Source organism: Pseudophryne corroboree, chromosome 6 (assembly GCF_028390025.1).
Source record: "Pseudophryne corroboree isolate aPseCor3 chromosome 6, aPseCor3.hap2, whole genome shotgun sequence".
Classification (NCBI taxonomy): Eukaryota; Metazoa; Chordata; class Amphibia; order Anura; family Myobatrachidae; genus Pseudophryne; species Pseudophryne corroboree.
Window position 1 is genome coordinate 69,875,848 of NC_086449.1, and position 60,948 is coordinate 69,936,795.

At 48.8% G+C, this 60,948-nt stretch overlaps 1 long non-coding RNA gene across 1 annotated transcript; it reads right to left on the bottom strand.

Annotated features, from left to right (window-relative positions):
- Positions 1-5,072: 5,072 nt before the first annotated feature.
- On the bottom strand, positions 5,073-58,180 carry LOC134936173 (uncharacterized). The gene is made up of 3 exons (XR_010180471.1): positions 57,861-58,180; positions 56,175-56,219; positions 5,073-7,296 (listed from the first exon to the last, which is right to left on the bottom strand). It is a non-coding gene; the product is annotated as an uncharacterized LOC134936173 (long non-coding RNA).
- Between the last annotated feature and the right edge of the window lie 2,768 nt (positions 58,181-60,948).

Genomic DNA, 60,948 nt, shown 5'->3' on the forward strand with positions numbered 1-60,948 from the left:
AGTTGGTAATAGCTGCTAGCAAGTGTCCACAAAGGATCCAGGACTGAAAATGTGCAAAGTTCCCTGGGGAGAGGAAATGTAAACAGCTGGTGTTACCTTTAATAATGGAGACTTCCAGAGATAAGTAATTGCCAGCAGGCAAGCTGTGCTGTTCGTGTGAGCACTGGGTCTCTCCAATCGGTGCTGTATAATTGGAATCCCACAGGAAAAGTTCCAAAAAGGTTGGTTCAAAAGTCCATATCTGGATCTGTTTGAAAAGCAGGACACTGGTATGATGGCAGCATGAACACTTGACCCAGTTAATACCTTGACTTGAACACTTTACCCAGTTAATAGTATGAACAACAACTGAGCATCACTCAACAGATGGCTCATAACAATAACCCTTATTTAGCAATAACTATATACACGTATTGCAGAAAGTCCGCACTAGGGACGGGCGCCCAGCATCCACTACGGACTACGAGAAATAGAATTACCGGTGAGTAAATTCTTATTTTCTTTAACGCCCTAGTGGATGCTGGGAACTCCGTAAGGACCATGGGGATTATACCAAAGCTCCCAAACGGGCGGAAGAGTGCGGATGACTCTGCAGCACCGAATGAGCAAACACAAGGTCCTCCTCAGCCAGGGTATCAAACTTGTAGAACTTTGCAAAAGTGTTTGACCCCGACCAAGTAGCTGCTCGGCGAAGCTGTAAAGCCGAGACCCCTCGGGCAGCCGCCCAAGAAGAGCCCACCTTCCTTGTGGAATGGGCTTTCACTGATTTAGGATGCGGCAATCCAGCCGCAGAATGAGCCAGCTGAATCGTGCCACAGATCCAGCGAACAATAGTTTGCTTTGAAGCAGGAGCACCCAGCTTATTGGGTGCATACAGAAGAAACAGCGAGTCAGTCTTCCTGACTCCAGCTGTTCTGGAAACATATTTTCAAAGCCCGGACTACGTCCAGCAACTTGGAGTCCTCCAAGTCCCGAGTAGCCGCAGGCACCACAATAGGTTGGTTCAAATGAAACGATGACACCACCTTTGGGAGAAATTGGGGATGAGTCCGCAATTCTGCCCTGTCCATATGGAAGATCAGATAGGGGCTTTTACATGACAAAGCCGCCAATTCTGACACACGCCTAGCCGAAGCCAAGGCCAACAGCATGACCACTTTCCACGTGAGATACTTTAGTTCCACGGTCTTAAGTGGCTCAAACCAGTGGGATTTCAGGAAATCCAACACAACGTTAAGATCCCAAGGTGCCACTGGTGGCACAAAAGGGGACTGAATATGCAGCACTCCCTTTACAAACGTCTGAACCTCAGGCAGTGAAGCCAGTTATTTTTGAAAGAAAATAGATAGGGCCGAAATCTGGACCTTTATGGACCCTAATTTTAGGCCCATAGTCACACCTGACTGTAGGAAGTGCAGAAATCGACCCAGCTGGAATTCCTCTGTAGGGGCCTTCCTGGCCTCACACCAAGCAACATATTTTCGCCATACACGGTGATAATGCTTTGCTGTCACATCCTTCCTAGCTCTGATCAGCGTAGGAATCACTTCATCCGGAATGCCCTTTTCCATTAGGATCCGGCGTTCAACCACCATGTCGTCAAACGCAGCCGCGGTAAGTCTTGGAACAGACAGGGTCCCTGTTGCAACAGGTCCTGTCTGAGAGGCAGAGGCCATGGGTCCTCTGTGATCAACTTTTGTAGTTCTGGGTACCAAGTCCTTCTTGGCCAATCCGGAACGATGAGAATTGTTCTCACTCCTCTTTCTTACTACTCTCAGTACCTTGGGTATGAGAGGAAGAGGGGGAAACACATAGACCGACTGGAACACCCACGGTGTCACTAACGCGTCCACAGCTATCGCCTGAGGGTCCCTTGACCTGGCGCAATATCTTTTTAGCTTTTTGCTGAGGCGGGACGCCATCATGTCCACCTGTGGCAGTTCCCATCGATTTGCAATCTGTGTGAAGACTTCTTGATGAAGTCCCCACTCTCCCGGGTGGAGGTCGTGTCTGCTGAGGAAGTCTGCTTCCCAGTTGTCCACTCCCGGAATGAACACTGCTGACAGTGCTTGCACGTGATTCTCCGCCCAACTAAGAATCTTTGTGGCTTCCGCCATGGCCACCCTGCTTCTTGTGCCGCCCTGGCAGTTTACATGGGCGACCGCCGTGATGTTGTCTGACTGAATTAGCACTGGTTGGTCTCGAAGCAGGGGCTTCACTTGACTCAGGGCGTTGTATATGGCCCTTAGTTCCAGTATATTTATGTGCAGACAAGTCTCCTGACTTGACCACAGTCCTGGAAGTTTCTTCCCCGAGTGACTGCCCCACATCCGCGGAGGCTTGCATCCGTGGTCACCAGGACCCAGTCCTGTATGCCGAACCTGCGGCCCTCGAGAAGATGAGCACTCTGCAGCCACCACAGAAGAGACACCCTGGCCCTCGGGGACAGGGTGATCAGCCGATGCATCTGAAGATGCGATCCGGACCATTTGTCCAACAGATCCCACTGAAAGATCCTCGCATGGAACCTGCCGAAGGGAATGGCTTCGTATGAGGCCACCATCTTTCCCAGGACTCGCGTGCAGTGGTGCACCGACACCTGTTTTGGTTTCAGGAGGTCCCTGACCAGAGCCACTAGCTCCTGTGCCTTCTCCTCCGTGAGAAACACCTTCTTCTGTTCTGTGTCCAGAATCATGCCCAGGAAGGGCAGACGCGTCGTAGGAATCAGCTGCGACTTAGGAATATTCAGAATCCAGCCGTGCTGTTGCAACACTTCCTGAGAGTGTGCTACGCTGATCAACAACTGCTCCCTGGACCTCGCCTTTATGAGGAGATCGTCCAAGTACGGGATAACTAACTCCTTGCTTCCGAAGGAGTACCATCATTTCCGCCATTACCTTGGTAAATATTCTCGGTGCCGTGGACAGGGCAAACTGCAACGTCTGGAACTGGTAATGACAGTTCTGTACCACAAACCTGAGGTACTCCTGGTGAGGTGGATAAATGGGGACATGCAAGTAAGCATCCTTGATGTCCAGAGATGCCATAAAATCCCCCTCTTCCAGGCTTGCAATGACCGCTCTGAGCGATTCCATTTTGAACTTGAATTTTTTCATTTAAATGTTCAAAGGATTTTAAATTCAGAATGGGTCTTACCGAACCGTCCGGTTTCGGTACCACAAACATTATAGAATAGTAATCCCTTCCCTGTTGAAGGAGGGGGACCATTATTATCACTAGCTGGAGGTATAGCTTGTGAATTGACGCCAGCACTACCTCCCTTTCCATGGGGGAAGCTGGCAAGGCTGATTTTAGGTAACGGTGAGGAGGAGTCACTTCGAATTCCAGCTTGTATCCCTGAGATACAATTTGTGCAGCCCAGGGATCCACCTGCGAGCTAACCCACTGGTTGCTGAATTTTCGGAGACGCGCCCCAAACGCACCTGGCTCCGCCTGCGGAGCCCCAGCGTCATGCGGTAGACTTAGTGGAAGCCGGGGAGGACTTTTGTTCCTGGGAACTGGCTGCATGGTGCAGCTTCTTTCCTCTACCCCTGCCTCTGGCAAGAAAGGATGCACCTCTGACCTTCTTGCTTCTCTGAGAACGAAAGGACTGCATTTGATAATACGGTGCTTTCTTAGGCTGAGGAAACCTGAGGCAAGAAAGTCGACTTTCCAGCTGTCGCTGTGGACACGAGGTAAGGCAAAACCTCCATGTGTTTTTTTAGAATCGGCATCTCCTGTCCATTGCCGAGTCCATAAGACCCTTCTGGCAGAAATGGACATTGCATTTATTCTAGAGCCCAGCAGGCAAATGTCCCTCTGGGCATCCCGCATATATCAGACGGCGTCTTTTATATGGCCCAGGGTTAGCAAAACCGTATCCCTGTCCAAGGTATCTATGTCCTCCGACAGAGTATCTGTCCATGCAGCTACAGCGCTACACATCCAGGCTGAAGCAATAGCTGGTCTCAGTAGAGTACCAGAGTGTGTATACACTGATTTCAGGATACTTTCTTGCTTCCTATCCGCAGCATCCTTTAGGGCGGCCGTATCCTGTGACGGCAGGGCCACCTTCTTAGATAAGCGTGTCAACGCCTTGTCTACCCTAGGGGAGGATTCCCAACGTAACCTGTCCGTTGGCGGGAAAGGGTATGCCATCAGTAGCTTTTTGGAAATCACTACTTTATCGGGGGAACTCCACGCTTCTTCACATAATTCATTTAATTCATGTGAAGGGGGAAAAGTCACTGCCTGCTTTTTCTCCCCAAACATATACACCCTCTTGTCAGGGACAGGGTTAACCTCTAAAATGTGCAATACATCTTTCATTGCAATAATCATGTAGCGGATGGCCTTGGTCATCTTAGGCTGTAAATGTGCCTCATAATCGTCGACACTGGAGTCGGACTCCGTGTCAGCATCTGTGTCAACCATCTGAGATAGTGGGCATTTATGAGACCCTGACGGCCTCTGAGTCGCCTGGGCAGGCACGGGTTGAGACCCCGACTGTCCCAAGGCTGCAGCGTCATCAAACCTTTTATGTAAGGAGCCTACATTATCATTTAAGACCTTCCACATATCCATCCAATTAGTGTCGGCCCCGACACCACATTTATCTGCACTTGCTCCGCCTCCACGTAACCCTCAAACATGTCGACACAGCCGTACCGACACACTGCACACACACAGGGAATGCTCTGAGGATAGGACCCCACAAAGGCCTTTGGGGAGACAGAGAGAGAGTATGCCAGCACATACCACAGCGCTATATAACCTAGGGATTCTCACTATAATAAGTGATTACCCAATAGCTGCCGATTTTATGACTTTTGCGCCTAAATTTATGTGCCCCCTCTTTTTTAACCCTTCTTGTACCTGGATACTGCAGGGGAGAGCCTGGGGTGCGTCCTTCCAGCGGAGCTGTGAAGAGAAAATGGCGCTGGTGTGCTAAGAGGGCTGTAGGTTGAAGACTAATGCTCTAGTGTGTACCCAGCTTTAGACATTCATTGGGTACATGACAGGTATTACAACTTATATACTATGATGAAATCAAATAACCCAACAGTGACAAGTATGTACAAAATTATTTAATATTAAAGAATAACCTTAGTTTTACAATTTAAAAATGAAAACATTAATCCAGATCAGTTTTTATTCATCAAGTGTTATGAGGACAGCTGCTAGCAACATATATGGTTACTACAGCTATTATTTGAACATGTCCTTTAGTCTACGAGCAGGACAGATCATTATGTACTATATCATAGTATTATGTATACTTTTTATGAGATAATAGTTTAAAAGAATGTATTATGAAAGATATTTAATATTAGCCTGGTGCACAATTTGGTCTACTAGGGACTTATTTAATAGCATGGTGTGAAAAACAAGAATGTGCTACAACCCATAGTAACCAGATATCAGCTATTAGCAGGCTACTGGCAGCAAGCTAAAATAGGTTATAAGGATAAGTTATTATGGGAAACAGGTGACCAGTTTCTTTATTGCACCATTCTGCAATATCATTTTTTTTTTTTTTTTAAATAGAGGGAGATAAGGTAAGAGAAAGGTATAAGGGAAAGAAAAATGAGGTATCAGAGACCAGGGGGTAAATTTACTAAGATGGGCGTTCTATTTAAAATGGGATGTTGCCCGTAGCAACCAATCAGATTTTACTTCTAATTTATTTAGCACCTTCTAGAAGATAACACCTGGAATCTGACTGGTTGCTATGGGCAACATCCCATCTTAAATAGAACTCCCATTTTAGTAAACATACCCCCAGATGAGACCTGTAAGATAAAACATGCCAGTGTGCAGAGTTCCTGTAGAAATATACAGGACTTAAAGCTCTGCCCGTCATCGAAGGAATCTCAGTACTTAGAGAAGCTCCTGGTATTCACTACTGGATAGGAAGCTTCCATCTGCTAGTCCCAGCACCTGGGTGAGCAGTACAGCTGTAGATTACAGATCTCAGTAATAACACCGCCATCACTATTGTCTGTTATACTGCAATTCTAGCTCCTAATAATGAGACTGTCCCAGAGGGAAAATGCCCTCAAGCCCAGTTGTCAGACCTCTCCTGTCTTTATCAAAACTGATTATATAAACACTTGCCATATTCAGAAAACAAATATTGCTTCCCTGGAATACATATTGTCATGATACAAGTTAGCAGACTTATGAAACGCATAAAACATTCAGTATTTCAGAAAGACTCCTCATCTGATAAGTACTGGCTTTCTATTTCAACATTTTTACTCCCATGACTCGTTATGTCTAAAGAGATGAAACATACGGGAAAAACACTTGCTACATTCAGAACATGTAAATGGTTTCTCTCCTGTGTGACTCCTCTGATGTAGAACAAGATGTGATTTTATTGGTAAAACACTTTCTACATTCAAAGTAATGAAATGGTTTCTATCCTGTGTGAATCCTCTGATGTCTATTGAGATGAAACGGACGGGAAAAACACTTGCTACATTCAGAGCATTTAAATGGTTTCTCTCCTGTGTGAGTCATCTGATGACTAACAAGATGCGATTTATTGGTAAAACAATCGCTGCATTCAGAACATTTAAATGGCTTCTCTCCTGTGTGAATCCTCTGGTGTTTAATAAGAGGAGCCTTATGGGAAAAATATTTGCTACATTCAGAGCATTTAAATGGTTTCGCTCCTGTGTGAGTCATCTGATGTCTAAGAAGATATGGCTTGGAGGTAAAACACATGCTACATTCAGAACATGTAAATGGTTTCTCTCCTGTGTGACTCCTTTGATGAATATAAAGAGTTGCTGTTCGAGTAAAAGACTTGCTGCACTCAGAACATGTAAATGGTTTCTCTCCTGTGTGAATACTGTAATGTCTGAGAAGATATGATTTATGTGTAAAGCTTTTGTCACACTCAGAGCACACATATGGCTTCTCTCCAGTGTGACTCCTCTGATGTAGAACAAGAAGTGACTTAATGGGAAAACATTTGCTGCACTCAGAACATGTGAATGGCTTCTTGCGTGTATGATTCCTCTGGTGATTAAGAAGCCTTGATTTATATGTAAAGCTTTTGTCACACTCAGAGCACACATGTAGTTTCGCTCCTGTGAGACTCATCATGTATTAGATGGAAAGAAAAATATTTGTAGAAAGTTTCTTCTATCCAGAAAATGAGAGCATCTTTTGTGAATCCTCCAGAAGTGTAGGAAGAAATGACGTCTTTAGTTGGCTTGATCAGAGAACAATGTCCCTTTCCATAACATCTTCTAATATTCTTAGTGGGTATCTTGCTCAATTGTCCTGTAAGAAATTTATATATAAAAGAGTAAAGGTTACCAGGGTAGATATATTTATATGGCAGAAATGTTATATTGTATAAGGAACATGATGTATAAAATGCATGCGTCTTGATGTATGCGCAGAACCATTACAGCGGGTACGCAGCTGAATAAGGTGCCACAGTGAGGAAGGTGCGGGCACGTTCGTACTGGGGGCAGGGGATCAGTGTAATTCCCTGAACCCCCCCCCCTATGAGGGACAGGTCTTGGCAGGCTATGGGTTGCAGCCCCTATATGATCGAGGCTGCAACCACGATCATATAGGGGCTGATTTAACATATCCCGAGTCACCCAACAGGTCACATGACTACTGCCTTGATCAGAGCTGGTCACTACTGACAAGAGGAGGGTCTCTGCTTCCTCTTCTATTTTAATTGTGCCCCTTTTCCTCAAAGAGTCTCCGCCCCTTTCCTTCTTCTAGCCTCTCTCTGGTTGCAGCATCGGCTCACCTGCGACATTATTGGCCAGCTGAGTGACCCTCATTACACAGAGTGACTGCCACAGCTCCGCCACTGAGGCCAGAAAACACACTGTCCTGGGAACTCCCACAAAATGGAGGTCACAAGTCCATTGCCATCCCTTTCCCGCTACCAAACTACTGCAGACTGCCAGTAGCCTCATTGCATGTGAGGACGTGGGACCCATACTGTACAACTGGACCACCACTCTAAACCTTTGAAAAAAACGGCAGTTCCAGTACAGCGAAATGCATCAGAGCAACCAGTTATATGGTCAGGACACTGGAATAGAAGAACCGAACCATGCCCTGGCAATTGTGGCACTTGCCAAGTCTTGAGAGGAAGCCAGCCATCCACATACAAGGAAGACTTTTCACACCACAGTGTATGAGGACTTAATGCAAAACGGGACCTGCTGAAGTCCCAATTTCCTCCAACGGTGAACTGGCCACTATACCTCCTCACTGGACCTTCATCCTCAAAAATGACCCACTGCCATTTGGATATATACTGTATTACAGGGGAAACCATAGGAATGGACTTCTCCAGTGAAAGATTTTACATTCTTTAACCTATCAAATTGACTAATACCATTTTATACATGTGTTAACTAGATTTGTTCATTGCATCCATTTTATGTGTGTACTTTTTTATTTTTTATTTGATTAAATCATATAGCTTTAGAATTATATTCATACTCTGATACTATTCAACACATGCTCATGTTTGAGAGCTGCCTCTCTCCTCCCCCCCCCTCCCCCTATGAATTTGCTTACCAAAAACAAAAAATGAAGCTCAGGCCAGCCCTGCGTTTGTTTCAGTCTGAGCGTCTCAGGACTGTATATAAAATGGGACAAATACTAACCTGATACAGAGTAATATACTCTCAAAATGAGGTGGAAACAGGAAAGTAATTATGGAGGTCCTTTGCCAAAGTAGTATATTTTATATGTAACAAGAAAATATGTATTCCACCAAAGTTTCTATATGTGCTGAAAGGCGGTGCAGCTCCTGGACAACTATGAAAACCTTGTATAATTAGAAAAAAAAAAAAAAAAGCATGGTCATATTTAGTGCACTATGAATACAATTTTACTTATGAGTTCCTTTTAAAATAATATATAAAAACTAGACCAATAATATATTTAAAGCATAAAGATGTGTGAGGAATGAAATAAAGGGATCAATTCAATTGAAAGCAAATTGAATAACTGGTGGAAACACCTACACTTTCTAATAGACCCATGGAGTCACCAGAGTGTCCACTGCCACTGTCTGTGGGTCTCTTGACCTGGAACAGTACCGCTTGAGCTTCTTGTTGAGCAGAGAGGCCATCATGTTGACCTGCGGTGTCAAGCACCCGAACACCTCCAGGTGAAGGCCCCACTCTCTGGGGTGGAGATAGTGTCTGCTGAGGAAGTCAGCTTCCCAGATATCTACTCGCGGAATGAAGATTGCGGACAACGCCACAGCATATCTTTCTGTCCAGAGGAGAAACCGTGTTACCTCTAACATTGCTGCTCTGCTCTTCGTTCTGCTCTGTAGGTTTATGTACGTCACTGCCTTCACATTGTCCGACTGAACCTGAAAGGCTTGATATTGTAGAAGATGTGATGCCTGTAGAAGACTGTTTTATATGGCCCTTAGCTTCAGAATGTTGATCGGAAGAATGGTTTGACTTTCCTTGGAACTGTTCCCCTTGGGTGATAGCTCCCCAACCTCTGAGGCTTGCGTCCGTGGTTAGCATAATCCAATTTTGAATCCCAAACCTTCGGCCCTCCGCTGGTGCATGTGGAGATGCGATCCGGACCATTTGTACAACAGATCCAGCTGGAAGGGCTTTGCGTGAAACTTTCCATAATGCAGCGCCTCGTAAACGGCCATCTTCCCCAGAAGACGAATGCACAGATGCACTAATATCCGGGCTGGTTTTAGAACAGCTCGCACCATTGACTGGATTACCAAAGCCTTTTCCAATGGAAGGAATACTATCTGTGCTTCAGTGTCCAATATCATTCCCAGGAACGGAAGCCTCCTCGTCAGTTCCAGGTGAGATTTTGGCAGGTTCACAATCCACCCGTGCGCCTGGAGTAGTCGAGTCGAAAGGGAAATGTTGTCTAACAGCCTCTCCCTGGACTGCTTTTTTTCAGCAGGTCGCCCAGGTACGGAATTATGTTCACTTCCTGTTTGCGGAGGAGGAACATCATCTTTGCCATTACCTTGGTGAACACCCTCGGTGCCATTGAGAGCCTAAATGGTGGCCCTGGAACTGGTAGTGGCCGTCCTGCAATGTAAACCTTAGATAAGCCTGATGAGGCAGCCAGATCAGGATATGAAGCTACGCATCCTTGATATCTAGATACACCAAGAATGCCCCTTCCTCCAGAACCGAGATCACCGCTCTCAGAGACTCCATCTTGAATTTGAACACCCGTAAATAAGGGTTCAGTGACTTGAGGTTTAGAATGGGCCTTACCGAACCGTCCGGTTTCAGAACCACAAACAGGTTGGCATAACAACCTTTGTTCTGCAGCTGAGGTGGAACTGGAACAATGACTCGAGTCTGTACCAGTTTTTGGATTGCATCCTGTAAAATTATACCTGCCTGTTGAGAAGCTTGTAAGCCTGATTTGGGTGATTAGTTCTATGACCCAGGGATCCTGGCATGATGTCGCCCAGACTTGACTGAAATCTCTTAAATGGACTCCCACCTGCCTGTCTTCCAGGTAGTGGGGTCCACAGTTATGCTGAAGGCTTAGAGGAAGCAGAACTTGAGTGCTGTTCATGTGAACCTGCAGTTGCTGGTTTCTTAGGTTTAGTGTTTGAACCTTTGAAGGGCGTAGAAGAACCTTTGGTCTTATTTTTAAATTTTGCAGTCCAAAATAACTGCAAAGTAGTGGCCGAGTAGGTCTTCCTAGGTGAAGGAGCTGCGTAAGGAAGGTATGTAGACTTACCCGCCGTAGCCTTGGATATCCACATATCCAGTTCATCTCCAAACAGGGCCTCACCTGTGAATGGTAGGCTTTCCACACCTTTTCTGGAATCCACAGTCCCAGTCCACTGACGAAGCCATAAGCCCCTGCGTGCCGACACAGCCATAGCCGTGGTACGTGCCTTTAGCAAGCTCCTCTCTTATAGACTCAACCATAAAACTTGCAAAGTCATGAATATAGTGCAAGAGTAAAAGAACCTCCACCTTGAGTAAGGAATTTAAACCCTCCATTAGGTCACCTGACCATTTAGCAATGGCTCTTGTGATACAAGCATAAGCTATAGTAGGTCTCTGAGCTACCCCCGCAGCTGTGTACATAGATTTGAGAGTGGTCTCAATGTTACGGTCAGCCGCGTCTTTTAAGGAAGCTGCCCCCCGGACAGACTAGAAACTGATGCATCAACAAATCGGTGGGTTTTCCCATTTTTTCCTATCATCCTAAGGAAAAGGGAAGGATGTAACCAACCTTTTAGGGATCTGAAACTTCTTGTCAGGATTTTCCCAAGTTTCTTCAAATAGGGAATTTAATTCATGAGATGCAGGGAAAGTAACAGAGGATTTCTTTTTCACATTAAAAATAAGAATTTATTCACCGGTAATTCTATTTCTCGTAGTCCGTAGTGGATGCTGGGGACTCCGTAAGGACCATGGGGAATAGACGGGCTCCGCAGGAGACTGGGCACTCTAAAAGAAAGATTAGGTACTATCTGGTCTGCACTGGCTCCTCCCTCTATGCCCCTCCTCCAGACCTCAGTTAGGGAAACTGTGCCAGGAAGAGCTGACACTACAAGGAAAGGATTTGGAATCCAGGGTAAGACTCATACCAGCCACACCAATCACACCGTACAACTTGTGATAACCATACCCAGTTAACAGTATGAACAACTGAGCCTCAATCAACGGATGGCTCATAACAATAACCCCTTAGTAAGCAATAACTATATACACGTATTGCAGAGGAAGTCCGCACTTGGGACGGGCGCCCAGCATCCACTACGGACTACGAGAAATAGAATTACCGGTGAGTAAATTCTTATTTTCTCCACCGTCCTAGTGGATGCTGGGGACTCCGTAAGGACCATGGGGATTATACCAAAGCTCCCAAACGGGCGGGAGAGTGTGGATGACACTGCAGCACCGAATGAGCAAACTCAAAGTCCTCCTCAGCCAGGGTATCAAACTTATAGAACTTAGCAAAAAAGTGTTTGAACCTGACCAAGTAGCAGCTCGGCAAAGCTGTAAAGCAGAAACCCCTCGGGCAGCCGCCCAAGAAGAGCCCACCTTCCTTGTGGAATGGGCTTTTACTGATTTTGGATGCGGCAAATCAGCCGCAGAGTGAGCCAGCTGAATCGTGCTACAGATCCAGCGAGCAATAGTCTGCTTCGAAGCAGGAGCGCCAACCTTGTTGGCTGCATACAGAATAAACAGCGAGTCAGACTTTCTGACTCCCGCCGTTCTGGAAACATAAATTTTCAAAGCCCGGACTACGTCCAGCAACTTGGAATCCTCCAAGTCCCTAGTAGCCGCAGGTACCACAATAGGTTGGTTCAAATGAAACGATGACACCACCTTAGGGAGAAATTGGGGATGAGTCCTCAATTCTGCCCTGTCCATATGGAAGATCAGATAGGGGCTTTTACATAACAAAGCCGCCCATTCTGACACACCCCTAGCCGAAACTAAGGCCAATAGCATGACCACTTTCCACGCGAGATATTTTAGTTCCACGGTCTTAAGTGGCACAAACCAGTGGGATTTCAGGAAATCCAACACAACGTTAAGATCCCAAGGTGCCACTGGTGGCACAAAAGGAGGCTGAATATGCAGCACTCCTGTCACATCCTTCCTAGCTCACATAAGCGTAGGAATTACTTCATCCGGTATACCCTTTTCCGCTAGGATCCGGCGTTCAACCGCCATGCTGTCAAACGCAGCCGCGGTAAGTCTGGAAACAGACAGGGTCCCTGTTGCAACAGGTCCCGTCTGAGAGGCAGAGGCCATGGGTCCTCTGTAATCAACTCTTCTAGCTCTGGATACCAAGTCCGTCTTGGCCAATCCAGAACTATGAGTATTGTTCTCACTCCACTTTTTCTTACTATTCTCAGCACCTTGGGTATGAGAGGAAGAGGAGGAAACACATACCGACTGGAACACCCACGGTGTTACTAGTGCGTCCACAGCTATCGCCTGAGGGTCCCTTGACCTGGCGCAATATTTTTTTAGCTTTTTGTTTGTTTAGGCGGGACGCCATCATGTCCACCTGTGGCCGTTCCCACCGAATTACAATCTGCTCGAAGACTTCTTGATGAAATCCCCACTCTACCGGGTGGAGGTCGTGCCTGCTGAGGAAGTCTGCTTCCCAGTTGTCCACTCCCGGAATGAACACCGCTGACAGTGCTTGCACGTGATTCTCCATCCAACGCAGAATCCTTGTGGCTTCCGCCAATGCCACCCTGCTTCTTTTGCCGCCCTGGCGGTTTACATGAGAGACTGCCGTGACGTTGTCTGACTGAATCAGCACTGGTTGGTCTTGAAACAGGGCTCCGCTTGACTCAGGGCATTATATATGGCCCTTAATTCCAGTATGTTTATGTGCAGACAAGTCTCCTGACTTGACCACAGGCCCTGGAAGTTTCTTCCTTGAGTGACTGCCCCCAATCCGGAGGCTTGCATCCGTGGTCACCAGGACCCAGTCCTGTATGCCGAACCTGCGGCCCTGAAGAAGATGAGCACTCTGCAGCCACCACAGAAGAGACACCCTGGCCCTCGGGGACAGGGTGATCAGCCGATGCATCTGAAGATGCGATCCGGACCACTTGTCCAACAGATCCCACTAAAGATCCTGGCATGGAACCTGACGAAGGGAATGGCTTCGTATGACGCCACCATCTTTCCCAGTACTCGCGTGCAGTGGTGCACCGATACCTGTTTTGGTTTCAGGAGGTCTCTGACCAGAGTCACTAACTCCTGAGCCTTTTCCTCCGGGAGAAACACCTTCCTCTGTTCTGTGTCCAGAATCATACCCAGGAAGGGCAGACGCGTCGTAGGACCCAGCTGCGACTTTGGAATATTCAGAATCCAGCCGTGCCGTAGCAACACTTCCTGAGAGTGTGCTACGCTGATCAACAACTGCTCCCTGGACCTCGCCTTTATGAGGAGATCGTCCAAGTACGGGATAACTAACTCCTTGCTTCCGAAGGAGTACCATCATTTCCGCCATTACCTTGGTAAATATTCTCGGTGCCGTGGACAGGGCAAACGGCAACGTCTGGAACTGGTAATGACAGTCCTGTACCACAAACCTGAGGTACTCCTGGTGAGGTGGATAAATGGGGACATGCAAGTAAGCATCCTTGATGTCCAGAGATACCATAAAATCCCCCTCTTCCAGGCTTGCAATGACCGCTCTGAGCGATTCCATTTTGAACTTGAATTTTTTCATTTAAATGTTCAAGGATTTTAAATTTAGAATGGGTCTTACTGAACCGTCCGGTTTCGGTACCACGAACAGTGTGGAATAGTAACCCTTTCCCTGCTGAAGGGGGGGGGGGGGGGGGGGGTACCATTATCACTTGCTGGAGGTACAGCTTGTGAATTGCCGCCAGGACTACCTCCCTCTCCGTGGGAGAAGCCGGCAAGGCAGATTTTAGGTAACGGTGAAGGGGGGTCACCTCGAACTCCAGCTTGTATCCCTGCGACACAATCTGTATAGCCCAAGGATCCACCTGTGAGCGAACCCACTGATTGCTGAAGTGTCGGAGACGCGCCCCCACCGCCTGTGGAGCCCCAGCGTCATGCAGTGGACTTAGTGGAAGCCAGGGAGGACTTTTGTTTCTGGGAACTGGCTGCATGGTGCAGCTTCTTTCCTCTACCCCTGCCTCTAGCAAGAAAGGACGCCCCTCTGACCTTCTTGCTTTTTTGAGAACGAAAGGACTGCATTTGGTAATACGGTGCTTTCTTAGGCTGTGAGGAAACCTGTGGCAAGAAAGTTGACTTTCCAGCTGTTGCTGTGGATACGAGGTCCGAGAGACCGTCCCCAAACAACTCCTCACCCTTATAAGGCAAAACCTCCATGTGTTTTTTAGAGTCGGCATCCCCTGTCCATTGCAGAGTCCATAAGACCCGCCTGGCAGAAATGGACATTGCATTTATTCTAGAGCCCAGCAGGCAAATGTCCCTCTGGGCATCCCGCATATACAAGACAACGTATTTAATATAGCCAAGGGTTAGCAATACGGTATCCCTGTCCAGGGTATCTAACCCCTCCGACAAAGTATCTGTCCATGCTGCTACAGCACTGCACATCCAGGCTGAAGCAATAGCCGGTCTCAGAGTACCAGAGTGTGTATACACTGACTTCAGGATACCTTCCTGCTTCCTATCCACAGGCTCTTTTAAAGGCGGCCGTATCCGGAGACGGCAAGGCCACCCTCTTAGATAAGCGCATCAGGGCCTTGTCTACCCTAGGGGAGGATTCCCAATGTAACCTATCCGTTGGCGGGAAAGGGTACGCCATTAGTATTCTTTTGGGAATCACCACTTTCTTATCAGGGGAAGACCTAGCTTCTTCACATAACTCATTTAATTCATGTGAAGGGGGAAAAGTCACTGGCTGCTTTTTCTCCCCAAACATATTCACCCTCTTGTCAGGGACAGGGTCAACCTCTGAAATGTGTAATACATTTTTCATTGCAATAATCATGTATCGGATGGCCTTGGTCATTTTAGGCTGTAATTGTGCCTCATCATCGTCGACACTGGAGTCGGACTACGTGTCGGCATCCGTGTCAACCAATTGAGATAGTGGGCGTTTTTGAGACCCTGCCGGCCTCTGAGGCGCCTGGGCAGGCCCGGGTTGAGTGCCCGGCTGTCCCCTGGCAGCAATATCATCAAACCTTTTGTGTAATGAGTTTACATTGTCATTTAAGACCTTCCACATAACCATCCAATCAGGGGTCGGCACCGACACCACATCTATCTGCCCTTGCTCCGCCTCCACGTAACCCTCCTCAAACATGTCGACACAGCCGTACCGACACACAGCACACACACCGGGAATGCTCAGACGGAGGACAGGACCCCACAAGGTCTTTGGGGAGACAGAGAAAGATTATGCCAGCACACACCACAGTGCTATATAACACAGGGATATACACAACAAGAAGTGATTTCCCAATAGCTGCTTAATAAACACCTTTTGTGCTTAAATTTATGTGCCGCCCCTCTCTTTTTACCCTTCTAGATTCCAGGAGGCTGCAGGGGAGAGCCTGGGGAGCGTCCTTACAGCGGAGCTGTGAAGAAAAATGGCGCTGGCGCGTTGAGGAAGAAGGCCCCGCCCCCCTCAGCGGCGGGCTTCTACCGCTGTCTGACAGGAAAATGGCGAGGGATTTTTCACATATACAGTACCAGACTGTATTATGTGTAGATTTTGCCAAAGGTACTCTAATTGCTGCCCAGGGCGCCCCCCCACCAGCGCCCTGCACCCTACAGTAACCGGAGTGTGTGGTGTGCAGTGGGAGCAATGGCGCACAGCTGCGGTGCGGTGCGCTACCTTAAAATGAAGACAGGAGTCTTCAAATGCCGATTTGACCGTCTTCCAGCTTCTGATCTTCTGGCTCTGCGAGGGGGACGGTGGCGCGGCTCCGGGAACGGACAGCTTCCTGTGTTCGAACCCTCTGGAGCTAATGGTGTCCAGTAGCCTTAGAAGCGCAACCTAGCTGTGATCAGGTACGTTTGCTTCTCTCCCCTCGGTCCCACGTAGCAGTGAGTCTGTTGCCAGCAGAAGCTCACTGAAAATAAAAACCCTAACAAATACTTTCTTTAACTAGCAGGCTCAGGAGAGCCCACTAGGAGCACCCAGCTCTGGCCGGGTACAGATTCTAACTGAGGTCTGGAGGAGGGGCATAGAGGGAGGAGCCAGTGCACACCAGATAGTACCTAAGCTTTTCTTTTAGAGTGCCCAGTCTCCTGCGGAGCCAGTCTATTCCCCATGGTCCTTATGGAGTCCCCAGCATCCACTAGGACGTCAGAGAAATAAGATTCTTCAGCTGCTCCTGTCACGGTCATCTTTGATGTGCAGGACATCCCTAATAGCTTCTATCAGGGCCTGTGTCCCTGTAACAAGGAAAACATCCCCCCCACCTAAGTCCACCTCACCCTCCTCTGGGTCTGACGCATCATCATGTGTCAGTCTGCAAGATGTGGGCCAGTGTACGCTTTTGTGGACAAATGGCAGGGGCATGAGATGCAGGCATGGGACCTGAAACTCTATTCACCAGGTCATCCATAGACTTTCTTAACTGTAGTGTCTCTTTCTCAGTATGGGATAATTTATTAGAAAAATCTGAAATCATCCCTTTTAGAGAATACAACCATACTGGTTCGGATATACTAATCAGAGAATGTGTACTACCCCGAGTACATTGTAGTGATCCCCCTGGGGAAGAAAAGCACTCTGCAGTGCATGAAACACACTCCTTGCCTGCCATTGCAATGTGAAAATACACACACACGAAAGTTAAGCCCAGTTTACCCAAACAGAGCCCTTCTAGGGGGATACAGAGTATGAGAGAGCACAGCGCCCTTCTATCTAAAGCTGAGCTCAGCTGGGTCGCAGACTAAATACCTTAATAGGGTACTAGTATTCTTACACTACTCCCACCCCCACTTGCTATGACGACCTGGTACCGCTGAGGTAATCTGGAGTCTTTGTGGAGGAGCTGTGTGTCTGTCAGGCTGTTCAGTGAGCTGCAGAGGGAAAATGGTGCTGGTAAGCCGCTGAATACCCTTTAAGTGAAGCCCCATCCCCGTAATGGCACGCAGTCTTCCCGGGTTTTTTTTTATATTGGCTTAGGTTATATATGTGGTTTACAGTGGGTTAGAAACCCTGTAAACATAGTGCCAGTGTAAGTATAGTTGTGGCTTCATTGCGCCCCTCACAGCGGAACAAGTAATGTTTCTGAAGCCTGGAGCCGCAGCCTGTTAGCGCTGCGCTCCTACCCTCATGCCGCCATTACCGGCAACGACCCGCTAACCAGGACGCCTGCCATCTACTCACCACTCTAAGTTCTGGCTCTGTTAGGGGTGTCAGCGTGTGGGACTGTACTGTCGCCGTGGTGGGGCTTGCGAATAGGTCCCTCAGTATCTATGTCCTGTCAGTGTGGAACGGGACCATTAGGCCGTTACGTCCCCTAAGTCCCACGAAGCAGGCAGTCTGGTGCCAACCAGACCACCTTGAAAACAAACCGAAAATAAATGCAGAACTCCCTTTAGGAGCTTCCCCAAGCGTGGCCGGCTCCTCAGGGCACATTTTCTAAACAGAGTCTGGTAGGAGGAACATGGAGGAGCCAGTACTCGTAATCAAGTTTCTATAGTGCCCATGGCTCCTAGTGGACCAGTCTATACCCCATGGTACTGTGGACCCCCAGTATCCTCAAGGACGTAAGAGAAAATAGGATATTACCTACCGGTAAATCCTTTTCTTGTAGTCGGTAGAGGATGCTGGGGTCTGCATTAGTACCATGGGGTATAGACTGGTCCACCAGGAGCCATTGGCACTAAGAGTTTGAGAGTGTGGGCTGGCTCCTCCCTCTATGCCCCTCCTACCAGACAGTCTAGAAACTGTGCCAGAGGAGACGGACATCTTCGAGAGAAGGATTTAATATAGATAGTGGCGAGATTCATACCAGCTCACACATACAAGGCACATCAAGCTAACTAGTACTGAACTAGATAACTGCAGAAAAACAAAACGCTGGGCAGGCACCCAGCATCCTCTACGGACTACAAGAAAAGGATTCACTGGTATGTAATTAAAATCGTATTGTTTCTTACGTCCTAGACGATGCTGGGGTCCACATTAGTACCATGGGGATGTACCAAAGCACCCAGAACGGGAGGGAGAGCGCGCAGGCTCCTGCAGAACTGCTTGACCAAACTTCATGTCATCAGAGGCCAAAGTATTGAACTTGTATAACTTAGCAAACGTGTTCGACCCTGACCAAGTAGCTGCTCGGCAAAGTTGTAAGGCCAAGACACCCCGGGCAGCCGCCCAGGAAGATCCCACCTTAACAGATTTTGGACACGGCAATCCAGCCGTAGAATAAGCATGCTGGATAGTGAACCTGACCGAGCAAGAGATCGTCTGCTTAGAAGCAGGACACCCAATTTTCTTGGGATCATACAGGACAAACAGAGCGTCCAATTTTCTGTGACGAGCAGTCCTCCTCACATAGATTTTCAGAGCCCTTACAACATCCAAGGACTTAGACAAAATTGAGGAGTCAGTAGCAACTGGCACCACGATAGGTTGGTTGATATGAAATGCCGACAACCTTCGGAAGTAATTGCGGACGTGTCCGAAGCTCAGCTCTATCTTCATGGAAGATCAAGTACAGGCTTTTACATGACAAAGCCCCCAACTCCGACACACGTCTAGCAGAAGCAAAGGCCAACAAAGTGAGAGCCTTCCACGTAAGAAACTTGACCTCAAACCAGTCAGACTGGAGAAACTATAACACCACATTAAGATCCCATGGCGCCGTAGGCGATACAAAGGGAGGTTGGATGTGCAGGACTCCTCTCAAAAAGGTCTGAACCTCAGGGAGGGCAGCCAATTGCTTCTGGAAGAAAATGGATAGGACCGAAATCTGGACCTTTACGGATCCCAACCTCAGGCCCATATCCACACCTGCTTGCAGAAAGAGGAGAAATCGTCCCAGTTGAAACTCCACTGTAGGAAACGTCTGACTAACAGCAAGACACATTTTTTCCAAATACGATGGTAACATTTAAACTCTACTCCTTTCCTAGCCTGCATCAGGGTAGAAACAACCTTGTTCGGAATGCCCTTCAGAGCTAGTATCAGGCGTTCAACCTCCATGCCGTCAAACGTAGCCGTGGTAAGTCTTGATAGGCGAACGGCCCCTGCTGCAGCAGGTCCTCTCAAAAGAAGAGGCCTCGGCTCTTCTCGTAGTAGATCCAGAAGGTCCGCGTACCAAGCCCTTCTCGGCCAGTCTGGAGCAATGAGGATCGCTTGAACCCTTGTTCTCCTTATGAGCTTTAGGATTCTAAGGATGAGCTCCGGTGGAAAGACGTACACTGACTGGAACACCCACAGAGATACCAGGGTATCCACTGCCACTGTCTGTGGGTCCCTCGACCTGGAACAATAACGCCAAAGCTTCTTGTTGAGACGAGAGGCCATCATGTCTATTTGTGGTAATCCCCAAAGGTCTGTTATTTCCTTGAACACCTCCGGATGGATACCCCACTCTACTGGTAGGAGATCGTGTCTGCTGAGGAAGTCTGCTTCCCAGTTGTCCACTCCCGGAACGAAGATTGCCGACAGCGCCAACGCGCGTTTTTCTGCCCAGAGGAGGACTCTTGCCAACTCTAACATTGCAGCTCTGCTCTTCGTTCCGTAACTCTTGTTACGGTGTCTGACGGCACTTGAATGGCCCGATTATTTAGAAGACGGGCCGCTGAAAAAGACAGTTGTAAACTGCTCTTAATTCCAGAATGTTGATCGGTAGACAGACCTCCAGAATTGACCACCTTCCTTGGAAGGTCTCCCCTTGAGTGACTACGCCCCAGCTCCGGAGGCTTGCATCCATGGTTAGAAGGATCCAGTCCTGAATCCTGAACCTGCGGCCCTCCAGAAGGTGAGTTAATTGGAGCCACCAGAGGAGTGAAATCTTGGCTTTTGGCGACAGATGAATTCTCAGGTGCATGCAGATGAGATCCTGACCACTTACTCAGGAGATCCAGCAGGAAAACCCTAGCAGGAAACCTTCCATATGGAGGGTCTCGTAAGAGGCCACCATCTTCCCCAGAAGGCAACTGCAGTGACGGACACACACCCGGGAAGTCTTCAGGACATCCCGGATCGATGCTGTTTCTCGTCGAGAAAAACCCTCAACACTTCCATGTCGAGGATCAATCCCAGAAAGGACAACCTCCTGGATGGTTCCAAAGTGATTTGGGAATGTTCAGAATCTAAAAACGTGGACTGAGTAGATGGGTCGTGAGAGCAATGGACCGCAACAGCTTCTACTTGGACGATGCCTTTATCAGCAGAAAGTCCAGATATAGAATCATGTTCACCCCTTGTGTGCGGAGGAGAACCATCATCCTTGCCATCACCTTCGTGAATACCCTCGGTGCTGTGGAGAGGCCGAATGGCAGGTCCTGGAACTGGAAATGACAGTTCAACAGAGCTAATCTGAGAATTGCTTGACGCGGACGGCCAACACAGAATGTGGGGTTATGCAACCTCGGTATCCAGGGATACCAGGAAAACCCCTTCTCCTGATATTACTGCCCTTACGGACTCCATTTTGAACTTGCACTCCCTCAGAAAAGGTTTTTTTTTAGGTTTAGAGTGGGTCTGACCAAACCATCCGGTTTCGGTATCTGAAAAGGTTCGAATAGAAATCTTTGTTTTGCATATGAGGTGGTACTGGCACAAGAACCTGTGTCTCCACCAACGTCTGGACGGCGTCTTGCCTGCCAGCAGAGCTGGCAGGTCTGAATTGAAAATCGGCGAGGAGAGAAATAAAATACCAGCCTGTATCCCTGAGACACAATATATTGCACCCGAGGATCCAGGCCGGACGACACCCAGACATGACAAACATCTGAGCTGTGCTCCCACCGGCTCCACCGCTGGGGCGTGCAGTACACAGTCATGCGGAGGACTTTAGTGCACCTGAAGCAGGCTTCTGTTCCCGGGAACCTGCAGCAGCAGGTGTTCTTGGGCATACCTCCCCGAAAGGAGGTGCTGGATGGCCTGGCTTCTCTGGTTTGGCAGCCCCACAGGGCTGTGATGCAGTTGAAGAAAACGGTTTCTTCAGAGCAGGCGTAGCTGAGGGAAGAAAGGGTGACTTACCCACTGTAGCTGTGGAGATCCACGCATCTAGCGCTTCCCCAAAGTGAGCCCGACCTGTGTAGCGTAGGCTCTCCACACTTCTCCTGGATTCTGCGTCGGCAGACCACCGACATAGCCACAGTCCACGACGAGCCGAGACAGACATGGAAGAAATTCCTGCAGACATGGAACCCAGTTCCTTCATGGATTCAGCCAGAAAACCTGCCAAACCCTGAATGTCACGCAAAAATAAGATTTTACTCACCGGTAAATCTATTTCTCGTAGTCCGTAGTGGATGCTGGGAACTTCCTAAGGACCATGGGGGAATAGACGGCTCCGCAGGAGACTGGGCTCATCTAAAGAAAGATTTAAGACTATCTGGTGTGCACTGGCTCCTCCCCCTATGACCCTCCTCCAAGCCTCAGTTAGGACACTGTGCCCGGAAGAGCTGACACAATAAGGAAGGATTTTGAATCCCGGGTAAGACTCATACCAGCCACACCAATCACACCGTATAACTTGTGATATGAACCCCCGGATAACCGTATGATAACAACGGAGCCTCTGAACAGATGGCTCGCCATAACAACCCGATTTGTGTAACAATAACTATGTACCAGTATTGCAGACAATCCGCACTTGGGATGGGCGCCCAGCATCCACTACGGACTACGAGAAATAGAATTACCGGTGAGTAAAATCTTATTTTCTCTGACGTCCTAGTGGATGCTGGGAACTTCGTAAGGACCATGGGGATTATACCAAAGCTCCCAAACGGGCGGGAGAGTGTGGATGACTCTGCAGCACCGAATGAGAGAACTCCAGGTCCTCCTCAGCCAGGGTATCAAATTTGTAAAATTTTGTAAACGTGTTTGCCCCTGACCAAAGTAGCAGCCCGGCAAAGTTGTAAAGCCGAGACCCCTCGGGCAGCCGCCCAAGATGATCCCACCTTCCTTGTGGAATGGGCTTTTACAGATTTAGGCTGCGGTAGTCCCACCGCAGAATGCGTAAACTGAATAGTGCTACAATTCCAGCGCGCAATAGTCTGCTTAGAAGCAGGAGCACCCAGCTTGTTGGGTGCATACAGGATAAACAGCGAGTCAGTTTTCCTGACTCCAGCCGTCCTGGAACATAAATTTTCAGGGCCCTGACTACATTCAGTAACTTGGAATCCTCCAAGTCCCTAGAAGCCGCAGGAACCACAATAGGTTGGTTCAAGTGAAAAGCTGATACACCTTCCTCAACTCTGCCCTATCCATATGGAAAGTCAGGTAAGGGCTTTTACATGACAAAGCCGCCAATTCTGACACACGCCTGGCCGAAGCCAAGGCCAATAACATGACCACTTTCCATGCGAGACATTTTTAAATCCACGGTTTAAGTGGTTCAACCAATGTGATTTTAGGAAACAACACCACGTTGAAATCCCAAGGTGCCACAGGGGGCACAAAAGGGGCTGAATATGCAGCACTCCCTTTACAACGTCTGAACTTCAGGCAGTGAAGCCAGTTCTTTCTGGAAGAAATCGACAGAGCCGAAACCTGGACCTTAATGGACCCCAATGTCACCCCTGCTTGCAGGAAATTCAGGAATCGACCCAGTTGAAATTCCTCCGTAGGGGCCTTTCTGGCCTCACACCAAGCAACATATTACCGCCAAGCGGTGATAATGTTTTTTAGTGACATCCTTCCTGCTTATTATCCTCAGTACCTTGGGTATGAGAGGAAAGGGGAGGGAACACACAAACCGACTGGTACACCCACGGTGTTACTAGAGCGTCCACAGCGATCGCCTGAGGGTCCCTTGACCTGACGCAATATCTTTGTAGCCTTTTTGTTGAGGCGGGACGCCATCATGTCCACCTGTGGTCTTTCCCAACGGTTTACCAGCATTTGGAAGACTTCTGGATGAAGTCCCCATTCTCCTGGGTGGAGGTCGTGCCTGCTGAGGAAGTCTGCTTCCCCGTTGTCCACTCCCGGACTGAACACTGCTGCCAGTGCCAACACATGATTTTTCGCCCAACGGAGAATGCTTGTGGCTTCTGCCATTGCCCTCCTGCTTCTTGTGCCGCCCTGTCTGTTTACATGGGCGACCGCCGTGTTGTTGTCTGATTGGAACAGTACCGGCTGGTTTTTGGAGCAGGGGCCTTGCTTGGCTTAGAGCATAGTAAATGGCTCTTAACTCCAGAATATTTATGTGAAGTGAAATCACCTGATTTGACCAGTCCTTGGAAATTTCTTCACTGTGTGGCTGCACCCCAGCCCCGAAGGCTGGCATCCGTGGTCCCCAGGACTTCCGAATCTGCGGCCATCTAGTAGATGAGCCCTCTGCAGCCACCCTGGCAGCGACACCCTGGTCCTTGCCGACCGGGTTATCCGCTGCTGCATCTGGAGATAGGACCCGGACCATTTCACCCGCAGGTCCCACTGGAAAGTCCTTGCGTGGAACCTTCCGAATGGATTTGCTTTGTACGAAGCTACCATTTTTCCCAGGACTCGTGTGCCTTGATGTACCGACACCTGTCCTGGTTTTAGGAGGTTTCTGACTAGAGATGACAACTCCTCTGCTTTTTCCACTTGGAAGAAACTTTTTTCTGGTCTGTTTCCAGAATCATTCCCTGGAACAGAAGATGTGTCGCCGGGACCAGCTGTGACTTTGGAATATAGAGAATCCAGCCGTGCTGTTGCAGCACTTCCCGAGAAAGTGCTACCCCCACTACCAACTGTTCCTTGGACCTCGCCTTTATCAGGAGATCGTCCAATTACGGGATAATTAAAACTCCTTTCTTGCGAAGGAGTATCATTTCGGCCATTACCTTGGTAAAGACCCTCGGTGCCGCGGATAACCCAAACGGCAGTGTCTGGAACTGATAGTGACAGTTCTGTACCACACATCTGAGGTACTCCTGGTGAGGAGGGTAAATGGGGACATGCAGGTACGCATCCTTGATGTCCAGGGAGACCCTGTAATCCCCCTCGTCCAGGCTCGCAATAACCGCCTGAGCGATTCCATCTTGAACTCAAGGATTTTAATTTTAAAATGGGTCTCACCTTACCGTCCTGTTTGGGTACCACAAACATTGTGAAATAGTAACCCCTTCCTTGCTGAAGGAGGGGCACCTTGACAATCACTTGTTGGGATTATAGTGTTGAATAGCCACCAACACCGCCTCCCTGGCCGAGGGAGTTGCCGGTAAGGCAGATTTTAGGAAACGGCAGGGGGAAGAACGTCTCGAACTCCAGCCTGTACCCCTGAGATACTACTTGAAGGACCCAGGGATCCATGTGAGAGCCCCCACTGGGCGCTGAAATTTCTGAGACGGGCCCCCACCGTACCCGGGTCGCCTGAGCAGCCCCAGCGTCATGCTGTGGACTTACCGGACGCAGAGGAGGACTTCTGCTCTTGGGAACTAGCTGTGTGCTGCAGCTTTTCCCTCTACCTTTGCCTCTCGGCAGAAAGGATGAGCCTCTAGCCCTCTTGCTTTTCTGGGGCCGAAAGGACTGTACCTGATAATACGGTGCTTTCTTTTGTTGTGGGGTAGCCTGTGGCAAAAAAGTCGATTTTCCAGCAGTAGCTGTGGAAAGGAGGTCTGAAAGACCATCCCCAAACAGTTCTACCCCCTTATAGGGCAAACTTCCATGTGCCGATTCGAGTCGGCATCGCCTGACCATTGCCGAGTCCATAACCCCCGTCTGGCGGCAATGGACATAGCGCTTATTTTTTATGCCAGCCGGCAAATATCCCTCTGTGCATCACGCATGTATAAGACTGCGTCTTTTATATGCTCTATTGTCAGCAAAATATTGTCCCTATCCATAGTATCAATATTATCCGACAGGGAATCTGACCACGCAGCGGGAGCACTGCACATCCATGCCGAAGCAATGGCTGGTCGCAATATAATGCCCAAGTGTGTGAATATATCTTTTAGGGTAACCTCCTGCTTTCTATCAGCAGGTTCCTTCAGGGCGGCCGTATCCGGAGACGGTAGTGCCACCTTTTTTGATAAGCGTGTAAGCGCTGTATCTACCCTAGGGGGTGTTTCCCAACATGACCTATCCTCTGGCGGGAAAGGGTACGCTGCCAATAACCGTTTAGAAATTATCAATTTCTTATCGGGGGAAGACCACACTTCATCACACACCTCATTTAATTTCTCAGCTGCAGGAAAAACTACTGGTAGTTCTCTCACCAAACATAATACCCTTTTATGTGGTACCTGGGGTATTATCAGAAATGTGTAATACATTTTTCATTGCCTCAATCATGTAACGGGTGGACCTATTTGGAGGGTACACTAGTCTCATCAGCGTCGACACTGGAGTCGGTATCCGTGTCGACATCTGTGTCTGCCATCTGAGGTAGCGGGCGTTTTAGAGCCCCCGATGACATTTGAGACGCTGGAACAGGCACAAGCTGAGTAGCCGGCTGTTCTATGTCGTCAACCTTTTGTGTAAGGAGTTAACACTTTCACGTAATTCCTTCCATAAGTCCAACCACACAGGTGTCAACCACACAGGGGGTGACATCACATTCACAGGCATTTGCTCCGCCTCCACATCATTTTCCTCCTCATACCTGTCGACACAACAGTACCGACACACAGCAGACACAGGGAATGCTCTTACAGAAGACATGACCCCACAAAGCTCTTTGGGGAGACAGAGGGAGAGGATGCCAGCACACACCAGAGCGCTATATATCACAGGGATATCACCTATAAAACGCGTTTTCCCCTTATAGCTGCATAATCTAGTTATACTGCGCCTAATTTGTGCACCCCTCTCTTTTTAACCCTTTCTGTAGTGCAGGACTGCAGGGGAGAGCCAGGGAGCGATCCTTCCAGCGGAGCTGTGAGGGAAAATGGCGTCAGTGTGCTGAGGGAGAAGGATCCGCCCCTTTTTCGGCGGGCTTTCTCGCGCTATTGTAAAAGCGCTGGCAGGGGTTAATAAACACCTATATAGCCCCAGGGGCTATATATGGTGTCAGTTTGCCAGCCAAGGTGTTAATATTGCTGCTCAGGGCCCCCCCCCCCCCCCCCACCCCCCTGCACCCATCAGTGACCGCAGTGTGTGGTGTGCATGAGGAGCAATGGCGCACAGCTGCAGTGCTGTGCGCTACCTTGGAGAAGACAGAAGATTTTCCAGACCACCTTCTTGCTTCTGGCTCTGTAAGGGGGACGGCGGCGCGGCTCCGGGAACGGACGACGAGGTCGGGTCCTGTGTTCGATCCCTCTGGAGCTAATGGTGTCCAGTAGCCCAAGAAGCACAAGCTACCCCCACTTAGGTAGGTTCGCTTCTTCTCCCCTTAGTCCCTCGGTGCAGTGAGCCTGTTGCCAGCAGGTCTCACTGAAAATAAAAAAACTAACATATTCTTTCTTCCTAGGAGCTCAGGAGAGCCCCTAGTGGGCATCCAGCTCGGCCGGGCACAGAAATCTAAGTGGAGGAGTGTCATAGGGGGAGGAGCCAGTGCACACCAGATAGTCCTAAATCTTTCTTTAGATGTGCCCAGTCTCCTGCGGAGCCGTCTATTCCCCATGGTCCTTACGGAGTTCCCAGCATCCACTAGTACGTCAGAGAAAACAATTTAACATCATTTTTGTCCATTTTATCCAAATCCTCAAGTAACGTGCCTGATCACTTTACCAAGGACTTGGCAATGCATGTACTGGCAATAGTGGGACTTGACATCGCCCCTGAAGCTGTGCACACTGATCGGAGCGTATTATCAATCTTACGGTCAGCCAGCTGCAATACCGGTCGGGTTTCCTACTCAGTCCTTTGCTCCGCAGGGAAAGGAAAAACCACCTGGATCCTCTTAGGGATCTGGTATTTCGCAATATCAACCCATGCTGTTTCAAACATAGCATATAAAGCCTTTGACGCAGGGAAAGTTAGCGAAGTTCCCTTATTAGTGAAGGAAGCCTCCTCAACCTGCTCAGGCGCTGTATCAGAAATGCTCACACATAACTGTAATGGCCTCTATCATTAACTGCACTTGTGTAAGATATGCAGTCCCCCCAAACATATCCCCATCATCCAAAAAGGAAAACAATTGAAGGGGACTTATCCTGCGCTTCTTGGTAAGGTCGCCGTCACACTAGGCTCCCAGAAGTGTTTGTTAAGCTCATATGGATGCCATACAAAAGAAAATATAATATATAGTGACGTACAGTTTTAATCATCCATAAAACAAAGTACAATACAGTAACAATAGACATTGATTAAAAACATCCCATATTTGGCATAAAAAATAGCAGCAATAGTTTAAATGGCTCAATGGCATGGACTGAATTGAGAGAAGCAATGGAAAATTACCAGAGTAATTTGAACTGCTAAAGCAGTTCAAAAACAGGGGAACCCGGAAATCCCCTATACCTCGCTGCACTGCACTGGTCAGTCCTCCGGCACTCCTCAGCTCACAGTCCTGTATCCACCAACGCGTTTCAACCTCTTACAGAGGTCTTTGTCAAGGTGCAAAAGTGATTTATTGTGCTGCTGGAAAAAAAATCTATTTAAAAGTCCTGTGGCCAATCACCTTTCGGCGACCGCAGCTGGACCCTGTTTTAATGATTGTTCCACTCAGTCCCGTAGTATGTAGCTCCACCTCTCGTTTCCTGTTGACGTTCGTTTCTATGGCAACCAGGTTTCCTTTTCTGGGTATAGTCGAGTACTCTTCTTCTAAGTGGCGTCACGTCACTTCCGGTGACGGACGTCAACGCTATTCGTCACTTGCGTGTTTAGATGGATTCCCCTCAGTTCAGGTTATCTCTGACCGCCGAATAGCGTAAAGTCATTTCCATTTGAAGTGTGGGAAAAGAGTCTCTTTCCTTCTTTTAAGTGGCGTCACGTCACTTCCGGTGACGGACGTCAGCGCTAGTCCTTATGAACAAATATAACGCACTCATTAATTATTGGAAAATGCCTTCTCTCTTCATAAGACCTCCATTGTACATCAAACACAATCGTCAAATCAGATGAGGAAATTTTAGCATGCACATCAAAAAACTGTTGTCTTCTATTGCTCACAGCCTGGGGAGTCGGAAAACTTCCAAGACGACGACAAGTCACGGTGAGTCTTTAATCATCCAAAGCTCAGAGTGTGGTAGAGTCAGCTCACAGCACAGGAGTACTGCCGGCCTGGCTTCTTCCCACAGAGGAGCACTAGTCTATGCCTGCCAGCCACAATGTGCATAGACTAGTGCTCCTCTGTGGGAAGAAGCCAGGCCGGCAGTACTCCTGTGCTGTGAGCTGACTCTACCACACTCTGAGCTTTGGATGATTAAAGACTCACCGTGACGTGTCGTCGTCTTGGAAGTTTTCCGACTCCCCAGGCTGTGAGCAATAGAAGACAACAGTTTTTTGATGTGCATGCTAAAATTTCCTCATCTGATTTGACGATTGTGTTTGATGTACAATGGAGGTCTTATGAAGAGAGAAGGCATTTTCCAATAATTAATGAGTGCGTTATATTTGTTCATAAGGACTAGCGCTGACGCCCGTCACCGGAAGTGACGTGACGCCACTTAGAAGAAGAGTACTCGACTATACCCAGAAAAGGAAACCTGGTTGCCATAGAAACGAACGTCAACAGGAAACGAGAGGTGGAGCTACATACTACGGGACTGAGTGGAACAATCATTAAGACAGGGTCCAGCTGCGGTCGCCGAAAGGTGATTGGCCACAGGACTTTTAAATAGATTTTTTTTCCAGCAGAACAATAAATCACTTTTGCACCTTGACAAAGACCTCTGTAAGAGGTTGAAACGCGTTGGTGGATACAGGACTGTGAGCTGAGGAGTGCCGGAGGACCGACCAGTGCAGTGAGGTATAGGGGATTTCCGGGTTCCCCTGTTCCACCAAAACCCGCAAGCTGTTTTTGAACTGCTTTAGTAGTTCAAATTACTCTGGTAATTTTCCATTGCTTCTCTCAATTCAGTCCATGCCATTGAGCCATTTAAACTATTGCTGCTATTTTTTATGCCAAATATGGGATGTTTTTAATCAATGTCTATTGTTACTGTATTGTACTTTGTTTTATGGATGATTAAAACTGTACGTCACTATATATTATATTTTTCTTTTGTATGGCATCCATATGAGCTTAACAAACACTTCTGGGAGCCTAGTGTGACGGCGACCTTACCAAGAAGCGCAGGATAAGTCCCCTTCAATTGTTTTCTTTTTTTGCATGTACACCACTGGGTGAAGGGATTGGGAACCTTCTACTGAAGGGGGTGTGTCCAGCTGCTTAACTAGTGCGCACTAAGAATTTTCCTACAAAACTGTTTTTTACCTATATCCCCATCATCGCCTGCAGTGTCAGAAACGATATATCCGTGTCAACCTGCCTAATCTGTGCAAGAACACGTGTTTGGGAACATACAGAGGAGGGCCCTGAGGCGACAAAACTGGGCCAGACTGCCATAGAGTTCTGTAAAGCCTGGAGGTGCAAATTCAGATTGTGCAGCTCTATTAGAAGTCTGAGAAATCATAGATTCGATAGAGCAAAAACACTCCAGTTCCCTTGCTGGTATCTGTGCTAAACCAGTGCTATTCTGATTACATGGCATGGGATCATCCTGAGAGGACATATCCTCTGCAGCATATGACAGACAACCTGGACATTGCTTAATTGAGACCACAGACACACACACACACACACACACACACACACACACACACACAGGGGAGGGCAGACAGTTTCACCCCAAGAATGGCAAGAGAGACACAAGAGACTGGAACCAACCCACACACAGCGCTTTTAAAAAAAAGAGAGACCCCTTATCAGCGCTGACTGTGCACCTTAATAGGTTACACAGTCGTTTTTTCAGGCCCCCCTCCCATCTACAACCCCCTGGTACCGTGAGAGATAGCTGGAGTTGTTGTGGAGGGACGGACTTCTTCCTGGACAGCGCTGTGCAGGCAGGCAGATGGAGCTGAACACTGCTGGGACCGCTATGAGTAGAAGCTCCGCCCCCATAATGGCGCTGTCTTGCCGCTCTTCATAAGATTATACTGGCCTGAGGTTTGATGTCGGCTGAGATCCTGGGACCCCGACAGGCTGTGTGACCAGCGTAGGTGCTCTCTCTCTCTAGCTCCCTTAGCTTTGACCGACTCCTCCGGGCACATTTTCTAAACTAAGTCTGGTAGGAGGGGCAGAGAGGGAGGAGCCAGCCCACACTCTCAAACTCTTAAAGTGCCAATGGCTCCTGGTAGACCCGTCTATACCCCATGGTACTAATGTGGACCCCAGCATCCTCTAGGACGTAAGAGAAAGGAGGATGAGCTTTACTGTGGCGTAATGTGTAAAAGCGGATCTACTGTGCAGGGCAACGTGTACAAGGGGGTACTGCTGTGTGGGGTAACGTGTATAAGGGTAACTGCTGTGTGGGGTAATGTGTATAGGGGGTACTACTGTGCAGGGTAACGTGTATAAGGGGGTACTACTATGCGGTGAAGTGTGTATATGGTGTAATACTGTGCAGAGTAGTGTGTATAGGGAGAACTACTGTACAGGGTAATGTGTATAGGGGGTACTACTGTGCGGATAACGTGTATAAAAATAATTATTTTTCCACCAGCCAAGAGTAGTTACCAACCTGATATCTCCATAACTGTTGACAATGCAACTATCCACCCTACCCCACAAGCTCGCTGCCTAGGTGTCAATCTAGACTCTGAACTGTCCTTTGTTCCACACATTCAATCTGTCTCTAAATCATGTTACATGAATCTAAAAAAAAATAAGAATTTACTCACCGGTAATTCTATTTCTCGTAGTCCGTAGTGGATGCTGGGGACTCCGTAAGGACCATGGGGAATAGACAGGCTCCGCAGGAGACTGGGCACTCTAAGAAAGATTTAGGACTACCTGGTGTGCACTGGCTCCTCCCCCTATGACCCTCCTCCAAGCATCAGTTAGGACACTGTGCCCGGAAGAGCTGACACAATAAGGAAGGATTTTGAATCCCGGGTAAGACTCATACCAGCCACACCAATCACACCATATAACTCGTGATCGGAACCCCGGTTAACAGTATGATAACAATGGAGCCTCTGAACAGATGGCTCGCAATAACAACCCGATTTGTGGAACAATAACTATTTACAAGTATTGCAGACAATCCGCACTTGGGATGGGCGCCCAGCATCCACTACGGACTACGAGAAATAGAATTACCGGTGAGTAAATTCTTATTTTCTCTGACGTCCTAGTGGATGCTGGGGACTCCGTAAGGACCATGGGGATTATACCAAAGCTCCCAAACGGGCGGGAGAGTGCGGATGACTCTGCAGCACCGAATGAGAGAACTCCAGGTCCTCCTCAGCCAGGGTATCAAATTTATAGAATTTTGCAAACGTGTTTGCCCCAGACCAAGTAGCAGCTCGGCAAAGTTGTAAAGCAGAGACCCCTCGGGCAGCCGTCCAAGATGAGCCCACCTTCCTTGTGGAATGGGCTTTTACAGATTTAGGCTGCGGTAATCCCACCGCAGAATGCGCCAGCTGAATAGTGCTACAAATCCAGCGCGCGATAGTCTGCTTAGAAGCAGGTGCACCTAGCTTGTTGGGTGCATATAGAATAAACAGCGAGCCAGTTTTTCTGACTCCAGCTGTCCTGGAAACATAAATTTTCAGGGCCCTGACTACGTCCAGCAACTTGGAATCCTCCAAGTCCCTAGTAGCCGCAGGCACCACAATAGGTTGGTTCAAGTGAAGAGCTGATACCACCTTCGGTAGAAACTGAGGACGAGTCCTCAACTCTGCCCTATCCATATGGAAAATCAGATAGGGGCTTTTACAGGACAAAGCCGCCAATTCTGACACCCGTCTGGCCGAAGCCAGAGCCAACAACATAACCACTTTCCACGTGAGATATTTTAAATCCAGTCTTAAGTGGCTCAAACCAATGTGATTTTAGAAACTCCAAAACCACATTGAGGTCCCAAGGTGCCACCGGGGGCACAAAAGGAGGCTGAATATGCAGAACTCCCATGACAAAAAAAAGTCTGAACTTCAGGCAGTGAAGCCAGTTCTTTCAGGAAGAAAATCGACAGAGCCGAGATCTGGACTTTAATGGACCCCAATTTGAGGCCCAAAGTCACACCTGCTTGCAGGAAATGTAGGAATCGACCCAGTTGAAATTCCTCCGTTGGGGACTTCTTGGCCTCACACCAAGCAACATATTTTCGCCAAATGCGGTGATAATGTTTTGCGGTGACATCCTTCCTGGCTTTGATCAGGGTAGGGATGACTTCATCCGGAATACCTTTCTCCTTTAGGATCCGGCGTTCAACCGCCATGCCGTCAAACGCAGCAAGTCTTGGAACAGACAGGGTCCCTGCTGCAGCAGGTCTTGTCTGAGCGGCAGAGGCCAAGGGTCCTCTGCAAGCATCTCTTGAAGTTCCGGGTACCAAGCTCTTCTTGGCCAATCCGGAGCCACGAGAATAGTTCTTACTCCTCGCCTTCTTATTATTCTCAGTACCTTGGGTATGAGAGGCAGAGGAGGAAACACATAAACCGACTGGTACACCCACGGTGTCACTAGAGCGTCCACAGCGATCGCCTGAGGGTCCCTTGACCTGGCGCAATACCTTTTTAGCTTTTTGTTGAGGCGGGACGCCATCATGTCCACCTGTGGTTTTTCCCAACGGTTGACCAGCATTCGGAAAACTTCTGGATGAAGTCCCCATTCTCCCGGGTGGAGGTCGTGCCTGCTGAGGAAGTCTGCTTCCCAGTTGTTCACTCCCGGAAGGAATACTGCTGTCAGTGCTAACACATGATTCTCTGCCCATCGGAGAATCCTTGTGGCTTCTGCCATTGCCCTCCTGCTTCTTGTGCCGCCCTGTCTGTTTACATGGGCAACCGCCGTGATGTTGTCTGACTGTATCAGCACCGGCCGGTTCTGAAGCACGGGCCTTGCTTGACTTAGGGCATTGTAAATGGCCCTTAGCTCCAGAATATTTATGTGAAGCGAAATCTCCTGATTTGACCACAGTCCTTGGAAATTTCTTCACTGTGTGACTGCCCCCAGCCCCGAAGGCTGGCATCCGTGGTCACCAGAACCCAGTCCTGTATTCCGAATCTGCGGCCCTCTAGTAGATGAGCCCTCTGCAGCCACCACAGCAGCGACACCCTGGTTCTTGCCGACAGGGTTATCCGCTGTTGCATCTGGAGATGGGACCCGGACCATTTGTCCATCAGGTCCCACTGGAAAGTCCTTGCGTGGAACCTTCCGAATGGAATTGCCTCGTACGAAGCTACCATTTTTCCCAGGACTCGTGTGCATTGATGTACCGACACCTGTCCCGGTTTTAGGATGTCTCTGACTAGAGATGACAACTCCTCGGCTTTTTCCACTGGAAGAAACACTCTTTTCTCTGACGTCCTAGTGGATGCTGGGAACTCCGTAAGGACCATGGGGAATAGCGGCTCCGCAGGAGACTGGGCACAAAAGTAAAGCTTTAGGACTACCTGGTGTGCACTGGCTCCTCCCCCTATGACTCTCCTCCAAGCCTCAGTTAGATTTTTGTGCCCGGCCGAGAAGGGTGCAAACTAGGGGCTCTCCTGAGATTCTTAGTGAAAGTTTAGTTTTAGGTTTTTTATTTTCAGTGAGACCTGCTGGCAACAGGCTCACTGCATCGAGGGACTAAGGGGAGAAGAAGCGAACTCACCTGCGTGCAGAGTGGATTGGGCTTCTTAGGCTACTGGACACCATTAGCTCCAGAGGGACCGAACACAGGCCCAGCCTCGGAGTCCTATCCCAGAGCCGCGCCGCCGGCCCCCTTACAGAGCCAGAAGCAAGAAGAGGTCCGGAAAATCGTCGGCAGAAGACATCCTGTCTTCACCAAGGTAGCGCACAGCACTGCAGCTGTGCGCCATTGCTCCTCAGCACACTTCACACTTCGGTCACTGAGGGTGCAGGGCGCTAGGGGGGGGCGCCCTGAGCAGCAATAAAAACACCTTGGCTGGCGAAAATACATCAGCCCCCAGGGCTATATGGATGAATTTTAACCCCTGCAAGATTCCACAGAAAAACGTGAGAAAAGGCCGCCGAGAAGGGGGCGGAGCCCATCTCCTCAGCACACTGGCGCCATTTTCTCTCACAGCTCCGTTGGAGGGAAGCTCCCTGGCTCTCCCCTGCAGTTACTACACTACAGAAAGGGGTTTAAAAAAAAAAGAGAGGGGGGTACTAATTAGGCGCAGTATAACAATACAGCAGCTATAAGGGGAAACACTTATAATAAGATTTTACTTACCGATAAATCTATTTCTCGTAGTCCGTAGTGGATGCTGGGGACTCAGTCAGGACCATGGGGAATAGCGGCTCCGCAGGAGACAGGGCACAAAAGCAAGCTTTTAGGATCACATGGTGTGTACTGGCTCCTCCCCCTATGACCCTCCTCCAAGCCTCAGTTAGGTACTGTGCCCGGACGAGCGTACACAATAAGGAAGGATCTTGAATCCCGGGTAAGACTCATACCAGCCACACCAATCACACCGTACAACTTGTGATCTGAACCCAGTTAACAGTATGATAACAATGAAGTAGCCTCTAAAAAAGATGGCTCACCACAATAATAACCCGATTTTTGTAGCAATAACTATGTACAAGTAATGCAGACAATCCGCACTTGGGATGGGCGCCCAGCATCCACTACGGACTACGAGAAATAGATTTATCGGTAAGTAAAATCTTATTTTCTCCAACGTCCTAGTGGATGCTGGGGAATCCGTCAGGACCATGGGGATTATACCAAAGCTCCCAAACGGGCGGGAGAGTGCGGATGACTCTGCAGCACCGAATGAGAGAACTCCAGGTCCTCCTCAGCCAGGGTATCAAATTTGTAGAATTTTACAAACGTGTTCCCCACTGACCACGTAGCTGCTCGGCCAAGTTGTAAAGCCGAGACCCCTCGGGCAGCCGCCCAAGATGAGCCCACATTCCTTGTGGAGTGGGCATTTACAGATTTTGGCTGTGGCAGGCCTGCCACAGAATGTGCAAGCTGAATTGTACTACAAATCCAACGAGCAATCGTCTGCTTAGAAGCAGGAGCACCCAGCTTGTTGGGTGCATACAATATAAACAGCAAGTCAGACTTTCTGACTCCAGCCGTCCTAAACTATATATATTTATATATATTTTTAGGGTCCTGACAACGTCTAGTAACTTGGAGTCCTCCAAGTCCCTAGTAGCCGCAGGCACCATAATAGGTTGTTTCAGGTGAAACGCTGACACCCCCTTAGGAAGAAACTGGAGACGAGTCCCAGTTCTGCCCTGTCCGAATGGAAAATTAAATATGGGCTTTTGTAAGACAAAGCCGCCCATTCTGACAATCGCCTGGCCGAGGCCAGGGCCAACAGCATGGTCACTTTCCATGTGAGATATTGGTCAACAGCATGGTCACTTTCCATGTGAGATATTTCAAATCCACAGATTTGAGCGGTTCAAACCAATATGATTTTAAGGAATCCCAACACTATGTTGAGATCCCACGGTGCCACTAGAGGCACAAAAAAGGCTGTATATGCAATACTCCCTTGACAATCTGGACTTCAGGAACTGAAGTCAATTCTTTCTGGAAGAAATTCTACAGGGCCGAAACTTAAAACCTTAAAGAACCCCAATTTGAGGCTCAAAACACTCCTGTTTTCAGGAAGTGTAGAAATCGACCTAGTTGAATTTTCTTCGTGGGGCCTTCCTGGCCTCACCCACGCAACATATTTTCACCACATGTGGTGATGACGTTGTGCGGTCACCTCCTTCCTGGCTTTGACCAGGGTAGGTATGACCTCTTATGGAATGCCTTTTCCCTTCAGGATCCGGCATTCAACCGCCATGCCGTCAAACGCAGCCGCGGTAAGTCTTGGAATAGACATGGTACTTGCTGAAGCAAGTCCCTTCTTAGCTCCCCAGGCCCTTAGTCCTCTGTGAGCATCTCTTGAAGTTCCGGGTACCAAGTCCCTCTTGGCCAATCCGGAGTCACGAGTATAGTTCATACTCCTCTATGTCTTATAATTCTCAATACCTTGGTTATGAGAAGCAGAGGAGGGAACACATACACCGACTGTTACACCCACGGTGTTACCAGGACATCCACAGCTATCGCCTGAAGGTCTCATGACCTGACGCAATACCTGTCCCGTTTTTTGTTCGGGCGGGACGCCATCATTTCCACCTTTGGTCTTTGCCAACGGTTCACAATCATGAAGTTCCCACTCTCCCGGGTGGAGGTCATGCCTCCTGAGGAAGTCTGCTTCCCAGTCGTCCACTCCCGGAGAGAACACTGCTGACAGTGCTATCACATGATTTTCCGCCTAGCGAAAAATCCTTGCAGTCTTGTCACTGCCCTCCAGATTCTTGTGCCGCCCTTTGTTTACGTGGGCGACTGCCGTGATGTTATCCCACTGGATTAATACCGGCTGACCTTGAAGCAGAGGTCTTGCTAAGTTTAGAGCATTATAAATTTGCTCTTAGCTCCATTTATGTGGAGAGAATTCTCCAGACTTGATCACACTTTCCTGGAAATTTTTTCCCTGTGTGACTGCTCCCCAGCCTCTCAGGCTGGCCTCCGTGGTCACCAGCATCCAATCCTGAATGCTGAATCTGTGGCCCTCTAGAAGATGAGCACTCTGTAATCACCACAGGAGAGACACCCTTGTCCTTGGATATAGGGTTATCCGCTGATGCATCTGAAGATGCGATCCGGACCATTTGTCCAGCAGATCCCACTGAAGAGTTCTTGCGTGAAATCTGCCGAATGGAATTGCTTCGTAATAAGCCACCATTTTTACCAGGACTCGTGCAATGATGCACTGACACTTTTCCTGGTTTTAGGAGGATCCCGATTAGCTCGGATAACTCCCTGGCTTTCTCCTCTGGGAGAAACACCTTTTTCTGGACTGTGTCCAGAATCATCCCTAGGAACAGTAGACGTGTCGTCGGAAAAAGCTGCGATTTTGGAATATTTAGAATCCACTCGTGCTGTCGTAGAACTATTAAAGATAGTGCTACTACGACCTCCAACTGTTCTCTGGACCTTGCCCTTATCAGGAAAGCGTCCAAGTTTCTTTTAAGAAGAATCATTTCGGCCATTACCTTGGTAAAGACCCGGGGCGCCGTGGACAATCCAAACGGCAGCGTCTGAACTGATAGTGACAGTTCTGTACCACGAACCTGAGGTACCCTTGGTGAGAAGGGCAAATTTGGACATGTAGGTAAGCGTCCCTGATATCAAGTGACACCATATCGTCCCCTTATTCCTGGTTCGCTATCACTGCTCTGAGTGACTCCATCTTGATTTGAACGCTTGTATGTAAGTGTTCAAATATTTCAGATCTCACCGAGCCGTTTGGCTTCAGTACCACAATATAGTGTGGAATAATACCCCCTCCCTTGTTGTAGGAGGGGTACTTTGATTATCACCTGCTGGGAATACAGCCTGTGAATTGTTTCCAATACTGCCTCCCTGTCGGAGGTAGACGTTGGTAAAACAGACTTCCGGAACTTGTGAGGGGGAGACGTCTCGAATTTCCAATGTACACCTGGGATACTACATGTAGGATCCAGGAGTCCCCTTGCGAGTGAGCCCACTGCGTGCTGTAACTCTTGAGATGACCCCCTACCGCACCTGAGTCCGCTTGTACTGCCCCAGCGTCATGCTGCGGACTTGGCAGAAGCTGTGAAGGGCTTCTGTTCCTGGGAATGGGCTGCTTGCTGCAGTCTTCTTCCCTTTCCTCTACCCCTGGGCAGATATGACTGGCTTTTGCCCGCCTGCCCGTATGGGGACGAAAGGACTGAGACTGAAAAGACTGTGTCCTTTTCTGCTGAGATGTGACTCGGGGTAACAAAAGGTGGATTTTTCAGCTGTTGCCATGGCCACCAGGTCCGATGGACCGCCCCTTTATACGGCAATACTTCCATGTGCCGTCTGGAATCTGCCTCACCTGACCACTGTCGTGTCTTCGTCTGGCAGATATGGACATCACATTTATTCTTGATGCCAGAATGCAAATATCCCTCTGCGCATCACGCATATATAGAAATGCATCCTTAAAATGCTCTATAGGCAATAAAATCTTGTCCCTGTCAAGGGTATCAAAATTTTCAGTCAGGAAATCCGACCAAGCCCCCTCAGCGCTGCACATCCAGTCTGAGGCGATTGCTGGTCGTAGTATAACACCAGTATGTGTGTATATACTTCTTAGGATATTTTTCAGCTTCCTATCAGCTGGCTCCTTGAGGGCGGCCGTATCTGGAGACGGTAACGCCACTTGTTTTTATAAGCGTGTGAGCGCCTTATCCACCCTAAGGTGTGTTTCCCAACTCGCCCTTACTTCTGGCGAGAAAGGGTATACCGCCCATAACTTTCTATCGGAGGAACCCCACGTATCATCACACACTTCATTTAATTTATCTGATTCAGGCAAAACTACAAGTAGTTTATTCACACCCTACAAAATACCCTTATTTGTGGTACTTGTAGTATCAGAAATATGTAACACCTCCTTCATTGCCCTTAACATGTAACGTGTGGCCCTAAAGGAAAATACGTTTGTTTCTTCACCGTCGACACTGGAGTCAGTGTCCGTGTCTGTCGACCGACTGAGGTACATGGGCGTTTTTACAAGCCCCTGACGGTGTCTGAGACGCCTGGACAGGTACTAATTTGTTTGCCGGCCGTCTCATGTCGTCAACCGGCTTGCAGCGTGTTGACATTATCACGTACTTCCATAAGTAAGCCATCCATTCCGGTGTCGACTCCCTAGAGAGTGACATCACCATTACAGGCAATTTGCTCCGCCTCCTCACCAACATTTTCCTCATACATGTCGACACACACGTACCGACATACAGCACACACATAGGGAATGCTCTGATAGAGGACAGGACCCACTAGCCCTTTGGGGAGACAGAGGGAGAGTTTGCCAGCACACACCAAAATGCTATAATTATACAGGGACAACCTTTATATAAGTGTTCCTCCCTTATAGCATTTAATATATATTTATATCGCCAAATCAGTGCCCCCCCTCTCTGTTTTAACCCTGTTTCTGTAGTGCAGTGCAGGGGAGAGCATGGGAGCCTTCCCCTCAGCCTTTCTGTGAGGGAAAATGGCGCTGTGTGCTGAGGAGAATAGGCCCCGCCCCCTTTTCGGCGGGCTTCTTCTCCGGAGATTGTGATATCTGGCAGGGGTTAAATACATCCATATCGCCTCAAGGGCTATATGTGATGTATTTTTCGCCATACAGGTATTCTACATTGCTGCCAGGGCGCCCCCCCCGCGCCCTGCACCCTCCGTGACCGCTGTGTGAAGTGTGCTGACAGACAATGGCGCACAGCTGCAGTGCTGTGCGCTACCTGAGGAAGACTGAAAGTCTTCTGCCGCCTGGTTCCGGACCTCTTCAATCTTCAGCATCTGCAAGGGGGGTCGGCGGCGCGGCTCCGGGACGAACCCCAGGGCGAGACCTGTGTTCCGACTCCCTCTGGAGCTAATGGTGTCCAGTAGCCTAAGAATCCAATCCATCCTGCATGCAGGTGAGTTGAAATTCTCTCCCCTAAGTCCCTCGATGCAGTGAGCCTGTTGCCAGCAGGACTCACTGAAAATAAAGAACCTAAAAACTTTTTCTAAGTAACTCTTTAAGAGAGCCACCTAGATTGCACCCTACTCGGACGGGCACAAAAACCTAACTGAGGCTTGGAGGAGGGTCATAGGGGGAGGAGCCAGTACACACCATGTGATCCTAAAAGCTTGCTTTTGTGCCCTGTCTACTGCGGAGCCGCTATTCCCCATGGTCCTGACGGAGTCCCCAGCATCCACTAGGACGTTAGAGAAATAAGGTTATCCCTGTATATATATAGCGCTCTGGTGTGTGCTGGCATACTCTCCCTCTGTCTCCCCAAAGGGCTAGTGGAGTCCTGTCCTCTATCAGAGCATTCCCTGTGTGTGTGCTGTGTGTTGGTACGTTGTGTCGACATGTATGAGGAGGAAAATTATGTGGAGGCGGAGAAATTGCCTGTAACAGAGATGTCACCCCCTAGGGAGTCGACACCTGAGTGGATGAGCTTATGGAAGGAATACGTGACAGTGTCAGCTCTTTACAAAAGATTGATGACATGAGACAGCCGGCGACTCAGCCTGTGCCTGTCCAGGGGTCTCAAAAGCCATCAGGGGCTCTAAAACGCCCGTTACCGCAGATGGCAGATACAGACGCCGAAACGGATACTGACTCCAGTGTCGACGATTAAGAGACGAATGTGACTTCCAGTAGGGCCACACGTTACATGATTGAGGCTATGGAAAATGTTTTTACACATTTCTGATAATACCAGTACCACTAAAAAGGGTATTATGTTGGGTGAGAAAAAACTGCCTGTAGTTTTTCCTGCATCTGAGGAATTAAATGAAGTGTGTGATGATGTGTGGGTTTCCCCCGATAAAAACGGTTAATTACTAAAAAGTTATTAGCATCATACCCCTTCCCGCCAGAGGATAGGGCACGTTGGGAAACACCCCCTAGGGTGAATAAAGCGCTCACACGCTTGTCTAAACAGGTGGCACTACCGTCCCCGGGGACGGCCGCCCTTAAGGAACCTGCTGACAGAAAGCAGTAAAATGTATATACACTCACACGGGTGTGATACTACAACCAGCAATCGCCTCAGCCTGGATGTGCAGTGCTGGGGTGGCTTGGTCGGATTCCCTGACTGACAATATTGATACCCTAGATAGGGACAGTATATTACTGACTATAGAGCATTTAAAAGATGCATTTCTATATATGCGTGATGCACAGAGGGATATTTGCCGACTGGCATCAAGAGTAAGTGCGCTGTCCATTTCTGCCAGAAGAGGGTTATGGACAAGACAGTGGTCAGGTGATGCTGATTCCAAAAGGCATATGGAAGTATCGCCATATAAAAAGGGAGGAGTTATTTGGGGTAGGTTTAACAGACCTGGTGGCCACGGCAACGGCTGGGAAATAAACGTTATGGTAAGAACTTACCGTTGATAACGTGATTTCTCTTATGTCCACAGGTATCCACAGGATAACATTGGGATATTGTCGAGCGACAGCGAAAATGGCACCAACACGGTCACAAGCTTTCTGGCCTCCCAGGATGCATTGGGGCCTCCAGTATATAGTCCCGCCCACTGACTCAGTCAGATCAGTTCTTTCCACAGCGATTATAGGCAGGAACATTAGGTAGAGACCTGTACAGGCGATAAGAACACACACGCACACCCTTCCATACAAGAAGGAAGAGGTTTTTAGTGTTTGTCTAGATCCTCAAATCAGATGCGTCCGGGTGGGATCCCTGTGGACATAAGAGAAATCACGTTATCAACGGTAAGTTCTTACCATAACGTTTATTTCTCTGGCTGGGTCCACAGGATTATCCACAGGATAACATTGGGATTCCCAAAGCCATTTTAGTGGTGGGGACGCTCCTGATTGCACAGGAGGACCTTTCGCCCGAAGTCTGCGTCATGAGAGGCAAAAGTATCCAAGGCATAATGTCTGATGAATGTGTTTATGGAAGACCATGTGGTTGCCTTACATATCTGTTCTGCTGATGCACCCTGTTGTGCTGCCCAAGAAGGACCTACCTTACGTGTAGAGTGTGCAGAGACATTAGCCGGAATAGGGAGATCTGCATGAGAATAAGCTTCAGATATTACCATTCGGAGCCATCTCGCCAGCGTCTGTTTACTAGCAGGCCAACCTCTCCTATGGAATCCGTAGAGGATGAAGAGGGAATCTGTTTTCCTGATGGCACTAGTACGATCCATGTAGATTTTTAAAGCCCGGACCACGTCCAGCGACGCTTCTCCCGCAGATAGTCCCAATACCTGAAAAGCTGGGACTACAATCTCTTCATTCAGGTGAAACTTTGATACCACCTTTGGAAGATAACTAGATCTCGTTCTGAGAACTGCTCTGTCTGGAAAAAACCTTAGGAAAGGAGACTTACATGATAATGCTCCTAAATCTGACACTTCTGGCTGACGCCATTACCAGTAAAAAAATAACTTTAATCGTTAACCACTTAAGATCCGCTCTCTCAAGTGGTTCAAACAAAGGACCCTGGAGAAATTTAAGAACTAAATTCAAATCCCAGGGAGCTGCAGGAGGAACAAATGGAGGTTGAATATGTACTACTCCTTGGAAAAATTTACGTACATCCTGTAGGTCAGCAATCTTCTGCTGAAACCATACAGTCAATGCTGAGACTTGCACCCTCAAGGAAGCAACCTTCAACCCTTTATCCAATCCTGCCTGCAGGAAATCCAAAATTCTAGGTACTTTAAAAGATCTCGGATTGTAATTTTTTCCAGAACACCAATGAATATAGGCTTGCCATATTCTATGATATACACGGGACGAAGAAGGCTTTCTTGCTCTAAGCATGGTTTGGATTACTTGCTTTGAAAATCCTTTAGCCTCTAAGATCGAGGTTTCAACAGCCACGCCGTCAAAGACAGGCGATCCAGATGACTGACAACAAGGACCCTGCATTAACAGATCTGGACGTTGAGGGAGCAGTATCGGTGCTTCCACGGACATTCTCAACAGATCTGTGTACCAATGCCTTCTTGGCCAAGCTGGAGCTATTAGAATGATCGCTCCTTTTGCCTGTTTTATCTTTCTCACTACTCTGGGTAACAGAAATATTGGAGGGAACAGATATGCCAGCTGAAACCTCCATTCTACTGACAGTGCGTCTACCAGGACTGCTCCTGGGTCCCTTGTTCTTGATCCGTACCTCGGAACTTTGTTGTTTAGACGAGACGCCATAAGGTCTATCTCCGGTAGACCCCATCTGTTCACCAGTGTCTGAAACACTTCTGGGTGTAGTGCCCATTCGGTTTCCTGAATGGTGTGCCGACTGAGAAAATCCGCTTCCCAATTTAGTACACCCGGGACAAATACTGCTGACAATGCTGGGAGATGGAGTTCTGCCCACTTTAGAATGGGAGTTAATTCCTCCATCAGACTCTTGCTGTGAGTCCCTCCTTGATGATTTAGGTATGCTACTGCCGTCGCATTGTCTGAGCGGATCTGGACTGGTCTTCCTTGTAGATTGTCCTTTGCCTGAACTAAGGCCAAGTAAATGGCTCTTATTTCTAACAGATTTATCGGCAGGCGACTTTCCCTTGCGGTCCATTTTCCCTGGAACCATAGGCTTCCGAGTACCGCCCCCCAACCTTGCAGGCTTGCATCTGTCGTCAGGACTTGCCACTCTTTTATCCAAAAGGGTCTCCCCTTGTTTAAATGGTCTGTCTGTAGCCACCATGCTAGAGACCTTTTTACATTTACTGGAATCTTTATCATCTGCTTCTTTATTGTTTGATGATTTCTGTTCCATTTTGTCAAAATGAGATGCTGCAATGGTCTGGAGTGGAATTGCGCATATTCCACCATGTCGAACGTTGATACCATCAGACCCAACAGTCGCATTGCTGCATGGACTGACATTGTCTGGGCTTGCAACGCTTCCTGAGCCATGACCTGCACCTTGACTATTTTCTTCTCTGGTAAGAGAACTCTCTGTAGGTCTGAATCCAATATGGCTCCCAAATGAACCATCCGCTGTGATGGATTCAGGGACGACTTCTCCCAATTTATGAGCCACCCGTGTCTCTGTAAACAAACTATCATCTGTTGGAGATGGCTCAACAGTAAATCTTGCGACTGTGCTAAGATTAATAGGTCGTCTAGGTATGGGAATATCCTTATCCCTTGTTTGCGCAGACAAGCTGCCATAACCACCATGATCTTGGTAAACACCCTGGGTGCTGTAGCTAGCCCGAAGGGCAGAGCTTGGAACTGGAAGTGTTCCTTGAGGATGGCAAACCTGAGGTAACACTGATGTGATAGTGCTATAGGCACATGTAGGTAAGCATCCCGCACATCCAGAGATACCATATAGTCTCCCGGTTCCATAGCCAACATTATGGAGCGTAACGTCTCCATGTGGAACTTCGGGATCCATAGGTAATTGTTCAATATCTTCAGATTTAGAATTGGTTGATATGACCCATTTGGTTTCTGAAATAGAAACAGATTGGAGTAATACCCCTGTCCCTTTTGTGATGGAGGTACTGGGACAATCACACCTGACTGCAGTAATTTTTGGACTGCTTCTTGCAGGGCATTGGCCTTCGACTCTATACGAGACGGGCTGGTGCAAAAAAATCTTTGAGGAGGCTGCCTCCTGAATGGGAACCCATACCCCTGAGATACTACCTTCTGCACCCAGGCATCTGTTGTTGACTGTTGCCATGTGTGTGCAAATTGCAGGAGTCGGCCCCCAACCCTGGAATCCTCCAGGCGGAGGCCCGTCTCTTCAGGCTGAGGGCTTCTGTTCAGGTTTGGAAGCTGGCTTTTTGCTAGCCCACTGCTTCCTACCCCTGGATTTAAACTGGGGTTGTTTAGGCTCCTCTTTACCTTTCGCTTTGCTAGCGAAATGAGCAAAATTTTAAACCCTTGGACTTAGGGTTGTAGGTAGCCGGAAATCTGACCTTCGATTCAGCCTCTGACTCCAGGATATCCGATAAAGGTTTTCCAAATAATATATTACCCACGAAAGGCAATGCTTCCAATTCCTTCTTGGACTCCGCATCTGCCTTCCAGGTCCGTAGCCAGACTGCTCTGCGAGCGACTACTGTCAGGGCTGAAGCTTTAGAAGCAACAGTGCCTACATCAATGGCTGCTTCTTCTAAATACTGGGCAGATTGTCTTAAACGGCAAAGACGATCCTCTTGCTCCCTAGTAGGAGAGGGGATGTCATTCTCTAGTTCCTCTATCCATTCGCCCATTGCCTTTGCTACCCAGGCCGAAGTCATAGCAGGTCTTACCACTGCACCCATAAGAGAAAAAATATTTTTCAATAGGCTCTCTACCCTCCTGTCTGTGACATCATTCAAAGAGGTAGATGACAGTGGCAAAGCAGATTTGTGCACGAGTCGCAGAACATGTGCATCTACTTTTGGAGGAACTTCTCTCTTCGAACAATCTCCAGCAGGAAATGGATAAGAAGAATCCCATCTCCTAGGAATCTTATACTTTTTACCGGGCGCTGCCCAAGACTCATCCATCATTTCCGTCAACTCTTCTGACACTGGAAATTCAGCTTTCACTGACTTTGCTCGTTTGAATACAGGTGCTTTTGCTTTTAACGCTGTCTTGGCTGGTTCTTCCAGAGAAAGCACAGCCTTTACTGCATTAATGAGTTCAGCTACATCATCTGAACTAAAGCTCTGCGACTGATCATCATACGGAGTTGAATCTATTGTTTCCGCATCATCATCCGATGTCTCCTCTTGTGTAGTCTGCCATACAGACGTATCTGTCTTAGTCTTACCTACCCCTTGGTTGCTTGTAGAGGCTACTGGAACCAAACCATAGGAAGGGAGCTGCATGTATGGGTTCATAATGTAACCTAACCCTTGAGGTGGTGCTACTGGAGCTAACCTGTCCGCTATTGAAGACAGTCTTTGCGAATATATTCCATGGTGGCTCTACTGGAGGTTGAACTAACTTCTGTTTTTTACTTCGCTGAAAAGCGAAACAGTTTGCACACAAACCCTCATAAGTGACCAATTGAATCATATCAATTACCCCTGACTTACAAGATAAGCATGTTAGGGCTGTAGGAGTGCTTGACAAATTCTCCTCATCACTTTTGCCGCTCACAGACATTTTTTCTGATATTGACTACACAATTTTGTGACTGAACCACACCCTATAATCAGTATATAGAGGTGAAATCAATCTGACCACAGTGCACCTGATTTGAGGGTCAGAACAGGACTGACATTACACAGAAAAGTCAGCACACATACTAGCAGTCAGTCACATGTTAAAGCATTAGACATTGTCATATGAGAATACAACCTCCATAATAACTTATACAGTAGGAAAATTGTACTTCTGTTTAACTGGCTCTTTTTCAACATAACATGCAGAAAACACAGTAATATACAGGTCTCATATGCAATAGGTACTAAAAATTAACAGTGCACACTAAGAAGTAGAAGGAATTTTTAGTACTGTATACCCTGCCTCCAGGGAGCGGGATACAGGGAGACTCACCACACTTCCATATCCAAGCAAAGACGCTCGAAAGACGCTGAGTGGATTCAGACGCTACTGGTGTACACTGCCGCTCTTGGTAACTGATAACAGACACGGACGCTCACCAACGGACACGGACGCTGAGCGACTCCACGTGCATGCAGACACTAAAGGCCTGCGACTCGGTCTGGGCGGGTTTATATCCAGTGTACACAACCGCAGCGTCTAAGCTGCGACCGAGTACCCTCGTGGTAGCGTCTGAGCCGGAAGTGAGGTCATTCAGTTCATGAAACGAGAGACCCGCGGGAACTGGCCATGAACTCGGAGGGACGGACGGCCAGGAGAGCGTCTGAAACCCCCTGTTGACTTAAACTCCCAGGATCGCAGCCTCACCTGGTCCTGGCGCCTATGATCCCCGGAGCGTAGCACTGTCACACTCGAGATGTTCGGCGCATCAACACGCTGTTTGTAGTCTCCACCAAATCAGCGTAGCTGTGTCCTGACCCCTCTAGTAAGAGGAAGTCCATATACTCACTGTCTCCCCATGCTCCGGCCACAGCCTGGTAACGTCTGCTGGACCTGCTAGAACATCCGACACAGACGCCCGTCGAGACAGCACTGTACCGCGAAGGTAAGCGTTGTTGCGACCCGGTGGGGAGTTGTTGGAGCGACTCTTTCTAATACACGTTTAAGACGCTGTTAAGAGAAGTCGCTCAAACCAAAACAGTAAGTCTATAAAAATAAAGTAATGAAAACTTGAGGCTGCTTTCACAGCAGCCCTGACCATGCGGCTTCCTGCCGCACCAAGCAAAAAACTGATCTGACTGAGTCAGTGGGCGGGACTATATAGTGGAGGCCCCAATGCATCCTGGGAGGCCAGAAAGCTTGTGACCGTGTTGGTGCCATTTTCGCTGTCGCTCAACAATATCCCAATGTTATCCTGTGGATAATCCTGTGGACCCAGCAAGAGAAATCCACATTTTTACCCCAGGTAGCATCTCAAAGACGCCGTATTATCAGGCGCAGTCCTTTGGGCCCCATAAGGGCAAGCGGGCAAAAGGCTCCTCATTTCTGCCCCGTGGCAGAGGGAGAGGAAACAGGCTGCAGCAAACAGCCAGTTCCCAGGAACAGAAGCCCTCTCCCGTTTTCTGCCAAGTCCTCAGCATGACGCTGGGGCTTTACAAGCGGACTCAGGCACGGTGGGGGCCCGTCTCAAAAATTTCAGCGTGCAGTGGGCTCACTCACAGGTGGACCCCTGGATCCTTCAGGTGGTATCTCAGGGGTACAAATTGGAATTCGAGACGTCTCCCCTTCGCCGTTTCCTAAAGTCTGCTTTACCGACGTCTCCCTCCGACAGGGAGGCGGTATGGGAAGCCATTCACAAGCTGTATTCCCAGCAGGTGATAATCAAGGTACCCCTCCTGCAACAGGGAAAGGGGTATTATTCCACGCTGTTTGTGGTACCGAAGCCGGACGGCTCGGTGAGACCTAAATTTAAATCCTTGAACACTTACATACAAAGGTTCAAATTCAAGCTGGAGTCACTCAGAGCGGTGATTGCAAACCTGGAAGAAGGGGATTATATGGAGTCTCTGGACATCAAGGATGCTTATCTCCATATCCCAATTTACCCTTCTCACCAAGGGTACCTCAGGTTTGTGGTACAGAACTGCCACTATCAGTTTCAGACGCTGCCGTTTGGTTTGTCCACGGCATCCCGGGTCTTTACCAAAGTAATGGCCGAAATGATGATATACCTTCGAAGGAAGGGAGTTTTAATTATCCCTTACTTGGACGATCTCCGGATAAGGGCAAGATCCAGGGAACAGTTGGTAGTCGGGGTAGCACTATCTCAAGTAGTGTTGCGGCAGCACGGTTGGATTCTTAATATTCCAAAATCGCAGCTGATCCCGACGACACGTCTTCTATTCCTAAGGATGATCCTGGACACAGTTCAGAAAAAGGTGTTTCTCCAGGAGGAGAAAGCCAGGGAGTTATCCGAACTAGTCAGAAACCTCCTAAAACCAGGCCAAGTGTCAGTGCATCAGTGCACAAGGGTCCTGGGAAAAATGGTGGCTTCCTACGAAGCAATTCCATTCGGCAGATTCCACGCAAGAACTTTCCAGTGGGACCTGCTGGAAAAATGGTCCGGATCGCATCTTCAGATGCATCAGCGGATAACCCTGTCACCAAAGACAAGGGTGTCTCTTCTGTGGTGGTTGCAGAGTGCTCATCTTCTAGAGGGCGCAGATTTGGCATTCAGGACTGGGTCCTGGTGACCACGGATGCCAGCCTGCGAGGCTGGGGAGCAGTCACACAGGGAAGAAATTTCCAGGGCTTGTGGTCAAGCCTGGAGACATCACTTCACATAAATATCTTGGAGCTAAGGGCCATTTACAATGCCCTAAGCCAAGCAAGACCTCTGCTTTAAGGTCAGCCGGTGCTGATCCAGTCGGACAACATCACAGCAGTCGCCCACGTAGACAGACAGGGCGGCACAAGAAGCAGGAGGGCAATGGCAGAAGCTGCAAGGATTTTTCGCTGGGCGGAAAATCATGTGATAGCATTGTCAGCAGTGTTCATTCCGGGAGTGAACAACTGGGAAACAGACTTCCTCAGCAGAAGTCTTCCACATGATTGTAAACCGTTGGGAAAAACCAAAAGGTGGACATGATGGCGTCCCGCCTAAACAAAAAATTGGACAGGTATTGCGCCAGGTCAAGGGACTCTCAGGCAATAGCTGTGGATGCTCTGGTAACACCGTGGGTGTACCAGTCAGTGTATGTGTTCCCTCCTCTTCCTCTCTTACCAAAAGTACTGAGAATTATAAGACGGAGGGGAGTAAGAACTATACTCGTGGCTCCGGATTGGCCAAGAAGGACTTGGTACCCGGAACTTCAAGAGATGCTCACGGAGGACCAGTGGCCTCTACCTCTAAGAAGGGACCTGCTCCATCAAGGACCCTGTCTATTCCAAGACTTACCGCGGCTGCGTTTGACGGCAGGGCGGTTGAACGCCGGATCCTGAAGGAAAAAGGCATTCCGTATGAAGTCATCCCTACCCTGATCAAAGCCAGGAAGGATGTAACCGCAAAGCATTATCACCGCATTTGGCGAAAATATGTTGCGTGGTGCGAGGCCAGTAAGGCCCCGATGGAGGAATTTCAACTAGGTCGATTCCTGCATTTCCTGCAAACAGGAGTGTCTATAAGCCTAAAATTGGGGTTCATTAAGGTTCAAATTTCGGCCCTGTCAATTTTCTTCCAGAAAGAACTAGCTTCAGTTCCTGAAGTTCAGACGTTTGTAAAAGGGGTACTGCTTATACAGCCTCCTTTTTGTGCCTCCAGTGGCACCTTGGGATCTCAATGTAGTTTTGGGGTTCCTAAAGTCACAATGGTTTGAACCACTTGAATCAGTGGAGTTAAAATATCTCACATGGAAAGTGGTCATGCTGTTAGCCCTGGCCTCGGCCAGGCGCGTGTCAGAATTGGCGGCTTTATCCTGTAAAAGCCCTTCTCTGATCTTCCATTCAGACAGGGCGGAATTGAGGACTCGTCCTCATTTTCTCCCTAAGGTGGTTTCAGCTGAACCAACCTATTGTGGTACCTGCGGCTACTAGTGACTTGGAGGACTCCAAGTTGTTGGACATAGTCAGGGCCCTGAAAATATATATGTTTCCAGGACGGCTGGAGTCAGAAAATCTGACTTGCTGTTTATCCTGTATGCACCCAACAAGTTGGGTGCTCCTGCTTCTAAGCAGACTATTGCTCGTTGGATTTGTAATACAATTCAGCTTGCACATTCTGTGGCAGGCCTGCCACAGCCAAAATCTGTAAAAGCCCATTCCACAAGAAAGGTGGGCTCATCTTGGGCGGCTGCCCGAGGGGTCTCGGCTTTACAACTTTGCCGAGCAGCTACTTGGTCAGGGGCAAACACGTTTGCTAAATTCTACAAATTTGATACCCTGGCTGAGGAGGACCTGGAGTTCTCTCATTCGGTGCTGCAGAGTCATCCGCACTCTCCCGCCCGTTTGGGAGCTTTGGTATAATCCCCATTGTCCTTACGGAGTTCCCAGCATCCACTAGGACGTCAGAGAAAATAAGAATTTACTTACCGATAATTCTATTTCTCGTAGTCCGTAGTGGATGCTGGGCGCCCATCCCAAGTGCGGATTGTCTGCAATACTTGTACATAGTTATTGTTAACTAAATCGGGTTATTGTTGTTGTGAGCCATCTATCCAGAGGCTCCTCTGTTATCATGCTGTTAACTGGGTTCAGATCACAGGTTGTACGGTGTGATTGGTGTGGCTGGTATGAGTTACCCGGGATTCAAAATCCTTCCTTATTGTGTACGCTCGTCCGGGCACAGTATCCTAACTGAGGCTTGGAGGAGGGTCATAGGGGGAGGAGCCAGTGCACACCAGGTAGTCCTAAAGCTTTACTTGTGCCCAGTCTCCTGCGGAGCCGCTATTCCCCATGGTCCTTACGGAGTTCCACTACGGACTACGAGAAATAGAATTATCGGTAAGTAAATTCTTATTTTCTGGTCTGTGTCCAGAATCATTCCCAGGAACAGAAGACGTGTCGTCGGGACCAGCTGTGACTTTGGAATATTGAGAATCCAGCCGTGCTGTTGTAGCACTTCCAGAGAAAGTGCTACCCCCACTACCAACTGTTCCTTGGACCTCGCCTTTATCAGGAGATCGTCCAAGTACGGGATAATTGAAACTCCTTTCTTGCGAATGAGTATCATCATTTCGGCCATTACCTTGGTAAAGACCCTCGGTGCCGTGGACAACTCAAACGGCAGCGTCTGGAACTGATAGTGAGTCCTGTACCACAAATCTGAGGTACTCCTGGTGAGGAGGGTAAATGGGGACATACAGGTACGCATCCTTGATGTCCAGGGAGACCATGTAATCCCCCTCGTCCAGGCTCGCAATAACCGCCCTGAGCGATTCCATCTTGAACTTGAACCTTTTGATATAAGTGTTCAAGGATTTTAAATTTAAGATGGGTCTCACCGAACCGTCCGGTTTCGGTACCAGAAACATTGTGGAGTAGTAACCCTTTCCTTGCTGAAGGAGGGGTACCTTGACAATCACTTGCTGTGAATATAGTTTTTGAATAGCCACCAACACTGCCTCCCTGGCAGAGGGAGTTGCCGGTAAGGCAGATTTTAAGAAACGGCGAGGGGGAGACATCTCGAATTCCAGCCTGTAGCCCTGAAGTACTACTTGAAGGACCCAGGGATCCACCTGTGAGAGAGCCCACTGTGCGCTGAAATTTCTGAGACGTGCCCCCACCGTACCCGGGTCCGCCTGAGCAGCCCCAGCGTCATGCTGTGGACTTACCGGACGCAGGGGAGGACTTCTGCTCTTGGGAACTAGCTGTGCTTTGCAGCTTTTTTCCTCTACCGTTGCCTCTCGGCAGAAAGGATGAGCCTCTAGCCCTCTTGCTTTTCTGGGGCCGAAAGGACTGTACCTGATAATACGGTGCTTTCTTTTGCTGTGGGGCAGCCTGTGGCAAAAAGGTCGATTTCCCAGCAGTAGCTGTGGACACGAGGTCCGAAAGACAGTCACCAAACAGTTCCACCCCCTTATAGGGCAAAACCTCCATGTGCCGCTTTGAGTCGGCATCGCCTGACCATTGCCGAGTCCATAACCCCCTTCTGGCGGCAATGGACATAGCGCTTACTCTTGATGCCAGCCGGCAAATATCCCTCTGTGCATCACGCATGTATAAGACTGCATCTTTTATATGCTCAATCGTCAGCAAAATATTGTCCCTATCCATGGAATCAATATTATCTGACAGGGAATATGACCACGCAGCAGCAGCACTGCACATCCAAGCTGATGCAATCGCTGGTCGCAATATAATGCCCGCATGTGTGTAAATAGCTTTTAGGATAGCTTCCCGCTTTCTATCAGCAGGTTCCTTCAGGGTGGCCGTATCCGGAGACGGTAGTGCCACCTTCTTTGATAAGCGTGTCAGCGCCTTATCTACCCTAGGGGGTGTTTCCCAACGTGACCTACCCTCTAGCGGGAAAGGGTACGCTGCCAATAACCGTTTTGAAATGATCAATTTCTTATCGGGGGAAGTCCACGCTTCCTCACACACCTCATTTAATTCCTCAGATGCAGGAAAAACTACAGGTAGTTTTTTCTCACCAAACAATACCCTTTTTTGTGGTACCTGGGGTATTATCAGAAATGTGTAAAACATTTTTAATTGCCTCAATCATGTAACGGGTGGACCTATTGGAGGGTACACTAGTCTCATCATCGTCGACACTGGAGTCGGTATCCGTGTCGACGTCTGTATCTGTCACCTGAGGTAGCGAGCGTTTTAAAGCACCTGATGACATTTGAGACGCTGGAACAGGCACAAGCTATGTAGCCGGCTGTCCTATGTCGTCAAACCTTTTGTGCAAGGAGTTGACACTTTCACGCAATTCCTTCCATAAGCCCAACCACACAGGTGTCGGCCCCGCAGGGGGTGACATCACATTCACAGGCATTTGCTCCGCCTCCACATCATTTTCCTCCTCATACATGTCGACACAGCAGTACCGACACCCAGCAGACACACAGGACCCCACAAAGCCCTTTGGGGAGACAGAGGGAGAGTATGCCAGCACACACCAGAGCGCTATATATCACAGGGATATCACCTATAGAAACGTGTTTTCCCCTTATAGCTGCATAAAATAGTTATACTGCGCCTAATTTGTGCCCCCCCCCCCCCCCCCCCCTCTCTTTTTTACCCTTTTATGTTGTGCAGGACTGCAGGGGAGAGCCAGGGAGCTTCCTTCCAGCGGAGCCGTGAGGGAAAAATGGCGCCAGTGTGCTGAGGGAGAAGGCCCAACCCCTTTTTCGGCGGGCTTTCTCCCGCTATTGTAAAAGTTCTGGCAGGGGTTAATAAGCACCTATATAGCCCCTGGGGCTATATATGGTGCCAGTTTGCCAGCCAAGGTGTTAGTATTGCTGCTCAGGGCACCCCCCCAGCGCCCTGCACCCATCAGTGACCGCAGTGTGTGGTGTGCATGAGGAGCAATGGCGCACAGCTGCAGTGCTGTGCGCTACCTTGGAGAAGACAGAAGTCTTCAGCCGCCGATTTTCCGGACCACCTTCTTGCGTCTGGCTCTGTAAGGGGGACGGCGGCGCGGCTCCGGGAACGAGGTCGGGTCCTGTGTTCAATCCCTCTGGAGCTAATGGTGTCCAGTAGCCTAAGAAGCCCAAGCTACCACCACTTAGGTAGGTTCGCTTCTTCTCCCCTTAGTCACTCGATGCAGTGAGCCTGTTGCCAGCAGGTCTCACTGAAAATAAAAAAACCTAACAAACACTTCCTTCCTAGGAGCTCAGGAGAGCCCCTAGTGTGCATCCAGCTCGGCCGGGCACAGAAATCTAACTGAGGCTTGGAGGAGGGTCATAGGGGGAGGAGCCAGCGCATACCAGATAGTCCTAAATCCTGCGGAGCCCATCTATTCCCCATGGTCCTTACGGAGTCCCCAGCATCCACTAGGACGTTAGAGAAATATATAAAAAATACGTCCTTATCTTACACAAGACACTGCAAAAACTAATCCATGCACTCATCTCCCGAAATTGATTATTGCAATAGTCTCCTTACTGGTCTTCCCAAACATAGGCTATCACCACTGCAATCCATTTTGAATGAGGCTGCATGGCTAATCTTCCTCTCTAGACGTTTATATTCTGCAGATCCGCACTGTCAGTCCCTCCATTAATTACCGGTATTCTACCGTATTAAATATAAAATTATTTTACTTACATACAAGGCTATTAACCAAACTGCACCAACATACATCTCTTCACTCATCTCAAAATATCTCCCTACCCGACCTCTCCGCTCTGCACAAGATCTGCATCTCTCATCCACACGTATTACTTGTTCCCCCTCAAAATTGCAGGACTTTATCCGGGCTTCACCCACTGTTTGGAATGCCCTCCCACGCAGAATAAGACTCACCTCTAGTCTCCAAACCTTTAAACGTACCCTGAAAACTCGCCTCTTCAGACAAGTCTATCAGATTCCAGACCCACTCACATAACCTTCAATGCTTTCCTGTCTAATTACATCCTCTCTGTAGAGTACACAACCTCACATATTTGTCTTCCAACACTGCTGGGTGATAATATCATACAACCCATTAAGAGCCCTGCAATCTGGTGGACCATTAAGCAATAGGTAGCATCTATCCTTGTGTATCAATGCCTATTTCCCTAGAGATAGTAAGTTTGCGAGCAGGGCCTTCCTACCTCTATCTCTGTCTGTTTTTGCTCAGTTTTGGTCAATTACTGTTGTTCGAATTGTAAAGCGCAACGGAATATGCTGCGCTATATAAGAAACGGTACGTAAATAAATAGGGGGGTAGTACTGTGCAGGGTAACATGTATAAGGGGTACAGAGTACAAGGGGATACTACTGTGCGGGGTAACAAGTATATGTGGTAATACTGAGCAGTGTAATGTGTATAGGGGGTACTACTATGCATTGTAATGTGAATAATGGACACTACATTGTGCTGTAATGTGGACTGGTACGTTGGTGGCACCTGGCACCAAAATGTCTAGTTATGGCACTGGTTACAATATATTCACACTGTATTATATCATAATGTAATCAATGTGAGCAGTCTGAAAGTTTCAGTATTAATTAGCTGTCAAGCCAGTATCGGCAGATTCAGAACGACACAGAGTATATCATTCTGTGTGTATGCCCGATATGCAGGTGCCCGCGGTTGCTAGCGACGTTGCCCGCTCTGCTATGTTGCACAGCCAGAAAGGCAGTATCTCTAGCAACATGGTGTATGCTAACAAAGGGTGTAACAGTGATCATTCCGCTCTTCATTCGATCATACCAGGATCCAATATGTCAGCCTGATGGCCGGGGACACATTGCTCAGTGTGCACCCAGCTTACGGAACAAACACGATCTAAGGTTTACAGTCACACTCATTTATTCAATTAGCCGTCTATAGTCACAGGTTTAATCATAAATTAAATATCACATTGATATGGGCGTCTTAATGCTAAACAGCCAAATGTCTCACCTATTGTCATGATCTGATTTCCCCGAGTAGAAGGAACACTACTGTATATAGATACATACACAGTCTCTTTAATATCTGGATTTTGTATATATGCTGATTATTAACCTTCGTATATTACAGCTGTAATATCAGACATATGAAATTATACATTTGTGTATCACAATTAAGGGAAACTTGCTGTAACAATGGATCTTTTTGTCTCAGCTGATGGAAACCTGAAAATCTAAACTGATGTCGCCACATCTCTGACACAGAAAATAATAACATTACTATATTTTGCTGAGAGTAATCAAATGCAGTGCATAATATGGTCATTACTGCGGTATTGATCAGATCACAATATAAATTATGCTGTATTTACCTGATCTTCTCAGGTCTCTCACGGATCGCAGCTTTCAGCAAAACTCTGAGGGGATATGAGAATCTTGTTATATTTTCGCCTCCATTTACAGAGACCATGCAGTACAGTATGTCATTACAATAAGGATTTCTGTGCCAGAGTATTATGTGCAAATGACTATTAAATACCACCATATATAAATCATATCTATATTTACACGTGTGTGGACAGAAAGCAAAGGGTATTTTGTGGTTTAATCTCCAAAAATTAAGTTTTCTGAGCTCTTCGCATATACACCAGACACTGGAATGCGATACATTCTGAAGCTGGGAAAACGGTGGGTAACACAATGTTTAGATGGCATTGTCCAACAGAAGCCTATGGGTTTCCGTGTTTTGCACTGACCAATCAGATCCCTACCTGAACCCCACGCAACGCATGTCATACAACACATAAGGACTCCTAGGTCACAAACCCAGAAGTCCCTGAACTGCAAAGACAGCACTTATTGGGAGTCACACCTAACCGTGTGCCCCATGGGTCATAAGACACCCGCTAACCGTGTGCCCCAGGGGTCATAAGACACCCGCTAACCGTGTGCCCCAGGGGTCATAAGACACCCGCTAACCGTGTGCCCCAGGGGTCATAAGACACCCGCTAACCGTGTGCCCCAGGGGTCATAAGACACCCGCTAACCGTGTGCCCCAGGGGTCATAAGACACCCGCTAACCGTGTGCCCCAGGGGTCATATGACACCCGCTAACCGTGTGCCCCAGGGGTCATATGACACCCGCTAACCGTGTGCCCCAGGGGTCATATGACACCCGCTAACCGTGTGCCCCAGGGGTCATATGACACCCACTAACCATGTGCCCCAGGAGTCATATGACACCCACTAACCATGTGCCCCAGGAGTCATATGACACCCACTAACCATGTGCCCCAGGGGTCATGACACCCACTAACCGTGTGACCCAATGTATGACAGCCCCCTAACCGCATACCTCCCAACTTCTGCCTTCTTCAACCCGGGACACTTACAACCTGGAAGAGGGGGTGTGACCTCGAATGGGTGAGTGTGTTTTAACAGCACGACCTGGTTTTAAAAATTTTTGGGGGCATAACCCCTGGCTCACCACGCTGTACTGTACTGATGCTGCGTGCACTGCATCTATTCAGGGATCACGCGCTGCTTTGCGGAGTAGCAGTGATCTAAGGCTGCCCCCCCCCCCCCCCAACAGACACTGCGGCCCGTGTCTGCGGGTGTCCTAATAGCAGGACTCTCCCGCTGGAGTCACAACAATTGGGAGGCATGTGACTCCCTAAACATTTTAGACATGGTTTGGCGGAATAATATTAGTTACCAGCAAGGAGGTGATGGCCATCTGTATGCAGCACTGTAACACCCAGCATCAGCACTATATACTACAAAGATGTCCCCACAGCAGCCAGCCCCTGTGCCCGGGGAACAGATGCTGGGAATAGTGTAGTGGGAAGATGGAAGTGGTGACAGTATGCTCCTGCTGTACAGGAACGGAGTCCCCGGCACAGTACCGGCGCTGTGTCCCGCAGCAGCACATAGTGACCGCACATGCAGCTGCAGGGGAGTAAGAGGAGGGGGCACTGGGCACCACACCAATGGTTACCCCTAGAAGTGGGACCGGCCTCCCAAACACCCCTGCCAAGCACCAGGGACCCCGCACTCACCTCACTGTCTGCCGGACACTCAGCGACCGCGGCGCTTCTGATTTTTCCCGCTGGTCCCGTGCACGAGCACTCCACGCCACAATCAGCGGGTTCACTCGGGGGAGGAGACTGGGCGGTGACACGTGATCGCTCCGTAGTGTGTCTTTCGTTCCCCATAAGCACAGAGAGCAGAGCCGTGTTCCCGCCGCGAGTTCCCCTGACAACGTCACCAGGTCATGTGACTGACTACAGTGCAGTCATTGTGGCGGGGATTCCTCATGTTCGTTAGGCTCAGACCCTCCAAACATGACCCGCCCCACTACTAGGTACAAAATGCTCTGTTCCTGGACTTCCCTCTTAATTTATGATTTCCATCACCTGTGTTTAACTAGTTAAATGATAAGAAAGCTGTTTCTTCACAGGTGATGGCAATAATAAATGGCAATAATAAATTAAGAGGGAAGTCCAGAAAGTGAAACAGCATTTTGTACCTAGTGGGGCCGATCATGTTGGAGGGTATGGATCCTCTGTTTCCTCACTCACACACACAGACACACACACACTGTCCCCAACTTTGTTTTTAGCCATAACCGTTACTGTATGTGGCAGTGACGTGCGGTGAGGACAATGGCTGGGGAGGCACTCCCCCCTTCCACCAGGCCCGATCGATTCATATGTGCCCCAGTCCTACCTACTGCTGGGATCAGTACTAACTGCCGCCGGCTGGAAACCCAGCGGTCGAAATTCCGATGCCGGAATCCTGACCACACAATCCCAACTGGGGTGGTGAGCGGAACGCAGCCCCTTGCTGGCTCGCTTCGGTCGGCACACTATTATATTCTCTCTCTATGGGTGTCATGGACACCCACAGAGGGGGAATATTTCGGGATTGTGGCGGTCAGGATTCCGGCGTCGGTATTTCAACCACCGGGATTCCGGCCGGCGGCATCTTGACCGCATCCCCTACTGCTCTGAGTCAGCCAGCGGACACTACGACCCATCGGCTGGGGGATTGAAAACTGCCGCAGATGAAGACGGCATCCGCAGGTGGAGATAACGGGGTTTCATACCTCCCAACATGACCCTCTCCAGGAGGGACACAATGCTCTGTTCCTGGACTTTCCTTTTCATTTGTGATTGCCATCACCTGTGTTGAACAGGGTAATGGGTAAGAAAGGTGTATCAGCACAGGTGATGGCAATCATACAGTAAGAGGGAAGTCCAGGAGCATTCTGTCCCTCCTGGAGAGGGTCATCGCTGGAGGTATGCATTAACTCACAATACTTCCCTATGACTTACATTTCTGATGAGCACATCCTAACAGGACACATGGAAATAGCCTCCTATAGCTTTGCTTTACTCTTTGAGACCTAAAACTTACGTGTAGGGTGATTTTATTACCTGAATAAACTTTAGGTCATGTTTTCTGGCCGCCGGGGGAGAGAGCCAATGCGCGGGGAGAGATGTGGGTTGGGGAGAGCCGCAACGGCACATCCGCAGTAAGAGGGAGGGGAGGAAGCGCGGCCGCGGCACATAGATGGGTGAGTGGGCATAGGCAGCACGGTGACGGGGGGGGGGGGGGGGAGTACAGCTCATGCACCTCCGCAGTATGAGGGAGGGGAGGAAGCGCGGCCGCGGCACATGGATGGGTGAGTGGCCAGCACGGGGACGGACAAGGGGATGCGCCTTACAGATCAATAATTTTTACGTACCTCAGCAACTGTGTCGCGTTAGAGGAGAGGCCAGCAGGATCTTACTGCGGGTGCTGACGGATGCTGTCCCTCCGGCAGGAAAGAGGTCAGGGGGAATGAAGGGAATGTCCTGCCGCTGTGTACAGGTGATTGGTCCAGTGGATCCAGTGCTGGATCCGCTGTCCAATCACATGTGCCTCGCTGGCAGGGGCGTGCTTTCCCTGCCAGCGAGGCACTTGTAGATGTGCCGCTTTCCCCTCTTGTTTTAACGGGCTTTTACAGCCCAGTGCTTGGCCCCGCCCCCCGCTTTAACCCCGTACCCACTGTCTATGGGAGGCACTGCTATCAGTGCCTCCCAAACTAGTTTAATAAACTAAAATTACTAGAATAATATAAAGAAGATACATATGACACAGGATATGTGTCATATGTATCTTCTTTGTATTATTTTAGTCATTAATGACAGGGGAGGCCTCCCCTGCCTCCCCTGACTGCACGTCCCTGGTATGTGGCTGGTACGGTATACTGACTTGTGCATAATAGAGGCTGGCCGTATATTCCCTGTGCATTATAGAGGCTGGCCGTATATACCCTGTGCGCTGTAGAGGCCGGCTGTATAAGGGGCAGAGACCGACCTGCCTGCGTCCTGCTATCTTGGCTATGTTCCCCCCCCCCCCCCCCCCCCCGTGAAAAAAGACTCAGAGGCAAGGTGTTTTGGGATAATAAACTGGTCATAGCTTTATTTTGTTGCTTTATCTCAACACATTGCAGGGCACCAAAATAATCAGTGAGCAAGGCAAGCTTACGCTAATCAACCAGATTACCCGCTGGGGCGCGCCCTGCCTATCCGGTATGTGCCACAGCCAGGAGCGGTTCTTGGTGCGTGCAAGCAGTGCCTTCTCTCGGGGCCTCAGGCACCCCGCAGGCACCGCCACCTATCCGCTCCACGGCAGCAGCAGACGCCGTGGGCTGTGTGGGCGTCCGCTGCAGCCGGCTTCAGGGACAGACACTAGTGGTCAGTATTGACCTCTAGTGTCAGTGCGGCGCATGACGTCTCTCCCATAGAGAGGAGCCGGCGGCCAAACGGAGCAGCAGCGGTCGGGAAGCAGGAGCGGGGCAGTGGTAAGTATTGTTGTTTTTATTTTTGTGTGGATGTAAGCGGCGACGGGTCAAAGCAACAGGGGGCACAACTACTGGGGGCAAAGAAAGAGGGGGCATAACTACTGGGGGCAGAGAAACAGGGCACAACTACTGGGGGCAAAGCAACAGGGGGGCACAACTCCCGGGGGCAAAGCAACAGGGGGGCACAACTCCTGGGGGCAAAGGAACAGGGGGCACAACTACTGGGGGCAAAGTAACAGGGGGCACAACTACTGGGGCATAACTACTGGGGGCACAACTACTGGGGGCATAGCTAT